At 41.5% G+C, this 72089-nt stretch overlaps 1 protein-coding gene across 1 annotated transcript; it reads right to left on the minus strand.

The window, feature by feature from the left end:
* Positions 1 to 30948: 30948 nt before the first annotated feature.
* CXXC4 (CXXC finger protein 4) lies at positions 30949 to 51421 on the minus strand. Its single transcript, XM_067568222.1, has 2 exons — positions 50295 to 51421; positions 30949 to 31277 (listed from the first exon to the last, which is right to left on the minus strand). Exons 1-2 carry the CDS (start codon positions 51306 to 51308, stop codon positions 31233 to 31235), a joined length of 1059 nt encoding a protein of 352 aa, XP_067424323.1. The 5' UTR covers positions 51309 to 51421; the 3' UTR covers positions 30949 to 31232.
* Positions 51422 to 72089: the final 20668 nt, after the last annotated feature.

Here is a 72089-nt window from a genome sequence, read left to right on the forward strand (position 1 = left end):
ATTCATTTAGATGCTCAGCAAGGGCAGGATGATAAGGGAGTGTGCATTTGGAGGATTAAAGGCAAGAGAGAGATGCCTTTTGGGGGCCCCCAAAGATGGTTCACTAACTAACATAGCAATTGTCATATTTGCCTGGCACATTTTTTAAAGATGAAGTTTTCAATGATCAATGGAGTGCAGCTAGACTGGCATCAGTCTATGCATAATCAGCCAGACCCAGATCTGTACGTGAGGCTGTTTGCACAATTTACAGTTCAAACTAGGAATGCTCTGTGCACACGTTTTCTAACTGATGGTAGGAAACTAGTTGTAGAGCAGCAAAATGAATATAACTTGTAATCTGTAGAATATGTAATTTAATGCTGAGTTTCAGTTTTTATGTGTTAATTATCCATTTCTCTTTCTTGCTATGCTGAAGAAGCTTATAGAATACTATTGTAGTACTGAACTTTCCAGGTGGTAGGATTATACTTGGAATGGATTAATGTTCTTATGGAGGAGAGAACCAATGTTACTTTAACGTTAAAAATCATACTGTTAATGGGGAAAGTACAGAGCCTTTGTTTTCAAGAATAAGTTTTGTTACACCTAAGGAAGCTGCAGGCCAGCTGTAACAAAAAAACGTAACACACAAGAGCAGAGCCAATATGGATATTCTCTGACAACTGCAACAAGCGCACCTTGCTAGGTACACATTTTCCTCTCTATGCTCTTACATGTGGCAAGAATTTGTGAGTGGGCAGTAATGAATGGGATATTACAAGAGAACTAATCAAAGAATATCAGGCAGGGTTTAGCAGCTGCCTCTTGTCCTAGAGGCAGAGCAAAGGGAGTAGAAATTTAAAGGCAAGGGGCCAGAGGGGACCAACAGAGCAGGGGAAGACGTAGACACTTCCACCCTCATATGTGGATCTATCTACTCTTTTAGAAACCCTAACAGTGTCATTTGTAAGAATGTGGAAACTTTTTCCAGCCCCCAAGTTTGCAACAGCAGCCCATTAAGTATATTTTACAATAAGAAGTGGCATAGCTGCCATAGAAAGCCGTTCATCCTTTGATTTCCCCCCCTCCCGCCATACCAATTTGGCTAATTTCTCTGCAACTATGCTATAATCCTGGATTCCCCAAAAGAGACCCTGCCAATATACTGGTCATCTTCTGGTCTGGCTCCTCATCTCCGTGATCTTTCAGCTTCATGGAGCCACTGTTTTTCTTCCCTCCACATCCCTCATAATTGAGCTGCAAGACATTTATTTGCTGTCTAGTTGCAGGTTGGCTGGAGCAACATAACCTGAGGACTGAACGCAGCTCACTATAAAATGGTCAAGTTTTCCTTATGGACCCATTGTGCTGCCCCAGGCCTTTAATAAACTCTCAGTCCTTTTATCTTCTCACTGTTCTTCTTACTGCTTCTGGTGATGTCAGCCCTTGCCCTTTGAACAGTCACTGATATAATCCTCTGTTTGATTCTGGTTTAGTTTGAGTTTGAACAAAGGTTATTGGCCAAGCCTTTCAAAAATGGGTGTCTCAAGACAGGCTTCTAAAACCACATTTCAACACCAAAATAAATTAACTAATTTTCAAAAGTGCTGACCATCAAACAGTTGCCATTCAGGAGTAAGTGGAGGAGAAAGGCAGGTGTGAAACCTCAGGCTACATCTAAACTACAGAGCCTATGCCAACATAGCTGTCGGTTTTTCGGCTTTTCTGTCTGTGTAGGAACATAGGAGGAAAACCAGTGTGGACGAGGAAAGCAAGTGTGAAATCTCTGGCAATGTCCACAATACAGAGCATATGAGGGCATAGCTAATTCAGAGTTTTTCTGTCAGTGCAGAAACACCACCTCCCTAAACAACACTAGCCACATTGACAGAAGCACTCTTCCTTCAACATAGCTGCATCTATACTGGGGTTTTTGTCAGCATAGCTTTGTTGGTCAAGGGTGTGTTTTTTTCACACCCCAGACTGACATAGCTATGTTGATGTAACTTTTAAATGTAGACCAACCCTGGGTGTCAGTGACAGCAGAGACAGAAGAGGGAGGGAAGGAGGCAGACAGGGGAAAATGGCAAGGAGGGGGAAGAGGTCATGATCACATCATCTACCTTCTCTATAGGCAACACTCTGTGTGGAGAGTGCTAGGGATTTAAGGAGGGAGTCAAAGATAGCATATAGGTGAATGGGATTGTCAGTGTGGGATTTAATGAGGGAGGAGAAATATAATTGTTCGGCTAGAAAGATGGCAGAACAGAGGAAAGAGAGAATGAATTGGTAGTGGAGGAAGTCTGTGTGGTCAAAGGATTTTCTTCAGAGGTGCTAAGTAATGCAGGATCAGGTGGCGAGGAAGTGGACTTTCACAGATGCTACTACTTACTCCTGCCACGCATCCTACCATACCAGGTACTTTAATTAATACATCACATAACAATTAGTAAATAAAAGATTGCATGCATGCAGTAGATCTCATCCCAAAGGATTCTAACAAATTTAGCAGATTAGTTACCTGAACACCACTGAAATACGACTCTCCCTGAAGGCTAGCAGCCAGACAACTAACAGCATAAATATGCAGCAAGGGAAGATTTTGGCCAAGAACATGGAGTCAACAGCTTCTCTTAAGAAAGGTGCCATGCGTGGGTCCCTTCAAGTCCGTGCAGAGCAGGAGCGTGTATTTTAAAGCTAAGTCCCAATGGCCCCCCAGCAGTAAATTGCTTTATATCCCGCTGTATTCTCCCTGGAAGGATGAGCCAGGCAGGAAAGTGTCAGCCTCAAAGCAGCTTGCCTGTCTTTTAGACCCTGTCCCCCAGCCCCTCGCTCCTGATAAAGAGGAGCTCTTTGGGGCTGGGGTGGGGTGGGGTAAAAGGAAATTTGAGAATGAAAAAGGGGGGGGGGGGGCAACACGTTTGCTGGGACTTTGCACTTTAGGTGGAGTGGCCCATCACAGCGCAGGCAGCGGGGAGGCAGGAGACAGAGGGCTGCACCCGGGAGCACTGCCAGTCATTTCCCATTAGCTAAGTGCAGCAGTAAACGGACGCAAGGTGTCGCCCGTTATTGTGCACGTTTTGCAGGGCTGCCAGAGGCTCCCGGCCCTTTTCCCAGGGAGCGGGTGGCGGCGGGGGGAAGGCATTGGTAACCCTGCCACCCTACACGGCTACCAGACAGCCCCGGCTGCCGAAGGGCTCCGTCTTCTGCTCCCCTCCCCCCGCTCACCCACTGGGGCTTTGTCTCCAGCTGAAACCTGCCCCCCCGCGCCGTCCCTCCTGCACAATCTAGCATGCAAAGCAAACGCCCAAAGCCCGCGAGCCAACCCCGCCGCCGTGAGCCCCCTTTCAGTAAACAGAGCAACCTGCAAAGCCACCCGCCCGGGGCCGGATTATTGTTCCGCAGGGCGAGACTGGGGCCGGGCTTGGAGCAGGGCGAAAAGCCCCACCCCCGCTGCAGGCAGGACCTCCTGCCCCGCGCCGCGACTGACGCCACCTCGGAGCGGGAGCTGCTCGAGACAGCTCCAGTCCGCCCGCTCCCAGGCGCCGCCGGTGGCAGCCGGGATCATGGCTCGCGGGTGAGGGGTGTGCACGTGTCCCTCCCGTGCTGCAGGCGCCGGGGTGGTAGGCAGGCACGCGGAGCCGGGGGTGGGGGGGGGCGGACCTGCTCCGCAAAGCCGCGAGCCCGCCAGCGGCTCTGCCCGCCCAACGCCGCGCTCTTTGCACGAGCCTGGGGGAGGCGTTGTCCCGCACGGCCACGGCCTGGGGAAGAGCCGTGGCGAGCTCGGGGGATCGAGCGAGCAGCAACAACAACGTCGCCGCTTCCCGGCGCGGCGTGGCCTGGGCTCTCTCCAGCTCCGCTCCATCCTCGCTCCGCGCCCCACCCCCAAGCTCCTCTAATGAGAACACATTATAAGCCTTCCCCGGCGCGCGCTCTCTCTCACACTGCAGAGTCCCTGCGTTGCAAAGCACAATGCAGCGCGAGGAGGGCTTCCAACGTTGTAGGGAGATAGCTCTATATAAAGGAGCAAATGCTTGCCAGACAGCTCTTCCCGCCCCTCCCCGCCGCTCAGCAGGGATTTAAGTGTGTCTGCTTCTCGTGAAAGTAAATGCCTGCTTCTGCGCCCTCCCCCCCCCCCACCAGCTAAAAAGGACCCCCCACCCCTCCCCTGTTTCCTCTCACAAAGGCATCTGTATAGTCTCTGGGCATCTTACACTTCGCACACTGTGGACACTGTCAGCATGTGGAATTGCAGACCACACACATACACAGTTTATGCTCAGAGTTGATACAGCTTTCACATTTTATTCCTGCACACACACTGCCCGTTATTTTTAAGCTGCTCGTGCAGATAAAAGAAATATGTAATACGGGAAGGAGGGCTGACAGCCCAAATGATTTTAAAAAACGATTCCATGGAAATTAAACTGTTTTATTTAGCTACTTACTTAGCTGCATAGGGATCATGTATTAAATTGGCGTAATGGGTTGGGGAGAAAGAAACCACCTCTGTTCACTGAGCAGGAGATTTAATGGGGCTCATTAAGCAGGAGAAAAAAGCCTATTTCTTCCCTATAGTCACAAAGGATATTCAAGGTTACAGTGAATGCTTAGCTCAAACTTGGGGCCCATGAGGGAATAAACCATGCAAATTCCGGTTCTGTTGCATTGCATGTGAGTGCAAGTGCCCACTAAAGTGCTAAGCTCCCACGATGGCAATAAAAATGCCTATGTGGAAACATTGAGCTGATTGACTGAACTGGACTGTGCCACATTGGTACTGAAGCAAGAGATTCCTCAGTTCCCCAAAGGTGGTGGTGTTTACCTCACCAGGAGTAGAACTGGCGCTGAGTACCCCTGATGCAACTAGCAGAGGATGGGAACTCAAGAACATTAATGCATTAAAAACCAAATCCAGCTTGCGGCCAATTTTAAGAAGCAGAGGGCATTCTATAAAATACATTTCTGATTTTGTTTTTCCTTTGGCCAGTTTAAGTGGTTTTCAATGACTTTTCCTCTACATAATTTTTACTTTGCTGTCTGAACTCCCCCAATACCCAGCAACACCATGCTTTGCATCCCTTTTTCAGTGGCTAATTAAAAGAGCATACTTTAGTCAGGGGTAGGTAGCCACAGAGTGTTGAGGAAGGAAGGAGGGAACTAATGGTTAACTAAGCAATGGTCATCCAGACGGAATTGGTGCAAGACCTCAACGCTTGTTCCTCTTTTCTTCCTCCACTGCAATGATCAAATATTACCTCACTTCTAAAGAATTGCCCCTCCATTAATAAACAAAATAACAATTATACAGCCCCTAATCTAGCATATAATTCTTGGAATCTTGCATGAAATGATGCAGGGAGCAATTCATTGCTAGGGACCAGAAGGCTCTCTCCTCCCCCATTGTTATGGCCCAACGGTTCACCTCCTGTCTTTTTCTTGTTTTTTTCAATGTGGTCCCCTGATTGTTCTCTTCTCCTCCTGCGTGGGGTGTGCTGTTGTGATATCCACTTGTGGCAGGAGCAGGATTGCCTGCCAGTGAAATAGTGAAGTAGTTATTTCTGGCTATCGTGGACCCAGAGCCGCTACAAAATAATTCATTGCCATCCAGCTCCTTCTAGATTTTCCCTGCCACGTTGTCTTCAGTGTTGTGTCTGGAGAAGTTGGAGGAACTCAGTAGTTTCAGTGGGACATAAAGGCAGTTCCTCAGATATAGTGGAAATCCGTATAGCAGCCCCTAGGCTTTTCAACACTCCCTTTTCAGCACTAGCTCTACAGTGCTCCTTTCTCCTGTGAATGAGATATCATCTGTCCCATCTTTTGAGATGCATGCTTGTATCTTTTGCACAGAAGCTAATATCTAAATATAAACACACACATATATATTCTATTTAGCAGTGTCTGCTGCTTTTCTTAACGTATCAGTATATTCATGACATTGCAAGTAGGTGACTAAAAAGGGTGCTATTCCCTTTAATTTCACAAAGTAAATGTAAATACATTTTTTAAAAATAAAAAGCTTTTTCTTCCTTTCATACCCTCCTCCCCCTCAGTGTCTGCAAAATTGGAAATATTGACAACTGAGGTGCTAACATGTCTCAGGGAACAAACCTTTGAGAATAACCTGAATGTTTGACATCCTTTAGTTAAATATGCAGACAAGCAAAATCTCCAGGTCCTAATTGGTTATTTTAATTGTTCCACACTGATAAAGGAAACTAGGACTCCTGACAAAACTGACTCTCCTTGCTTTAGTCTTTAAAAGTCACTTATAAACATACAGAACCTGCTAACCTGTGTGTGGACTCATTTGATTGCATTGGGTTTTCAATTGCTTGGTATATTGAATTAAATCTGTATTATCCAAAAAGAATTTCAGAGATGTAGGTATATATATTGATTATCAAAAATAATAGGGAACTTTTTATGGAACCAACAAAATTTATATAGCCCATAAGAAGACAATAAGCCTTTGTGTCTGTTTAGTTGAAACCTCCTGGTTTTCTTTGTTGTCTGAATGTATTTCACTCTTATGACAAAGTGTGTCAACTCTAACCTTTCCTTTTGCACTGCTGGCATCTCTCCAATCTCCAAAATGCCTGTTTGACTCCCATCTGACACCTTTATCTGATACAGTCACAACACCTCTCTGCATAATGAGCAGGCATTTTCTACACATCAGCATACTCAAAAAGGTAATTAAAATTGTTTAAATTTGTTGTTTTGTTGCTTTCCCAGATTCAACAGCACATATGCAACTTCTACTCAATTAAGCTTTAAGATAAAAAAAGAAATAAAAGAGGTCTTCAAGGCAGTTCTTTATTTCTGTGCATTAAAACTGTAGCCCTACGTTTGTGTCGTCCTCCCCCACCAAGGTACGAAATATTTAAATAAAAATGTCTTTATTTGACTTGACCACCATTTATAAAACAAACAAACAAACACCCAAATCTGTTTGTGCCTCTTGCTGCTTATGTTAAAGGTACATTCCTCCCCTTTACAATAGCATTTGCACATTTTATAGGAGGAATAAAGACAAAAAGATACATGATACATGTGGAGGAGCCTTCCTTCTGCCATCCAGAGAAAGAACTAAAAGGATTATAAAAGTTCAGATTAAAATGATATAAAATCTAGCATTTGGCTCCAGCCCTAGTGCCTTGGTCCTCTGTAGCTAATCTGTATGCACTCTGTGACCTCCTCGCAGCGAACCCTGCTAAATATATTATTCCCACGGGGGCTTTCACTGCTGCTTGGTGTCAGAAATCAATATGTATGAGGCGCGTGGATGGGAATTTCTAATAGATCTGCCTGGCCCTGTGCTGCTTTTCAATATCTGCCTTGGACTATTAGTGCCGGCTCGGTGCCTGTGAAATAACCGAGATAATCTTTTAAGGTGCACTGTTAAGGTGGAACCTAAATGTTGCTGTTTCAATTAAAAACTATATATATATATATATATATATATTTATCTCTCTCTCTCTCTCTAATATATATATATATATATATATATATACATAATCAGACAGCGACGTGCGTAACCTTGTGTATAGCCTGATTATAAACAACGGCGGGGATTAAAGTATTAAGAGGAGTATTCTAACATTTAGATTTCTGAGAAAAGGGTTTAATTTTTGTAAAAGGAAAACTGTGGATGTTGAGCACCACAAAAGTGTGGGGAGGGGGGGGCTCACTCACACACTGTCTCTCTACAATCGAGTTTTGTTCTAATTGTGGGTGAAAGAACCAGATTGCCACATTACTCTGAATCATTTTACCTACAGGAGATGAGATTACCATTCTGCGGGGCTCTCCATTTTAGTATAATTTATGCACATGAAAATTATTGCACGAGTGACTTGGGGGGAGGAGGGGAAGGGGCGGGCTAGGGAGGGGGCGGATAACCGCACCAAAATGTTGTTTTAAATCATTATTGCACGGTTATGTCATGTCATTATTTATCCTTCTGTCTGCCTGGCTTCCTCGGGTGATGGCAGTGGGGCTGGGAGAGCAGATTCATTAGCGTTGCCATCCCCACCCCCTATACACACACACACACTCATTGACGACTGCACCTCCTTTCTTCAGCAGCCCCCAGCACGTAACCGAGTGAGGTTCAGGGCTGAGAGCTGTGTGCCGCGACGCTGCATCGTGCTCTTTTATTCTCCTTTTCACTCTTTGTTTTCAGTTCAATGCGCAGAGGAAGCTGTTTCAGTTCAATGCACAGAGGTGCGGTGTATAAAAGCAATAACTTGCAAAAGGACCTCTCTCTCCTTCTCTCTCTCGCTCGCTCGCTCTTTTTATTAGAGGGGAAGGTAATCACTAATCCATGCATACATTCATCTGGCTTTATACACAGCGAGGCTGAGTTCAAATCCCTGCGAGAGATGCCATATAGAGAGCTATCCCCCACGAGAATCGTTTTTAGCCACATTTGGTTCTGTTGCCCTTGTGAGGTTGTCACCCTCCAGAGGTTGAAGACCTGGCATATAGCTCTGTATATTTTTTTTCTCTCTCTCTCCTTCCTGCACACTTCACTTAACACAGCACAATCCACCTGACAACCCTTCGAAATCCCCTTGACTGCTTGTCTGGCCTTATCTGGACTTAGTATGTGTGAGGCGGTAGCCTACAATTAAGGATGTGGGGTCTAGGGAGAAACATGGGGGGAAATACCTAAAGTATAAGTCTTCTGACAGTTTAGCATCAGCCATGTCAGAGTAAAAGTTAGAGCCTCCAAAAGGATGTTTTACCCATTAGAATTTCAGTGCAATCAGTTGAAATTCAAATAGGCACTAGTTGATTTCCTTGTTTATTTGTTGTTGTAGTTTTTAGACACACACTAATTTATCTGCTGGTGCCACATCTCTGCTTGAATTTCACAGTATGTTATCCCACTTCTAGAAATAAAATATATGTTGGTGTTATCTGAAGAATATAAAGGGGCTGCTCAGACACTTGTTTAAGACCAGATTCTGCTCCCCTCACTGGGGCTGAGTGTTACCTCACACCACCAGTGGTCCATTAGAGAGAGAGAAAATATCTTGTGTGATTCTACAACTTAAGACCATGAGCCTCTTCTATTTCCTGACAAATCTGGCAGAGCTATACAGATTTGCCCCACACCTAGTATAGATGTAAGCCAGAGCTGCAAATTTCAGATCTAAATTTTAAAAACCACCCTCAAGATTCTGGGAGTTTACATCTGGGAATTTGGCTTAGCCTATTAGGGACAGGAATGAATTTTGGATGCAGAGCCAGGTTCAGATTCCAGACCAACTCGAAGTTCAGGGTTGTTTGGCTCTGAGCAGCCTTGCTGGGTGCAATCCCTGCTTAGAACCCTGCCCAGCATAAAAGCAAAAGATATCATCTTCAGCTGAAGTGGAATTCCAGGCATACAGTTTGTATTAAATATCCCCTGCACACTGAAAAATGCAAATGTTTATAAAGGGCTCCACAATGTAGGTAGTTTTATCTTGGATGTAGCGAACCAGCCAGCCAGCTAGTTTGCTAGCTATTTGAGCTCCTAGCTGTATCCATAATGCAAGCAGCAGTTATAATCCAACACATGCAATTCCCAAGAGTCTAATAGGTCTGAAGTTCCTTCCTTCCCCCTCCCCTTTCTCAACCCATCAATTAGGTAGGTATATGTGAAAACAACCAACCTGTGTGTTTTCTGCATGTCTTTAGGAGGTGCAATGGTGTGAAGTACTGACTGTAAGTATTCACTGATGGGAAAAGAGGAGCTGAATGAGGCTTTGTAAACTATAGACTTTATTTTTCACAAATGCTGAAAAAGAGCAATATAAACTCAGAGTGCTGCACTGACAACTATGGTTCAGCCTGCACTACAAAATCAATTGTCCTGAGACCCACTGACAAGCCAGTTGTCCTCCAACATGGTTCTGTCTTGCAGCATAGCTGGGACTTACCAATATTGTAACCAGATTCCCTAGCACAGTTGATTTTGTATTGTGGACAAGTGCCTCTGAGCTTTTTAGCAGCTCAGATGGTGGTCTTCTCAAGATTATACAGATTATGTTATGTTAGTGAAGGTCCTAAGCCAGTAGCACACAGCAGAAAACTTTCACAGTACAGTATGGGAATACCGGTTTGGATGGGGAAACCTTTTACATGGCATCAGAAAAAGCTGTGAACTTTTACAAACATAAGAATATTGTTATTGCGTTAGGCAATGGTAGAGCTGGGAATAAAACGAAGAACCCACAAACTTCTGTACTTTGTATGAGAACACACTTCCTAGTATGTGCCAATATGATTTACCTTACTTTCCTATGCATGAATGTGAAAGTTCTCTGTCTTCTATCACATATTTCAAGCAACTTAGTCAATTGACTTTAACATGGGGAGCCCATCAAAATCTATTTGCTTGTGATATACCATGGTTGCCATTCCAAAACTGCTGGCAAGACAAAAGTCTCACAATAGAGTACTTTGCTTCAAAAATAGCACAGGCCTGCACAAAATAGCATCTCCCTTTTATTTATCCCTGAATGCTGGGAAAGTGCAAATAAAAACAAAGATGGAATATACTTGTGTGAGTAGAAACATGTCTCAGGGTATGTCTACACAGCAAAGAAAAACCCATCCACCTTGCAAGATCCCAGAGCCCAGGCTCCAGCCTGAGCCCAGAAGTCTATGCTGCAATGAAGCAGCCCCGCAGCCCAGCTGCACAAGCCCGAATCAGCTGGCCTGGGCGAGCCGTGGGTTTTTCTTTGCTGTGTAGACATACCCTTAAGGGTCCCATGGTGAACCCATCTGGCTGGCATTTTTGCAGAATACCCATACTTCAGTCAGTCTTGGGTTGTAATGTTTCAGTCTGTGTTGAACACTTAGGCCAGAATGTTCAAATTTGAGTGCCTAAAGTTAGCCATCTGAATCCATATTTAAACACCTAAACAAATAGTCTAATTTTCAGAGATGTTAAAACTCCACAGTTCCCACTGACCTTTAGAAATAATTGCTAAGACACACTGGTGTAATAAAACAACAGTTGGAGGTGTACATTTTGCAGTATACTGGCATGTGGGGGCTGTGAATGTGTGCATGGGTGTACAAAAATCAAGCCGTTTGGATGCACTGATGTGCTCAAAATTGAAAATGATGTGATGAATGTGTCAGCTGAACTACCAAATAGCTCCTATAGTGTAAAACATCACAAGTGTCCAAAGCAAGAGTTGTAAAAGTGCATATTTCCAAAACTAATTTGAATGATCACTGACATAATCACTTTTGAGGTCACAAGAAACAGCAGACTATTAGATATGAAACAATGACTAGTAAATTTCACAGTACTATTCAGTGTGTTTGTTCCATTGCATCAGGAGAGTTATGAACACAAGCTTTTGCAACTGTATAAAAGTGCATGTATCTGACCTTTTTCCAGGGCCTTCACCTTATATCCTTATACCCTAAACGTTCACAGTTGCCATTTGACAGAGGATATCAACTTCCCTTTCACTGTAATGGCAAGAGAGTATTTCTTACTTTCATAGGTTTCACCCACAACTCATTGCTGTCTTCTGAGTGATACTTCACTACAGTCTTTTAAGTTACTTCTGCTCCATTTTTTTTATAGAATCTGAAATACAGTTGATTTGTATATGTTGGTATTATGAAAGTAAAACTATTAGGTGAGAACCAGAAATGGTAACCGGGTTATCTTTTGGTCCACATTACCTGTATTGTGTGCCTGAAGCTGCAGTAAAACTCAGAGTAGACAAAATTTGTAGCTGAATGGAAATTTTACAGCTTCTACTGCACTAGGTTTTTTTTTTTTGTTTGTTTTTGTTTTTGTTTTTTTTGGTAACATGGATATTATAAAGAGACATTGTTATGAGACTGGTTAAAATGGGTTCCATGAACTTCACCAGTAGGACAGACTGGCTACCAGTATTTTAACTACTCTGTCATCTAACCCCAGTCAGAGCAGGTTACATGACATAGTAGTTAAAATACTAATGGCTAAAATACTTTTCTATGCTAGCACTACCATCGATGTAACTCCACTGGTGTATATAGCAAGTGCAGGCAACTAATCCTCCCATCACTATCCTATAATGTATCAGTCACTGAGCAGCTAGCTTCTGTAGTCAAATTTCTACTCTATTGGCCCAGATCAGGTTTTCTCAAATATTCAAATTGGACTGCACACACCTTAGATCTCACTGAGTGGTATTTCTTGCCAGCATCCACTTCTTTGCAACTGCTGTATCACTGTGACAGTTTGGAAAGTCTGCTGATGTAAAACTTATGAGTTTTGATTGGTATTAAGAGCTCTATGTTGTTATGCCTGAATGTATTTTGAATGAGCCGTTTGCTAACAGGAACTGTGTCTTTTACAGGACGGACCGTATCTAGACAGCTTTTACAGGAACATCCAAACTCATTAATGTTTCAATATGTTTACCTTAGCCATACAGTGAATTGGCTAAAGGGGTAGTTAAGCTGCAAGAAATCAGTTTTTTCCAGTCTGGATTTCAGGTGGGCAGTAACCAAGCAACAGATCAGCTACAAGGAAAACTTGATCACCTGATGGTTTACCAGGATGGTCACATGACAGAGAGGACTGGAAGTTATCAAAGACTATCTGGTCTTAGTAGCTCTCTCACTCTCTCCAACCAGAACAAGAAAGCAAGACTAAGTTGACAGTAGCAAGAGGAGAGGAGGGGTAGGGACTGGGCTGACCAAAACGCACAGGATCTCAAAGTGGTGAACACACTGAAGGAAGGATTTTAGTGCAAAAGGTTGATATTTTTGCATGGATCTGTAAGTCTCATGTTTTCCCTATAAGTAAAGTGTGTTTGTTTTTAGAAATCCTTTGCAGACTGTGAGTGAGTGATACTTGCACACATTGTCACACAGCCCTGAAAAGGAAAACAGTAAACCAGATGATCTACAGCTGTGATAGCACTCTAGGAGCATGCAGCAGCTACTGGGGAGGCTTGGGAAAGCCAGTGTAGTTTTTAGTCCTAGGCAACTGAACCATGGTGTCCTCACTGCTAAGAAGGCTGTCAGACACAGGGCCTACACCTGGAGTATGTGTCCAGAAGCCCATAGTCAAACAGACAGGCCATAAACTCTGTCCAGACTCAGCAAGCCAAGAACACCTGGGACCTAAGATTTAGGTTGATTACAGCAGCCTGGTGAGTGCCCAGCTGGGGAAGCTTATGAAGGTTGTAACAATTATCCTTTTGGAGCATGTCACAGAAGAAGCCATCATATGAACATGCTGCAGGGTGGCCTGAGGCAGACATCAGCCAAACATCTGGGGTGACTGGGAGATAGTCAGAGGTCTGTAATTCCAGTGCAACAAACCCCAAGATGCCAACAGCTGCTCCAAGGCAGGGAGGAAAATCTGTCCCTTTTATAGTGCATGTGTGGCTGCTGAGTTCATTCTAGACTTCTCTCAGGGACTTGGCAGCACACCATTGAGATACTAGGATGAGCAGGAGGAGGACTCTGCCATGGAGGATCAGTCACAGAATCAGAATATGGACGATACTGGGGTCCCAAGACCTCTTTTCAGAGTCAGAAACTGTGAAGATCTGGAGATGATAGTTAGAAAAGAAAACTCAGATGAGGGAACCTCTACACAATGCGTGATACTGTTTGTTATTTTACTGTGTGCATTTTGTCTGCATGCTCTGGGACTGGGGTGGGGGGAGTGATTTTCTGGGTTCATATGAATGCTTCCATTCTTTTTGTGAAATGGGTGGGTGCAGCTTCATGTTCCTGTCCTACTCTGCTCCATTGCCACAGACAAAGCAATAGCTCTGTCCTCCATCCCCCACCAACACAATGAAGTCTCTCTGACACTGCCCTTCCCATAGCCCTTTCCCCATCACTCCATCCATGTTTTACAATAGGGACTATTGATCCAAGTGAGTGCCGAAATGGAAATACTGGACGAGCTCTGTGTAGCAGTTAGCTGAGCCATGCTGTGTAACTGGATTCAAAGTGGTGGCGAAGTGGGGAAAGATTCGGCTTCAAATGTCATTAAAACAATATTGGAAATGAGAAAACGGGTTCATTTATTGCAGTAAACCTCATGGCCCCATCATGTACATTATGTTGTATCACTTAGCTCTGTGTTTCTCAGCCTTTTTAGTAGCAAGTACCCCTAACTTCTGAAAATTTTAATAAGTACCCCAACACTCAATTTTCCACGAGATTTTATATTTACAGACTAATGTGAGCCATATGTTGGAAGAAGGACTGAGTATATAAGGCCATGATATGACAGATGTCAGATCTAGTGTGGGTAGGATTACCACTTTTACACCAGGGGTGCCTGGGCTAGAGGTGATGTTGGCCGAAGCTAGGAGGCTTTGAGTGGCATGCCAATGCTGGGAACATAAAACACCACGCCACATTTTTTGCCATAGATTTGAGAGGAGGAAGGGGTGAGAAAGAGACAGGGAAGGAGAATGAGAGAGAGAGAGACAGGAAAAGAGGGTAACTGGTGAAATCTGGGGATGTCATAGTTGTCAATTTCACCGTTCAGTTAGAGCAGTGGAATTTACAAGTTTTCTGGGCACTGGGCTTTGAGTCAGGGAGGCGGGCAGTCACCTGGGCAAGTTGCAGGTGGCTGCTGCCTGGCTGCCAGCCTGGGAGGTGGGCGACTGCCACCCAATCCGAACTGGGGCAGAGGAGCCTTCTGCGCCGGCTGGGACCCAGGGATGTGGGCAGGCGGCTGCTGCCCATCTTCAAGCCAGGGCGCTGGAGGCTGTCCCTCGGCTCAGAGCTGGGGTGCGGGTGGCTGCCACCCAGCTGCGAGCCTAGCTTGCAAGATGCAGGAGGCTGCCACTGGGCTCCCACCTGGGAGCTGGGACTCGGAGTTGCTGCCCGCCTCCCCCAGAAGCTGGGGGCTGCCGCCTGCCTCCCAGCTGGGAGCTGAGACTGGGCGGGAAGCGGGTGGCTGCCGCATGCCTTCCCCAAAAGCCAGCAGCTGCCGCCTGCCTCCCTTCTGGGACCAGGCGGGAAGCAGGTGGCTGTCGCCCAGCTTCCCGGGACTGTAGTGGTTGCCACCCGCCTCCCAGCTGAGAGCTGCCACCTGCCTTCCCCAGAAGCTGGGGGCTGCCGCCTGCCTCCCAACTGGGAGTTGGGATTGGGTGGGAAGCGGGCGGCTGCTACCCGGCTTCCCCAGAGATCAGCAGCTGCCGCCCGCCTCCTCCTCACTCTATTTTCCCCCGGGTACCCTTTGCCTGTGTCTCGCATACCCCAGGGGTATCCATACCACAGGCTGAGAAACTATGAGTTAGCTTTCAGAGGGGTAGCCGTGTTAGTCTGTATACAGCAAAAACAACGAGAGTTCTGTAGCATTTTAAAGACTAACAAATTTAATTTCAGTAGGCATAAGCTTTCTTGGGTTGCACTCCACTTCCTCAGATGCAGTTGGCTGACGTGCCACAGCTGAGGGCAAGACCAGAGCACCTATATAGCTCCAATGGCTTTCATTCAGCCTTTCTATGAAATGCATGAAATATGGGCATAATTATTACATCAGACAGTGTTCTTGTCTAAAACAATCACAGAGAGGGGCCAAGGCAGGGAGGCTGGACCATCACCTTGTCCAATTGCCTGCAGGTCCGAAGCACAATCTAGTTTATTTTAGCCCTAATTTTTGCCCCCAAGTCCTCAGGAATAATCTCTGAAAATCTCCAGCAAAGCCAGTTAATTTGGCAATTAAATTGCAAGACAATACTAATTTTCCTACCCTCTCTGCACCTCTCCAGCTCTGTGGCGTGTCTGTGTTATCACCTGGAAAAACTCTAGAGTGAACTCTTAAGCCTTGCTTCCCACTCAATAAGATAAGCACTTCCTTTCCCTCAGCAGAGAGATTCTAACCAGTCCCCTTTCAGTCTGCAATAACTCAATGTATCTCCTTTGTACTGCACAATACACACCCTTTTATCCCCTCCACTGCACTCACACATCCAAAGTTCTCAGTATATCCTTCTCAAACAACATTAGGGGAACAAAAGTAAATTAAACATCAGGGAACCCATGCGGGGTTTATATGCTCACCATCTTGAATCTCAGAACAGAGTGCTTTCTGTAAAGGCTTCAGAGATCAAGAGTGAACTGAAAATCTTACTTTCTTGGTATTCTGGGATAGCAGTTAATATACCTGTTAGCTCTCTCCTTATTCCCCATGTCAGACAGCACTGCTGCACCAAAGCCATGATCTGGAAATGGAGACATGCCAGGCATCGGGCATCAGGGTCACAGTGCTTGATTAATCTTCATTCCAAGAGGTGGAGAACAAGAAATGAACTATTTCTTGCCCTTCTGAAGAACAGAAAAAGGAACAGTGACAGAATTTATGAGAGGGAGGTCAAGAAACAGAAGCTGAAGGAGAACAAACTAAACTGCTCTGTTGAGCATCAAGATAAAATATATGGAAGAAGTGAGAGAATCTATGGTGGAATATATATTTCATGACAGGGAAAGGAGGGTGCAGGAGATCGCTTTTCAGAAAAGCGCATGCAGAACCAAAGTGCTGTTTTTATCAGCACAAGCCTCTGATTATGTGTTCCATGTGTCAGTGCAAAGAGTACAAGACCACAGCAGCACTTATTGGACAGTGTCACTCTCTCCTATTTCCTTTTGATCATTCCCATCCCATGACCCTTCAAACTTGCTTATGATGGGGAGGGAGGGGAGAAAATGGACAGGAACACACAAAAAATGCATTTCCTGTCCCTGTGAATCACATTTTGTGTAATTTTTCTTTGGCACTGGTTACTTAGCTGGCTTGCATTTTTTATGTTAAGTGAAGTTATATTTCACCATTTCTCTCTTTGCTAAGCTATCACCACAGAAAAGTCTCCTTCCTCTTTCAGAAGTTCTGCAGCCACTTACGTGCATCCCAGGTCACAATAACACAACTCTGCCCCACGAGTCTGTGGTCATGGTCCAAGTGGCACTCAACCTGGTAAAATTATCCTCCAAGTAATTCACATAATGAAGCCAATTTGGTCAGGGACAGGGGAAGACAGAGCCCCTCTCACCGCATTGCAACATGAATTCCATGCATCACTGGACTCTGACTGCCTGCATGTATGGGTGTAACGGTTTCCCCATATACCTGGGTCTCCTGCAATGCCAAACGATTCATTTTCAGGACCTCCAGTGGCCAATCATTTTTCAGACCACAGAGCAAGTTCTGGCTGTTCAGTCTGACCCCAATGTGAGAATATATTTTGGAGCAGCATTCAAACTCTTCTCCCACAATTCCCTTTTGCTTCCAGAAGGCCTTTCCAAATCTCCAACAAGTCCCTGCTTGAGGAAGCAATGGCAGGTACTGTGGGACAAACCCTGCAAAGCTCGTGTAGGATGGGGCAGAATTATATGCAAACAAGATGGCTATTTTGAGTAAAATGCACCATTGCTATTTACACCAAGTGCAATCCCACTGGTTCAGTTAGTAATTGACTGTGGAGCTAGTAATAATGTCAGTATTAGAGTAGACAAGCCTCAGAAACATGGCAAGGGAGTTAGAAAATATCAGAGCCCTTTCTACACTGGCAGTCGCTTGCTCACTGGAAAACAGGTGTCTAGTTTTCCAGCCCAGGCAAGGCCTACCCTTATGGAATTCCTAGGTAGGTAGTTTACAATGTTTTTTGAAATAGCACCACCGCAGGATTAACCCTTTTTGTGGCCTTTTGTCCTTGATCCCCTCTAGTTTTCTCCACATAAGGGCAAACAGATATTAACTTGGTGCTTTCACACACCATCATTTACACTCAAGGGAAAACAAAGCCAGAACATTGATTGCATCATGTATGTTTTAAATAGTAGGAAAGCAAAATAATGAATAATAAAACAGGACCACTCTCCAGCCCAGCACTTTATGTTAATTATAGCACTTTCAATGCAGAAAGACAAACAGAGAATCACAGTGAGTATAGGTAACACCCATTAGTTCAGCAGTGGCGAAGAGTGTAAGAGTTCATGCCATTGCGCTTTTGAGCTGCCTGGGGTACTGGCACAGAATACAGCAAACAGAAAAAACTTCACATATACATGCAAATGCACTGGGTATAATACAAGTAAGTGATCAGACAGCAATCCAGTGGGACGTAAACACACACACACACACACTTGAGTCAAATCGAAAGGTAAAATGGAAACAAAATTCTGAAACATCATGTGTGCACCCTTTTACTAGCGCTCTTCTGGCTGTGAGATCTTGCCCTGACTTTATGGGAGATCTCTGCTCCAAGTTCGGCAGCAGCCACATAGTTGGAAAACAGTTGCCAAGCATGGATCTGGTAAAACTGTGCTAGGTAACCATTTAATGTGGTCGTTGTAAGTGTATAGGGCCAAATTCTGTGCAAATCTGGGTTATTCTGTTAAATCAGTGCAGAAGCTGGACCGTTACTTAAACAAGGCCTAACGGTCTGAACTAGCTGTTCATTTCCCAAGTTCCTTGCTACTCTTGCAAGAGAGGCTGAGGACAGTCAGAGCAGCTCAATCAGGTTACAGCCTTTAGCAGCCAGAGCTGTTGATCAGTGGGAAGTGTGAGGTCAGAGAAAGAAAAACAAAGAACTGCACATCAGTTCCCTTAGGTGGAGACAAGCTGAGGCAAGCTTAGTTTCTCCCTTGAAGAACTGTTATATGGAATACCATGCAAGACATACATCCAGCAAGTCCAGCTCCTACAAAGGGGTAAGAATGTGCTCTAAAAATGGAAGGCACTAGCTGACAGACAACAGCGAAAGAGGCAGGAAATCAAACATACTTGGGGCATGGTAGAAGGCTGCCTGCCTTGCATATGGTGGAGAATACAGTCTAAAATCAACTGCTTGCATTAAAAAAGATGTTGTTGAAGAGACTCTGAAATGAAACACTACCCAGAGAGAAGATAATACATTACATTATAGAGGACATGGGCAAATTCCATAGTGAAGCAAGAGACTCTGTTTAGATAAAGACATCTGTAACTTTCAAAAAAGAATCTATCCAGTGTTGTGGGTTTGGTAATTACAGAAGACTGGACGGGGTTCTAAGAAGTGCCTGAAAATATGGTGGTCTGGTCTCCTTTGATTGTCATGCCCACTGATAAATAATTCAGTATTTGGGAGATCGGTCATCCTTTTTCATTAATCATCACTTTGTAGCTATGAATATGCATGTTTCTCCCTTGCCCCACTACTCCGTGAAGTTGATAAAAAGCATTTGGGCCATGTTGTTGTGTGTTTCTGATCCTCAAATTATTTAACTAATGAATAAAGTGTGTGAAAAATATTAAAAATAAAACTGAGTTGTAACACAAACACAAAATTAAGGAAACTGACAAAATTATTTCATTTTCCCTCCGTCATCCCCCACTGTGACAAGGTATAGCAGCACATATAATCATGCCCCTGCTTTTGAAATGCCTGAGCGCAATGAGCACCTGACAATGTACACGTCAGAAATGAGCCGAACCAGTATGATACATTCAAGGGGCCAAATTCAGAGGTGACTCTAATTTAGTGTCACTTGCATCTTAATCTTGCCCTCTCAGCATGTAAATTACACCAGTTTAGATGCAATGAGACTCTTTAAACTCCCTTAGATTCACATCCACTTATCCATATTTAACTTTTGACATTTTATACATCACCTTTGAATGTGGTGTAGTAAGGGGATCTAAAATAATGTAATTTACATGCTGAAAGGGCCAGATTAAGATGCAAATGATGAAGAGAGCAGAAGAGGAACAAACAAAAGCAAAAGCAACTAACAGGAGGCTATAGGTAGAAGCAAGTTAAAGTAGAAACTGCATATACTGGGCTAAAATCACGAGTTTCCCAAGCAGAAATTCGCCATTTTCATTTCAAAAGGACATTTTCTTGTCTGTGGAAATTGTTTTTTGTTTCTGCAAAAAATATTAGGTGAGAGCAAACAATGTTTTGCATTCCCACTAACCCAAGAAAAAACTGAGCTGTCACTGCTGGTGAAATTGTTTTTGCACAGCTCTATATTTCAGGCCACACTTTGATGCTCTGAGGCTGCATTAAGGACCACTGATGCTTGGCACAGCTCAGTGCATTTTCAAATCCCTGCAGCATAGGTTGAATAGAAACACTTAAAAAAAGTAGAAGAATACTGACCTCACAAATGGGCTGATTCTGCAGCACTGAAATCAATAGGAATTTACCATTGATTTCTATAGGACCCGGCCCACAATGCCACACGTTATATGAAGACAGTTGAACATACTCAGAGATAAATATTTTTGGGGAAAATCACCCTTGGGCATATGATGACATTGAATATTTCAATCCCAACCTCCCTTATAATACGAGCTATTTGGATGAATAGTGGCAATCTATACAATTAAGAAGCAGTTAATACAACAAGATGCAGCACGTTAACCCCTCCTCATTGTAATTTGCACAGGCTGCAATAGAGGCTATGGAAGCCAAATGACATAGTGGGGAAAAATCCATTAAAATATTAATACATGAATTATTATTGATAATGAGAAACAAAATCCCAGTAATTTATACAAATAGCTACCATAAATACCTAAGTATGTTACCTGTTTTAACATAAAGCTAAAGAAAAGAGTAATGACTAGACAGAGGTTGCCATGATGTGTCAAAATAAGAGAGTGAAACACCACATCAAAACACAGCAGCACATTGCGTCTGAGTAGAGGGCCTGTGATGTGCTCCAATGCAATTCATACTGCAGTGCGACTATCAATTGCAGGAGGTTTCTTCAAACAACCATCTTGATGAGGGAGAGAAAGTGGAAGGGATGAAGCACCAGATCAGGATGTCGACAATAGTAAAAGACCAGCTAGTCTATTTGCAGTGTGAACATCCTGACCCGTATGTATGTTGGATTAAACAATTTATTAGTAGTTATTTAACTGCCATGAGAGTAAAAAGGGTTTCTGCTTTATTCAATACAGTTTCAGTTACTACCCTCATCGTTGTAGTATGAGGTAGTATCTGCATGCCTTCCAGTAGTGCAATAAGCAATGTGACCAACATTGGTCATGTGTGGTTTCTTCATTCATTCTCTCTGGGCCTTTTTTCCCAGGGGAAAATTTGGGTATGCAGTATAGTGTTTCAGAGGTGAGATATTTTAGAATTTTTAGTACCAACTAATAATACTTTTCACTAAAAAATGGAGACCCCCCACCCATCACAATCTCTTGCCCTAAAGGTTCTCTTAGTTATCATTTTAATTTGTGTTACTTTCGTTTATTGATAGCAAACTTAATAAGTGGTGGAGACCCCAGTAGTAAAAGTTGCCTGACATGTTCCATTACAAGACTCTATTTTCACTTGTTTGTAACTTTGCGGAACCATATCTCTTCGGGCTGAAATTTTCCATGCAAGTTGTCTAACTCAAGCTGAATGTGTTTTCAATGTTTCAGTGAAATCAGTCCTGTTATTTCCAAGAATGAGATTAGGGAAAAATATATAGTTTTGCCAATGTTAATTTTGTAAACATTTTTTTAAAGATTTCTAACACCTCCGGGGTTGACGTTTGGCAGGGGGCAGTCCGCTGCACAAACCTATTCTGTACATTGTCTGCATGAAAATTCACCAGGTTTGGCTAAGCTATTAGCCACAGAACCTGGTCATTTTCACATGCTTGGTGCTTACTAGACCCAGCCTGGTAAAATCTCTGAGCATTCCATCGACACTGCACAGCCTCAGAGAGCTCGCTACATACCAACCATGCTGTGTGTGCTGCAGCTCTACAGAGCTCCCCAACCTGCGAACCACACTGAGCATGTGCTCCAGCAGCTGGAGGTCCAGATGGGAGGGTGATGCAGCAGTCACTGCTGTTGCTCCTTCAGTCTAAGGAAGGTAGGAGTTAAAGTAAGGGGGAGATAAAACAAAAGAAGGGCTCCCCTTCCTTTCCCTGGTGTGGGGGAGCAGCACGCTGCCACAGCTTCCTCCACTTTGCTGGTGCAGTAAGAGCAGGACCCTCTTCTCCTGTGTAAATATGCTTTAAAAACTGGAGGAAGGTGTATTCATCACTAGAAGGAGACCATGAATTGTGGTCTTAGCTCTTCCACTAACTGGTGTTAATAATTCTATGCATTCCACAATCTGTATTATCCAGCAAGGGCTGAAACAATACATCAGTATTATTCCCATCTTACAAACAGAGTAGAGTGAAAGCTTTCACCAGGTCACGGCTGGCAAAAGAATGCAGGGCCCAGAAATGTCAGAACATGTCAGCCACTCCCTGCTCTGCCCCTCACATGCCCACTCCACCCTCAGTGTGTTGCTATGACAGGGGCAGGAAGAGGGAAGGACAGTGGTATACAGCCACATACACCAGACCAATGCTGCTTCTGAGCTGGTAGAATTCCTCTGAGGGCCACTCTGCCTACTTTAAAGGCAAAGTAGAATTCCGGAGCAGCAAATAAGGGGCCAAAGCAGGGCCCAGAATCTGGTCCGAGGACTCTAATATAGCATTCACTTAGCCACTTTGCCTTTCAGAATGTATGTGCCAAATCTATGTGCTTGGCTTTGTTGTCTATAACCACTGGATCACATTCTCCTCTAGAGCTGGGACCAAAATCCGGGAATCTTGATTCCTAGCCTAGCATGGATAGTTGCATAAACCACTGGCAAAGTGCATATCACAGTCTTCTCTAGTGACCGGCTAGCATACAGAGGAGAATAAAATATTACTGGTTACAGTTTTAAGCTCAAACTATAGAGCTGCAGTACTGTGCATCTAAAGGTCCTGGGTTCAAACCTGGGTGGTGGCTCATGCAGGGAGTGGGGAGGGTGTAACATAGTTTCACACTCTGGAATTTCTGGGTTTTTATCAGTTTGCCTTTTAAAAGACCTAGGAAATCAAAAATAAAAACTATGTCAGTAAACTGTTAACATTGTAAAATCTAACACTGTAAGCTTAGAAAAAGCCAGAATTAAGATTGCTTATGCAATTCTCATACTGTTCACTTGCATTATGATACAGTCTTCAATTGCATGGTGACTTGCAATGTGTTCTACACTACAGGAGCTTGCCTCATTCAGTGCACAGAATGAATAGTGCAGGAGGCAGATCATTGCAAGAAGAGAAAGGTAATTCTCTTGCATTTAAGGCACTAGACTGGGACCCAGGAGAACTGAGTTCTGGTTCTGCCACAAACTTCCTATGTGATGCTGGGCAAGACTGTCATAATGCATTGTCTCAATAGGCCCAAATTAAGGTTGCATGGATATGTCCTAACTTTTGAGTGATTGACTTTGCAATCTTAACATTCTTTTAAGATTTTCATATGTAATATTAATAAAACACACCAGCTTGACAGATATAGAGAATGAAGATTTCTCTTTATCCACAGAATTTGTACAGTAAATACAGCATAATTGATGTCAGGGCATGTTTCCCCATATCTGCCCTGCCAACTTTGTTCCAGGGGCACTACCTGTAAGGAGGAAAAAGTTATTTAATCTCTATGAACGTTCAACCCACACTTACCTTGATTAGACTGTTAAAAGGGGACCAGTTATTCCTAGATGTAGTAGTGGTTGTCTGTTAAGATACTTGTCCAGTATGGAATGCTCTGAGTACTGAACAGCCTTTATATGGCAATTATCTTTGGTCACTAACAATGTGGCTGTCTGAACCAGCTCTTTAGGAGAAAAAAGCCACACCTGCCATTACTAGCTGTTTGAGCTGTCCAGTCCTCTTGCAGTTATTTTTTACTGTAGTTTTACAACACAACAATTGAACTTGACTTTATGAAATTCGGTTGACGTCGGAGGTGCAGGAGGGTGCACAAATTTGGCCCTTTGCCTTCTGAAAATAAGGCCCTCTCAGTGTGTGTCTTCTACATTACATTGATACTTGAACCAGAACTCTTGTAGTCCAGCTCTACCAAGTGAGCCAAAATATATGGTAGGCAAATGCTGTGCTAAATTTATCGGAGCCGGAATTTGCTCTTTTCGTGTTATAGTGTTTAAAAAAGAATATCTATGAAACAGGTGCCAGGGTAGGCTCTTAAAAGAAAATTCCAATCTTGTTTTCTCGGCCTTCCAATCTGAAAGTTAAAAAAGGTAAGAAACAGTCCTCATCGTGAATAAAATGTGAACTGAATTTGAAAATAAGGTTTTCAATTACAATTGGTATTTCTGACTTTACTACTGGTAGCAGCTGTGGGGACAATTACAGAAACCTGGTTAAATAGAGTTGAAGTCTGCCCCAGATTTATGTTCCTTATGTTTGTTGTTTTTTAAAATCAGGAAAGAACTGACATACATACACGATTAATTCAGATCAAGTCCAAGTTTATTAACCTGTAAAACTCTACTTCCACAAGCTAATCATAAGAAATGAATGAATGATTATGGAGTCTAACATAAAAATATACCAAGTTAGCCAGAGGCTGGAATTTATGATTGCTCACAAAAATTAATCAGTAGATCACGACACAGCATCAAAAAAGGCAAATCAGTTCAAGCAGTGCAAACAAACAACATAAAAGACTAAACAAGTAAGAGTGGAATATCAGCAAGCAATAATTCGAATCACAGTGATAACTGTCTTTAAATCCACTCTTTACTTAGTAATCCTCCAATACAGGTTGGAAGCTAGATGCTTATAACCATTTTTCCTAATTTAGTTTCAATGTTGAGCTAGGATGTGGAGGGCTAGGCAAAAGATGTTGAATAGGATAAATATTCTAGGTCATTATTTTGCTTTACTTTATAAATCAATGCAATGTACCTTCTTTCCAGGTCAAGATCATCTAGTGTGCTGCATGGTCATCTGGTTCTGGGAGGTTTTCCTGCATTTTGTGTATTGGAGACCCGATCCATAACAATGTCTTCCAGGTTTCCAGAATAAAGTGGGTGTGTGAGAGGGGATGAGGATGTCCATCGCTGGTGTCAAGGATAATGTGTATGAATGTGTATCAATCAGAAGGATGGGAGTAGGAATGTATATTAGCTTGTGTCCACTTTGGTGCTGTTTTTTTTCAGTATACAGACTGTGAACCCTCTAGCTAAGGTTTGACTTACATGTTACATCTGGTGCAGAGGGAATGCATGTCAGAAGGTTTGGACAAATAACAGGAGTCCCCAACCTGAGTTAATTTCTCGCTCTCTCTAATATAAATTGTCTTAGTTATTGCTAACCAAGAGTTATATTTCTCCTAATTGTGCTCCCTGGGAGGAGAGTCGACAGTGTGACCACCTGTTATTAACTTTGTAAAGAGGTAAGAGTTAAAGGAATAAGGGAACAAGGTTGTAGGAAGTTAAAGTTTTCTTCTTGGGTGAACTTTTTATGCCTTAGAAGCCAGGCAGCATGACACTGAATAATTAATTCAGGTTCTGTTTTACATCATGGTATCTGCACGCTTTTACACTGGAATTGTTTTGATTTTCTTTCTAGCAGAGTCGATTCTTAACTTTACAAACCAAAGCAGGTTTATACAGACCATGGACTCCAATTATGGGAGATCTTTTGCTCACCCTTGATAGAAAAATTGTTATGTTAGGTCAGGTAGTATATTTCAGTTTTATTGGGAAATTAACCCTTTAGGGAAATGCTCCGACACAATCATTTTTCTGAAAAGAAAAAAGCACAGGCCACATGTAGCCCTCAAATTATAAAACTGTAAAAAAAATCCATCTTGCTTTAATACTGTTTTAACAATTAGAAAAATAATGGGAATTTTGACTTGTGAACATTAAAGCTCAATTAGAATGGTTAAATCAGCCCTGAAAACGGTTAGTTTTCTGACAGGTTTCCCACAGTGCCAGTATCTCAGGTAATATCACATTTCAGAAGCACCTAGCTAGCCAGTTCCCTGTGTTTATCATGCTCATCATCACTACACTATCTGAGCAACCAATAGATTGAAAACTAATTTAGGGCCTGAATCTGCCACCTTTCTTCTGCTGAATAATACCTTACCTCCTCAAGTAGTTCCACTGATCTCAATTTTTTTTTAGCTATTCTGTAGTTTATTGACAGTGAGAAATATTTCTTACCTTTTTAGTTTGTAGGGCCACATACAATTCCCACTGGCATGAATGTGAGCTCTGCTGCACATTGGTGACAATGTGTGCCCTGAGAGATAGGATGAGTAAAATATGGATCATTTTAAGTAAAAGTGATCTATATAATTAGGACCTGATCCTGCAAGATATCTAGTGAAGTCAGTGGGAGTTTGAGAATGATCAGAACCTCACAGCAGGCACTTGGCACTTTGCACAATCAGGCTATTAATAACTACAGAATTATTCCATGGAGAAATACATGAGAAGTTGAACTGACTCATGGCTAAAGCAAATGATGGTTAAATCTTACTACTAGAATGGAGCTTCCATATAACAGGACATTACTTTCCCCATGCTAGGATCGTGAATGAGTTTGTTTTGCTTTGAAGAATTACTCTTTCTTGGTTAAAAAAGCAAGCAAACAAACAAACACTACAAAAAGTAGACACAGTTCTAAATAGCAAAGCTCAAAATTTCCCCAGTTTAGGGATGCTTTTCATTATGCCCATCTCTGCTATAAACATTTTTTTTAAAGTTCAAACAAACAGCATTAAAGGGATAGGAACAGAGAGACCTTTTCCCAGTTCCAAATCAACCATCTCACCAAATGAGTATCCTTCCCAAACCAGAATTTAATCTATTGAGATCACTGCCTATTGCAAGTAACCCGCCGCCCTCTTTCTGTATTCAAATTGTATTCAAGATTCACTCTCTGCATTGTTTAATGAGAGTTATAAATCTCACAAGAGCATATATCCTTAAAGATTTCAGTGAAAGAAAGCTGGCTCAGTGAAAAATCTGCTTCTATTCCTTTCATTTTTGTTGCTTACTTTAAGAACCAACAAGAGATACACTGGCATCTAGCTGGAAAATTGCTGGGTATTCAGAGAATCTCACAGACCAAATTATCTAACTCTTCTTTCTGCACCTTTAACAATCAGTTTTTGATGCAATCGCCTAGATATAATGTTTATCAGAATATATTACCAGAACAATATGATTCCAAACTTCATAAAAACCTGGTTATGTGTTGTCATTGTATTCTGCAGTCAAGAACATTTTAAAATGTTTGAAGTTGTTCCAATGTCTGTAACCACAACAAGGATTTACAATGTGCAGGAACCTGTTTCTTCTACTTCTTGTAGTTTATGAGGCAACTGAAGAGCAGAACTTTGTACTGAGAAGTAGTAAAATGAGGGTAAAGTGCTATTGCCACTCTGTAATAAACCATATTCGTAGTCCAAAATATAACAGTAACAAACTGCTATTTTAATTTTAGGGATTACTGTTTGGTTTTTTAATGGCTGCGGATGACATTTCACTTTTATATACTTTCTCTATGTAGATAACTCTGTCCAGTATCAGTCTCTACCTCATTACTTTCCTCCATCATACGACCAGGTTTCTGTATTACTGAGTTGAAGGTTTTTTTCCTGGATCCATTTTGCTTCTATTTCAGTATTTTTTCATCTTCTCATCTTTCCAATCTTTAAAATTAAAAAGTACTTTTTTTTCTGCTGTCATAAAAATTAATTGTACTATGTCATCTCCATGTACTCAACTTTTCCATCAACTGCCAATCGACAACAAAAACTTTATGCCGATATTGTACTGAAGCTTTGTAGCATTCATTCAGATACAGCATTCAAACAAAAATCTGTCTATGGAAAAAGAGAGATCTTTTGAATACTAAAGTCCTTTATTCAACAACACAGAAATATCACAAAAACAACTTTACTGGGCAAACTGGATGTTTTATATAGTTTTGTACATGCCCCATAAGTGATTTTTAAATAAATACACTGTTTTCCAAAACTGCTTTTTTTCATAATTGCACAAGCATACATACACCTTACACAAATATCTATTAGAAAATTTAATAGATAACTGCACAGTTCAGAAATAGGAGAACACTGTGAAAGGAGTACATTTTTGTGGCCCATGATTCTGAAAAATCTCCTAGTTCCCAGCAATCATGAAAATGGAATATTTTCTTACAGAGAAGCTGTCTTTTATTCACTAGGAATACAGTAGATCTCAGTGTGAAACCAGCAAATTTAATAAAAACAAAAATCTGAAACATTTAGCTGTTACATGAGAACCAACTGTTTGATATCACTATGCATCTAACTATGATCAAAGACCCACTACTGCTTTTTGCTGAATGTATTCGACCCTGAATGGTATGTTCATTTAACTACTTTCTTTCTTCATTATTTGATTACAGATATAGCTAGTTCAGACACTTTATATTTTTTTAGCATTAATTGTATGACTTTCATACCGGGGGTTCGGAACAAAAAAGAATATTTCCTTTCTCTTAGGGAGTGTCTGTTATTAATTCACATAACGTGTATGTGCGCCTCCCTCACAGTCTTATTATTTAATAGATTTTCCAGGATACGATAAAAAGAATTTTTTTATTAGGTATGCTTAGTGCTCACCCCTAGAAGACCTCAAAGTTGTACAATGCGCGTTTTGCACTGTGAAAATGAAAAACACAGAAAGGGGTAAAAAACTTCATATTGTAAAGTATTTTAGTATCTTGTGAAAAGCACAAATTCTGCAATTTGAGTATGACAATAATCTGATTTACAAATATGTATATACCATGTATTGGAGAGGGAAAGAGAGAGGTCAGAAAAGGGATTTCCTTCTTCAAGCATCAATAACCAAAATACTCTCTATGCACTACATCATAGAAATAGTTTTACCAAAATGTAAAAGCTTGATGATGTAAAGAAACCGTGTCCAAAATAAAAAATAAAAAACATATGTGGGAATCAAAGAAAATCAATCCTTGTTCATTTTTAATAATGAACAGGTTTGTTTGCTTTTCTTAACAATTTTGAATTGCCATGTAAAACACCACAATTACAATATACAGATCCATCAGTTCTTTAAAACAAAACAAAAAAACTAAAAAAGAAATCACATCAAGACATGCAACATTAGGGTATCAGACAGTAAATACATTGCTATGAATATCTTTGTACACCTAATGTAGCCTGAACTGAATTTTGTCTCTACTTCTGTAAGAGCAATAACAATTTTCTAAAATGCAAGGCAAGCTTACCAGCCAGATGTGCAAATAAGGCTTCAGTCACTTTTAAAATCTATTAGCAATTTGGTAAAGAAGAGTGTATGTAGTTCTCATTGGTCCAGCAGTAAATAACAGGGGCTTTAATCAGAACGTCTCAAATGAAAGAACATCAGGTAAAAAGCTGCCAAGTAAATGAATGTAAAACTTATTTTACGATTATTTAATTAATGATCATTCATAAAATATAAGAGGGGGCACATGTTGGGAGCGCATTAAAGATGGCATTAATTTTCTGAAATTATATATAAGATGACATGCTACACAGAACCCAGGACATATGTGCCAGCCCTAATGTTTAGAATGATGTGCAATCTCCTCCAACCCAACACACCAATCCTCTGATGCTCTTCTAACCCTCCTACATGCTACTGAGCTTTGCTGCCACTCAGACAATTCTAGCGTGCTTTTCATCCCATCTGCTGCTCTTAGGTTTCTTGACCATTCCCATGATTCCTCAGTCCTCAGACTTTCCCAGAACTCTGACTCTCCACAGGCAGCTGATGATACACTCTGCTGCTCTCCTAACCATCCAATATTCTTCAAGCAAGTGAGTATGACCATGTGCCAAGAGAATGAAACAATTAGCAAATGGAGAAAGTGCTGAAATACCAGGCTATTGGCATGCTCTCTGCAGCATTAGCCAGTTATTTCCATGCTTTTCAGTAAAGCTACTAACATTTATCATCCTATCTTGTATAAAATAATAAACATATATAATACATGGCCTAACAGCATTCTCTTACTTTCATGGGATGGCCTTTTCACAGGAGTGAAAACAAACCAAGCTATAAATAGGTGGTGAGGTAATCTGTTTGAAGTATAGGTAAGGTTAGTATCCTCCATATCCTTGGATGACATCTGAATTGTATAACTCCCTGCTCTGCCTTTATGAGAAGTGAATGTTCTGTACACATAGCTAGTGCAGGAGAAAGAATGATGAAGCATTCCACTATGGGCCCATGGGATTCGTGATTCAGCAAGATTAAGATCAGTGGACAAAGAAAGATGTGTGGGGACAAACAGTCATTCCTTTAAAAAAATGTGGGGTTTTCTTATATACTTAAAACATACCCAGGCTCTCATGGCCTGCCCAACTGCAGGAGACACCCAAGCCTGTCTAAATTTATAAACTAGTCTCACCACTAAATGTTGCACATGGAATGAAAATATTTCCACATATTTTATAAAAAATTTATTCCATCTATTGAAAAACCTACATAGCAACTCTTGGTGAGAAGGTAATACATTGAGTCATAGATTCTTCTCAGATATGGTATTCTTTTTCATTTTGTATCCTAAAACAAGCTGTATATAAATGACTGACTGTGCATGTCTATCTATGGTGTGCATTTCACCTTATAGCACAGTCAAAAGCAAGTCAACTACGGTGTGTTACTTTGGAGGGACACCCTTCTGTAAAGCTCTTTTGGAATCAGTGCAAGTGCACAACCGCTATTCTAAAATAGTGCTCAGAAAGATTAATTTTAGATTTTATGTCTTCCCCTCTTACAACAATACAACTGAAGGTAATTGCTAGATGCATCATAATCTTTTAATCTTGTAAAACTTGGCATCAAGTCTCTATGGAAGGATGCATGGTAAAACAGTGCTGCTGCTGCTAAACAACCGGCAAAATAATATTTAAAGCTAGAATTTATTGCTCCAGATTTAACTTGCAGAACCACACTGTTGTGTACAAACCGTTAATCTCCATAGATGCTCAGACATGATTGTCTCCTTGTGTCTAAACACACAAAATACAATGCTATCTGTACAGTTTACAGTACTGAAACACATATATTTGCAAATGAAGTATAGATATGTTACTTTTAAAGATACATGATTTTATAGCAGGGGTTTACCCAAACTTTTTTTTTTTTACAGCCACTTTAAAAATAGACAACAACTTCACTAGTATAGCTAAGTTACATCAAATAAAGATTCAGTGTACCGAATGTGAATAAACTGGCCAATTCCCCAGGCTCCCAGATTGTTTATCTTTTGTTTTTGAGGAAACCCCTATACATAAATGAAAATAGTATCTGAGTATATTCTTCAATGGTGGACTAAGCAGTTTCTTAAAACAAGACTTTAGCTTGCCATTCACCTCAGACTGCCTTGAAAACAAGATATACTACTGCTTAAAAGAACCATCGGAATGCTTCAGCGCTGGGAACAGGTGTTCTCTATAAAAAAAAGCAAGAAAACAAGTTAAGCTTTCTTTCTGTAGCATTATAAAATAAGATTTCTTCTCATTGTTTTTCCTTTATATTTCAGCCATATTTTTAGTTATCTAGGTATAACATGATGCCTCACATAACTTAATAGAAACATCCTCCCTCTAAAAATGTGCCATTTCAGGTTTTTATATAAACATACACTATGCACTAACCATCTCTTTAATTAAATAATAGAGCCATGGAAATGAAAACATTGTTATAAAAATCTAGAAAGTATACCCTGCAAAATGGACAGTAGTCATACAATTTTGAAATGGTTTCAGACTATCCGCTGGCTTATGGTGTATGCTTATGGTTGAGTGGTTTTGTAGACACACACTTTTGCAAGACACTTCTTTTAATGCAAAAATAATGAAGACATTGATCTAACAATCACAACGTGCACTGTGAACTGAGGCGCCCGTGTTGAGGTCTTGGGAGAATAGGACAACGTTTTCAAACCTCGAGTTGGTCATCTCCTTCTGTATTTTGGCACTTAGGTTCTGATTCAGCAAAGCACTAGAGCTTGAACTTTAAGCGTGTGAATGGGCCAACTGACTTCAATAGGAATAGTGATTTTCTTAATGTTGAGCACATGCATAAATGCTTTGCTGGATCTGCACCTTAAATAAAAATGGCTTATTTCCAGACATGCTGAGCATCCACAACTCCCACCACAGGCAAGCTTTCGGTACTTCTGAACATTATACCTCTCTCTTTTAAGTGCCTTAATCAGCCGTTGGACTCCCACGTTTGAAAATGCTGACCTATCATTTTAGCAGTCTTAAAGTATAACATACATCGAAAGACTTACACCCTGATCTTGCAAGGTACTGAGGGCTTTCTGTGAGGTACCGAGTGCCCTCGATTCCCTCTCAATTCAATGTGGATTAAAGGTGCTCAGCGTCCCAAAAGATGGGACCATGGAGTCCATTCCTGTTCCTCCTATGATTAATGACTTTATATTGACTACAGTGAGAGTAGGATCAGGCCCTTAACTCACTACATGCTAATTCACATCAGTTATCCCATCCCGATGTATTTGATTCATTCAAAATGTCCACATGTGCAAATGTCATACCTGAAGAAGTTTAACTAAAAACCTAAAACAAGGTCTTAAGGAAACAGTTCTTGTAGATTATGTTGAAGCTTTAATTTAAGAATGCTACAGAAAAGAGACAGTCTTTAAGCTACAATTATTTTCTGGAGGACCTTTAAATGTTTTCCATTCCACACTACAGCTAATAAATCATGCACCCAGAAAATTTTGTGGGTGCAGCCCTAGATGCTTAGACGCACTACTGATCATTTATATTAGTTAAGGCGTCTTTAAAAGTTCTACAGAACTGATCATTACCACGGCAAACATTTTATTCCATAAAAGTAATCAGTTGTAATAACCAGGCTTAAACAGTATGCAGGTCCTCTTGCAGAAATACTGAAAATTAATCAGTTTAATAAATATAGCAAGGGAATGAAAGGGAAGCAGAGTTCCTCGTTTTATCTTTATGATTCATGCCCACAGAAATATCAGAGAAGAAAGAATTTTTGCTGTGTAATCAGAATTCTAAACTATTCAATATCCTACTTCTATCTGTGAATGTTTAAGTTTAATAAATCATCTGAAAATTAGCTTCCAGAGAAAATGAGTTTGATTGTTGTATAAATATACTCTGAATATTAGAGTGTTCTTTGTTAGTATATGCAAAAATAGGTATTGATTATGTCCCTATTAACAATTCTATCTATTCTGTCACACATGCTTAGTTCTAGGATATGTACCTGTAATGACAAAGCAAAGAAAAACAAAGCTTCCTTCAAAAGTATACCAAAGAGAGCCGATATGCTTGCTAGACCATCCACAGAGTTCTGTTCTTTTGTAAGATGGCTGCTGATAATATAATTTATAAAGAAGTTGACTGTAAAAGAAGCTCGAGTTTAGGACAATAACAGCAGCCATATGTCTAAATCAGCCTCAGAAGAATGGCTAATCATGTGTAAGTATTACGCTTATATGTTGTCTTTGAAAGCTACATTTAAGTATTCTACTATAAATAATTTTTTATATATCTGGGGTTGAGCTGGCCTTTATTTACTTTCTTGAAGCATCAAATTGAGTTACTCTGTCAGACATTGTCGTATCAGCTGGAAGTAAAGGTGCAGCGTCTGATTAAAAGGTCAATCAGACCTTTAAATACACAGAATAATATTTCTGAAGGGCAAAACTCCTGTTTAATATCTGTGCTTCTGAAAAACTACAAGATAAGGTCTTTTGCATAAGCATAGGAAATGGTAATTAAACATATATATTATATAATTAAATATCTCTTGCACTAGCCCCTGACTTGGGAATCAGCTGTGACTATTTTCAGTTATTAAACCACTTGAAAACAAAAGCAAAAAAAAAAAAAAAAGAAAACCTAGATTGAATAGGTCAATCAAATTAGGTTAAACCCAATTTATGAGATGAAATCCTTTGATTTTACCATCACAATACACAAGACTATATCCAGGAGAAAGATCTTTCAGCCAGTCTGAGGGCTCAGCACACCAATGCATAAGCTTAAGTGCAATGACCATCTACCTTCTGGTTGTATAAATTCCAGAGTCCCAGCTGGGGAATCAAACTCTTGATGAGATTACAGTGAGTTTCTGGATCTCGGTTATGCTTGCAGGGAATCATTATCCTGAGTGACAGGAAAGACAGATTCCCCTGGAAGTTAGGGGGAGGGGAAGTAAGGAACAGAATTGGAGTTGATCAGCATTGTTTAAGGCAGCCTTCACTGCTCATGCAGGTGCAAATACTGACAAACAGCAGCCTCGTTCCCAGGAGGGAACTCAAAAACCTGCAGCTCCAGCTTCGCCTAACAGGTAATGCTATAAAAGCATGGTGTTCCAGATAATTTATCCCTAAACAAACTTGATATGAAATGACCTTCAAGCTTAAAACTTTCTATTCTGTTTCTCTTTTGGTCAGCTTTAACTGACAATGGTATTTTCTACAAAAGTAAAAGAAGTAGCTCAAACATTTGAAATATTATATTTTAATTGCATTTTTTAAGTCAGCTTCACATAAACAGCCTAGAGAATTACATTTTTGGCTTTAAGATAAGAAGAGAAACACAATCAAATCCCTTTAAATAAACAAACACCAAAAAATAACATTTTAAAAATTATATATAGTGGGTCTGCACCTTTTCCCATGGGCTGAATGCAAAAATGCTCATCAACCTTAGCAGGACCAGGTCCTCTATACAAGTACACACATACACATGCTTCCAATACAGCAAAACAGCAAAATGTACTGAAATTACAGACTCTTTAAATTCTTCACCACAGACTCTATTTTAACTTGAACTAAGCTACTTTTTTGGCATAAGAATTCAGACGTTTTAAAAATGTATTCTGTGTACACTGTTGCTGTGGGTGCAACTCTAATACAGTGTTGCTATACAAGTCTTTGCAGATGCTATATTACATATTGCTATTATTATTGTATATATAGCATGAGAGAAAGTTTTGCAGCAGCATATGGAAATTAAAAAATTATTTGAGAAGGGTACATAGTTATGACCTGTGTATTTGTAAATTTTAAATGAAAACCCTTTAGACACAGTTGCAAATTGAAATCTTGGTTATTATTCACACTCAGATACTTGCAGGCCAGATTCTGAACCCCTTATTCATGCTGACTAGTACTTGCTGACATGACTAGTCCCACTGAACTGAACATGCCAGACCATGAGAGGTCCTTATAAGGGTGCACAGTGTTTGGGGCGCACATAAGAAGTTGTTTCCCTCACTGGCATAGCTTGTGCAACGGCCTATAACAATTACAGTCCCTGAACTTGGAGGAGTGCGTGAACTATTCCCTCAATGTGTCCCAAAGGCACAGGGTATCATAAATGAGTCCTCTCCTGACCCCAAACCAACCTGTGCAGTGGGCCAGTTGCATAAAAGAAAAAAAAAAAAAAAAAAAGCAGGCTGGACCCTCCTGCACAGTGTCCTGTGTGCTGGGGAGCTTGGGAAAGGAGTGTGTCTCCTTGCGGGGCATTCCCTCCTTGAAATCCCCACATCACGAGTGCGGTTCTGAACTTGGGCCACTGGAAAAATGGCATAATTTGGCCCAGGGAGACTTATGTAATTACTACAAGACATTACACGTGCTGGAGGGAGAAGGGGAAGCTAGTTTTCAAGGCCAAGGACAGATGCTCACTATTCCTGCATGTCATGCATTTTGCATCAGTTACCAGCCCAAGGTCTGGATCTGGCTACCACTTACTATTGCCTGAGTAACTCGATGAGTAGGCTTCTTAGGTGTACAAACAGCACAGCATTAGTCACTAATGAACTAATAAACTCTACAAAATCCACACAGCATTTGGAAAACAGCAGAACTTTGGAGAAGAGCAGAGAGACATGTCGAGGCATGTGGTGTCCCCCATCCCCTTTCAACTAACCCAGGCCTTTCACCTGCAGTGCTGGGAGCTGATGGAGATTTAATTTTACCCGAGGTTCCTCTTTTAAGGCTAATAAAAGATGGCTGCTACTCACATGTGTGCAACCCAAGAATGGGTGTAAATCCAGATCCTCCAAATCACACCCACTCTCTCACCAGACTAGCCCTCCTCCCCAGGCTACTCTCCTTGGAACAGCTCCTAGAAGAGTAGGGTCAAAGTAGGTATGAACAGATGGAGTGAAATTCCTTCTCTCCCTCACACAAAGCCAGAATAAATTACCTGTGTGCAGAAAACATTGCAACTCTTGGGAAGAAGAAATTCTTCCCCAGCCCACGGTCAGGGTGCAGGGCATCCATATGGGGCCATAACCCTTGTGCTGCTTTCTGCAAGGACTTGTGGCTCACAGCCTCTTAATCTATATACCTCAATGTTTCCCTCAAAGTGACTAGGTGAAGCCAATATAGAGCTAAGCTGTGCTTTGCACATGTTGTGTGAAGTCCCTATCTGCACCTTCTCTGCAGCCAGTTTTTTCCTCCCATGAAGATATCTATACATGCAGGATTAGCTTTGGAATACCTAATAAATGCCAGATTCAACTCAGAGAGTTTCCCTGAAATTCTCCCTTCAGGCTAGAGGAGTTGCAGGGCCATAGAGGGATGTGTGAACTCCTAACCCTCCATATCCTAGAAATCTGCACAGAAGAGAAACTACAGGCCTGTGGACAGGCTGCTTTTTCAAGCTAGTTCTCTGGCCTGCCCCCAAACGCCCTGATGGTGTGGATCTTGCTGAGCTCTGCTGCCAGTGAATAGGCTATCTGTGCCTGCCCCAAGTTACTGTGCCTCAGGTAGGCATAAATACAACGTAGGCATGAAAATCCACTGACTAGTAGAGGGGAAGGAGGAGGTGGGTGCATTCCACAGAGAGCTGCTGCTCTCCCTCCAACCCTGGCACCTCTCCACAAAATCCTGCCAAGCCCCAGAGGCCCTAGAAGCCACAGAAGTACTTCTATGGTATCTGGACAGAGATGAAAGCATGCCATGGAGTTGTCAGTCCCCACGTCCACCACGATTTGCTGGGTTCTGCTACCTTATGCCCCCAGACCCTGTCTTTCTACTTACTATAAACTATATCATACTGTAACAGACGTCCTCTAACAACCAGCTTATGATTGGCCTCGCCAGTTAAAATGGGACAAGTACTTCAGGGCAGAACTCAGTAGAGAGTTTGTTTTACCGATCTGTGTTAAAATTTCTTTTACCATACCTGTGCCACGTTCCTGTCTTCCTTCATACCAGGGATGAGATTTAACATTTATGTTAAAAGTCAGTTTTATTTGCTTTGAAAGGACATGAATCTTTTTACTGGCATTATTTTTCCACTTGCACTGCATATCTTCCATGCTGTATTTGACATAAACCAGATTTAGAACAGACCAGATTAGGAAACTCATTTGACTTTCTCTGCTACCAAGTTCAGACAGCAAAAAGCAAACCACTACACTGAATGCTACATAGAAATAAAAACAGAATCACTGATTTGGGACCAGGTTCTCATATCTTAACTCTATTTGAGTACCTTACTCAGCAAGCAGCCCCAGAGCTTTCAAGGGGACTGTTTGAGGAGTGAAGTACAACTCAAGTTATCAGACTTGACCAATGGTAATTACAGAACTAAAGACCTGTCCTTACAGGGCCAGATTCCTCCACTTTACTCATTGTGTGTAGTAGCCAGTAGCAAGTAGCCCCAATTGAAATAAATGGGTCTACTCATGCAGTAAGGTACTTCTTGATGGGAGTAAGGATGACAAGATGTGGTCTTTATTTATATTCAGTGTTTGTCATTATTTATTTTATATATTGCTTTTATTTTACTTGAATTTAATTGGAAACATCTTTAAAAAGCATGAGATTAAATCTCGGGAAATTGACTTAACATCTTTTAAATATCAATGTACAGTATCACTGTGGAAGATAGGTAATACAGATCAGTAACTGCATGAAACTAGGACTAATATTGAGCAAAAATATCAGCTATGCAATATTAAGATCCAGATCGTGGAGTCCCTACTAATATTGGTGAGCACCTACTCCTACGAGTAGTCTTACTGGCTTCTAGTTGGACTACTCACATGAATGAGACCTCCCCGATATTAATAGGTGCTCCACAATCTGGCCCTAAATCCTTGAGGGCTAGACTGTGCCTTTAAACAGAGCCTTGTTTGAAGATTGGTGTGTGCATGTGTCACTCCAAGAAGCAGGAAGAACCCCAGAAAGGAACAGTTTTTCCCTTCTTTTGCCAGGTGGTGGAATAATTTGCTAGAGTCCCTTTCTAGCACACTCTCTCTCTTGTGCCACTTTAGCTCTGCTGGCCAAAAACAGGAATAGAGACAAGGCTCTGCGTCTCCCCACCCATCTGCTCATGAGGGCAGTAGCAGCCTTGTAGACCCTGTTTTCCCCATTGCCCTGTGCCTCGAGCAGTGATCTGCAAAGGTGTGCAAGATGGTGGTGGGAACCTCGCATCGCCTTATGTTACTGTGCAGCCACGATCCAGCCCTACATGACAGCAGTTAATTAACAGCTTTCTGTCAAAGGTGATTTAGAAGAAATCAACGTCAGCAGAATGTCATTTAAAAATGTTTAATTCCTACGGATTTTCATCTATACCTGTAGCTGAGGACAGAGCTAATCAGATGCTGAAGGCAGCTACCAAGCTGCTTATGAAGACTCCATTATTAATTATTATTATTTACACTGCAGTAGTGCCCAAATGCCTCAATCAGGATCAGGGATTGTTTTTTGTTTGTTCTGTCTGGCCTCTGACAATCTTCTTTTTTTTTTTTTTTATCCAGGGGAGGAGAAGGGACATGTAGAAGCACTGTAGTAAAGAATGCTACTGAGCAGCTAGGAAAAATGTTAACCTGACCAGAGGAGATATGAAATAGTACCTTCAGAATCACTGTTCAAATTAAAATATGGTAGCATCCAATTTATTTATTTTAGTGCCTTTGTTACTAAGAAAAGTTTAAAATGTAATGCTGAACACTACATTCAGCTTTGTCATATCAACATCATATATATATATATATATCAAGAGGTTCTATTACAAAGATACTAAAATCAAATCCACTCATCATCACCCATTTCCAGCTCAGTCCTTGTTCCCTTCTAAAATCTGTCTTATTTCTTCTCACTCTGCTCTGCTCTGAATTAACAGCTATAAACTCCCCTCTTCCTCCACACACACACACACACACACACACAGTCTGTCACTATGCTAATTTAATCCCTATGAAGACCATCCATCAGTCCCTATCACTTAGCCAGCCCCCCCCCCCCCAGGCATTCTTGTTAACATTCAATCCATTAATAAGAAATCCCTGTTGGTACATCATCCTCTGGAACAAGAATTAGCACTCAAGCTTTGACATCTCTTTAATGTCCTCGAGGTTACCTTTTTCTAAGAAACCTCTATCTCAAGATGCAGATGAGGCATGGTTGTCATCACCAAATCTAAATATAAATCTCCTTTCTGTAGACCTAGAACTACACTGCTTTTGGGCAATCCTTGCTCCTCTTTCCCCCACTGCTGAACCTAAAATGATCTAATCAATAGGACATCGTGGCCAATTAAACCATTAGGATGTCGCATATTGTGTAACTAGCAGAGTTAGTCAAAAATGGTCACAAAAAGGTTTTCTTGTTTGTGGCGAAACTGTCAAAAAATGTCATCCAGCTCTAGTAATTAGTAGTGACATCTTCAATTTACTGGGGAAAGGGATTGTTTTTAATCAATGCAGTGATTGTTAAAGGTGCCAGACTGACAGCCTAGAAGCCTGGTGAACGCAATGTATCCACAAATCAGGTACAGCAAGAAGAGCTGCAGCCCAAACTTCCCTATAGAATTTAACCCAAATTCCTCAACTGGCAAGACCACTTCTAGAGATTAAAAAGTTGTATATAGTTTCCAAGGCCATTCAGTCCTTGGCCTCTCTTCTGAGACCACCAAGGATGACAATTAACACTCAACTTGGCATGGTTTTTGCGAGGTGGCCACACTCACGGGACTTAGACTTCCAATTCATTTTACATACACCATCAAACAACCATCGGAGTGTTACATCTTGTAGTCATCACCATCCTGGGCTGGGCTGAACTAGTGACTTACAGGGGACAGGTGCCATAGTTCATTACCAATCCCTTGTGTCATCTAGTCCCCTACCCCTCAATCACTGGTGAGTTCACTATTCATATCAATGACCCCTCCAAACATTTTCTTGCCTCTGACATTTTTCCTCTCCCCAATATATTTTGCTTTTGTTTTATCCCTGTCATCCACTCAGGAGATCACACCTTCAACATAATTCACTTCCAGTTCCCCTTTTTCTTCTCTGGCTCTCTGACACTGCATCAGGATGATTATTCCTTTCACAAATTCATAATTGCACTCCTTGAGCCTATGCCCTCCTCTAATATCCTCAAACCTACAGGTCAAGCAGTCCCCACTCAATGTATCGTCTCAGTCCTCCCTTTGCTTACATCATCTCCCTTCCTCCCACTTACCAGCTTGTCAGTACTTACAGCTTCATCATTTCCTTAGCTCTTGATCAGCTTGCCTTCCTCTGATCTTATGTAGCGTCCCATGCCACATACTCATCCAGATCATCTCCATAAACTAGGGTTGCCACCTGGCTGGTTTTTAACCAGCCTGGCCAATTTTTGTACTGCCTTTCCAGTTAAAAGATTTAATGTGCTGGAGAGGAGGCGTAAGGGGGTCTTTGGGACACGTTAGAGCACTTTACAGTTCACAGCCCCTCAAGTCCAGACTGTGGTACCATGTTAGGAGAAAGTTAAGAAAAATGATAAAATAACAAAAAAATATACTTATTGTGTGTGGGGAGGGAGGTTTATTTCTGAATGTGGGTATGTAAAAAGGTTCTCCAAAACATTTTATGAATAATTAGCTATAGTCAGCAGTAGGATCTTTTTTGTTAATGGTGGGGGGGTTGGCAGTGGCCATTTTTTCTTGCTGACAGGGGGAGCGGTAGTGGCAGCAACGCTACGCATGAACTCAATTCAGTGCATAGAAAAAAAATTGAATAAATTGGAGTTCACTATCCACTGGGACATGTGGAAGCCCAGCTCACTACCTTCAAAATCTCCTTCTGGTATGTGAAGACCAAGTGTCTCTTGTCAATCATGATCCAGGGTCTTGGGAATTCAGTGTCAATCGAAACCCCTTCTCCATTCTGACACTTCTTCCTCCAACACCTTGTCCACTGAGGTGGTGTTTCTACAGTCTTTCTTTTGAAAATCTAATTGTCGTGACTCCATCACTACTTTTAGCTCAGTCACCTTTTCCTCTTGCCATCTACGACCTGGCACCCCTTTCACAGCACTTCTAGTGGCCACTGCTGTCCCAGTGAGAACCATCACTGGGCTATGAACAAAACCACCTCCTCAGTAGATTCCTCCTCCCAAAACCGGCTGTTGCCACCTTCCCCTTCCACCTTTGCAATATTTGCATAATTTATCATTATCTCCACTGAAGATTTTGCTTCAGCTCTGAAAAATGCAGACAACCAGAGCACCACACCCCAGAAAAAGTCTTATTTGACCCTTCCTCATTCACTCCCTCCCTTTCTTTCAGCAAAGTTATGGAGAAAGCAGAAATCTCTGAGCTCTTTAAACATCCTTCCCAACATACACTCTTTGATTGCTTTCAATCCGGCTTTTAACTCTTTCACTATCTCTAAAAGTGGGCATCTTTGGGTAGTTAATGATAAACTCTCTGCCCATAACCACAAATTCCTCTTTCTTCTTATCCTATTTGATCTCAATGCAGCTTTCAGTGTTATCAATAATTTTGACCTTCTTTAAACCATGATCATCTCCAGCACTGTTCTCTCCTGGTTGAACTGTCTCTGGGCTGTCTGACTGCCATTTTCCCCATCAAGACTTTGCAGATGATAAGCAGTTCTGCATCTCATTTCATTCACTGGCCTATTTTGACTCTGTCAGCTTCTGGCTGCACCATAATGTTCTGCTGCAGAATACATCAAATGCAGCAGTTCTCCTGGATAAAAAGTCCTGCTTGTCTCATGTTTTTAGTTTTGCTGTTATGCTTCTTAAATCAGATCTTTACTTTGCCCCGCAGCCAGAGACCTCAAGCGTCATACTAGACGCCAATAATATTTTTCTATCAGCTATGAAACATTGCAAGGATTCACCCTTACCTTGATACAGCTTCTGCTGAATTCTTTATTCCAGATTTTGTCACTTCCTGTCCTAACTACAGCAGTTTGCTTCTTTACGATCCGAATGCAATAGGATATTATTTTTCTCTAAAAAGTAAGGCTGTATCACCCCTATCTTTTGTAAGCTTCTACTGGCTCTGAATCCAGATCAAAACTGTTGATTGTGAGAACTCTCTATAGCTGTGTTCTACCCTAGCTATCTTTCCTCATCTCTGTCTACTTTTTTGGCTACTACCTATCAAACTTCCCTGTGTCCACTCCCTACAATTCACTGTAATTGTCTAGAGTTCATTGTGGAACTCCATCTGGAATTCTCTCTCTCTTCCCCCCACTCTTTAAGCTACTGAATAATTTCCTTCTTTTGAAACCTCTCCTTTCTCCTTACCTTACAAATGGCTCTTTTGATAAAGTGTTTTATGATATTGAGTATTAAAGACGCTACATAAAATAAATTGTAACTCACTGCAACTCAGTACGGAGCTGAAACATGCACTGTCCTGAGACAATAAACAAGGAAGGTTTCTGAAATGTTCAGTATTCAGTAATCTCAGTAAAATCACTCAGTAACAGCACAAAAAAGAAACACTAACATAACTAAATAAGAAAGTATTTGATGAGATTGTTACCCTTTAATCAAAAGATACACAGTATGACCTAGACTTGAGGTATTGTAGGTTTTTATAATATTGCACTAATCCCTATAGATCTAAGCATCTGGTTAAATACTAAGAAACAGATAAACTTTAGAAAACTGCAAAAATCCAATAGGCTTAACACATACCTGCCTATGGATTTTTATAGTTTTAAAATAAATTAAGAGGAAGCCTCAGAGTTCCAGGGAGGAGAAAATATTTCCCATAATGTTTGAGAGTAGAAGTTAACAAGCCTGCTGGGATCTTTTTAGCCCCTGCAGAGCTAAGGCTTCAACATTATTAAATGGCTGTCGCATCTGAAGTATGGAGCAACATAACTCAATAAACAACGGAAAACATATGATGTGGAATAGGGGGAGGCTTTAGATTACCCTGCAGAATAATTCAATTTTAGGACAGGTGTTTGCATGTGATGGAACAAGATATGACTGTGAAAAAAATAAATTCACCCAAAAAAAAAAAAAAAAAAAAAAGACACTGTAGCTTGAGTTTCCAAATAGCAGAATAATGTCAGATAAAAATGTGCTTCAAACCGTTATTATTCACTGTGAGCACTCAGAGGAGAGATTTAAGGGGACAAGAACAAGTGGATAAAGTGAATTCCCCCAAAAATACATAGATTACAACAATAGAGAATGCTTTCTGAGAACAAGACTGTTCCTCAAAAATAATTGTGCCTATGGGAAAAATTTTCAAAAACGTGTATGTGACTTAGGATCCCCATTTTCAAAAGAGCCTAAATCCCACTGAGTCACTTATGAGACTTTAAGACATTTGAAACATTTTCAAAAGTTACTTGGGCACTTAGGAGCTTAAGTCACTTAGGTACTTTTGAAATTTTTACCCTAAGCCACTTAAACTTTAAAATCTACACATTAAGAGTACCAACTTTCCTTTCACTGATGAATTTTTTAGTATATTTGGAAATGGTTTGTTCCTAGCTTTACAGCACTATCAATATCTTAACAGTTATTACACAACAAATACTTTGATGGTGGTACAGAAATTACTAACTGGCTTTTATCAACTGGGATTATTATCAAAGTCTCCAGAGCAGACTTAAAAAAACCAACATATTTTATAGCACACACTTGCTATTAATAGTGGGCCAGCTGCTGAAGTCCTAACTCATTCCTTACTAAAGAAAATTCCCATTGACTTCAGAAAGAGTTTTGGAAAACTGAGTAATGAATACAGACTGAGTGGGAACTTCAGGATCTGGCTGATGAAAATCAAATATTAATACTTAAAATAAATACAAATATTTAGGCCCTAACTCTGCAACTCTTAAACTGACTAAACAGTATTGTGATATACTCAGATGTAACTGAGACTACAGTACTTGGCGAGCAGGTCGTAGCCCACACAATGTAGTTGTTTATATGATCAAAGCATTGGACAAATGTACCACTGGATAAAATTTTCAAAGGCACCTAGGTGATTTAGGGGCCTACTCCAATTGGCTCCTAAGTGCCTAAGTCACTTTAGAAAATGGGATTTAGATTTCCTAAACTACTTAGGTGCTTTTGAAAATGTTACCTATTACGCTTATTTTGCCAGACAAATATTTGGCCTTATTTACCATATACATTGTGAATCAATCAGTTCAACCCCACCAAATCAATATGCACTGATTTCAGGGGAGTTACACCAGTGTAAAACTGGAAAAATGTCAGGATGAATCAGTCACAATGCTAGATTAAATCCTTCCATTGACTTCAACAGGGCCAAAATTTCACCCATTGTATTTATATAAGATCTAATACCCTAGGATCGCTGAACCAAGTATTGACTTAAACAATGTGCAACCTCATTGAAAGAAACGGGGTTACCAAGAGTGTAATTAAGAGTTTAATCTGACCCATAGTCCTGACTCATCAATTTTTTATTTTTAAAATATTTTTAAAGGGTATATAATGAAATATTCCATGCAATCAAAATACAAAAACTGTCATAACGTGTTAGTCTCTGATCATTCTGGCATTTTAACTGATGAACTATAATAGACTAAGGACTAGTTATCACAAATTATTTTTGAGTGAAAAGTAGAGTTTGCAAAAAAATAAAGTTTAACCGGATATGGCTGTCTGTCTGATTCCTTAAAATTAGGTTAAATTTAGTACCTAATTTTGGTGATGCTAGATTTCTTCAGTGGTTGGCCATTTCATTTTTAAAAGCATTCAGCTCTTTTGTTCCTGTCTCACACAACAAAAAATTCTAATGCATCGTATCAACAGTAGTCTGTGAATGTCTCCCATCAAAAGTGAACTCAAAATGTGGGGGATTTATTACATAATGCAAATATGTTGAATTGTAAACTAATATTTTGAGTGTTTTTTGTTTGGTTTGTATTTCTAAAAATTACAGAGACTGTAAGAAAATATGAAATTTAATAGAACAGATTAAATATCTCTGTTTAAGAGTGTACCAGTTCCTCTATAGTTTTAAAGGTCAAAAACCCACTGGAATTATTGAGCAGTAAAGGTACAGCAGACCTGATCTGGGAAGGTACGGAATGTTCCCAGGTCTTCAGTTCACTGGTCTCCCATGACCTAATTGAGAGATGAAGACTCTTCACACCTTGCAGGACCCAGTCCCATGTGTAGAACTCCAAATGGCTTCAATGAGCAGCTGCAGGATTAAGCCACGTGACAGCCAGAGTGAATGAAAGATGCCTGCAGCTCTTCCAAACTATACCTTGGAGCAGCAGCAGGCGTCATTGTGATGCACATTGTTTTGATGGGGCCTCAGATGGCCAAAGGAACTAATTATTTCATTCACGTTTATCACACCCATCATTGTAATACCTGGGTGAATGCGACAAAAATTAATTTAAAAAGGTATTGCAAAGTTTCAGCAAAAATCAAACCTATCCCTGCCTCTGTTTCCTCATCCGTTGACAAGATAAATACCTCTTTGGCTACATGCTCAATTTAAGAAGAAGAAGCAGCAGCAGAAAACAAGAAAACAGAGAAACAAATGCATCTTTCCCTGTTTCTAAAAAAACAAAGAAACAATCAAGTAAAATCATCAGATTCTGATTGTAGTACACTGCAAGGAGAAGTGAATTCCTGAGCCAAGCAACCTCCACTAAGAGTGTTCTACCTGGAAATGGAAAAACAAGAGCATTCTGGCAGAATGCAACTGGGCAACAAGGAAGAGGCTGCAAAAAGTAAAATCCCAGACTGGGGAGGGCTTTATGGTTGATAACTAAATTCTTGAAATGAGCCCAGAAGAGACTAATGCAGCTACTTAGACTGTAAGCTCTTTGGGGCAGGAATTGTCTTTTTGTTCTGTTTGTATAGAGTCTAGCACAATACGAACCTGGTCCATGATTAGGGCCCTTAGGTCCTATGCTAACACAGATAATAACTAATCGTAATAATTAATCCTGTGCAGAACAGCAAACACAGACAGTGGTTTGTGCTTCCTTCTGACTTATCAGTTAGTCACCCTGATCATATATTAGCTGCCTGTTTCCTCTCAGTTTTCCCTCACACAATTGATTTCCATCACAGTATGAACAAAGCTAGAAAGACAGGAGGGAAAATGCCCCTGAGGCCCCTACTAATTGACCCCTACTCACCGAACTCCATCGTGTTACTTTAACAATGTTCACATTTGCCACCAAAACAAGGAGCAAAAGTTCTGAGGTTGCCCATGGGTCCCCTTTCTCCCTAGTGGCAATGCTGTATGCTGCTACATTTTCAGGGTCAAATGCTCCTTCCATTGAAATGAGTGGACCCAATCCTTTTCCCAATTCACTCAATCTCAAAACCCGCACTGCGCTGAAAGGGAACAGGATTAGGCCCTTAATATTTAAATGTGAATATTATAAACTTTATTTTTAATGGAAAATAAGTGTTTATTTTTTTCAATAGTAACCCACATTAATTAGCATGTATCTGTTAAAACAAAGTAAGTTACACTGAATATTATAACACTATGCCCAAGTATCAAAGGTACTTAAGGTGCTCAGATCCCATTATTTTACTCACTCGAGTGGTCCTGTGCTTGATTTTGATATCACACTACTGTAAATCAGGAGTGGTGCAACTGAAATCAGTGGAGTTACCCAATATAAAGCTGAGGTTAGTGAAATCATAATCAAGCCTATTGACTTCACAGAGTGAGCAAAGCAAAGTAAGATCTGGCTCTCAGTCTTTATAACTTACAGTAGGAGTTACATAAATGTGTACTAATGGGATGAAAATAAGTAATCTCTCTGGATAAAAAATTGTTATGCCTCTAAACTAACTGTAAATCTAAATGAACACAGTGTATACATACACAAGTATGCAGAGCACAACATGACATCAATCTTATTTTCATACATTTATTAATACTATACATAAAATCACCTAGTAATAATAAAATTCTGTTAAAAATACTAGAGCACAGGAATGCTTTTAGGGTAAAATTAATATAAGAAAAACATGGAAAAATAAAAGCAGTTTGAAAAAAGGCTGGAAGGGAAGCATATCATTAAAAATGTAAGGGTCAGGAATCTGAAAGCATTAATGAGAATCTTGTCTTAAACTCAGTGTACTAACCTTGAGAGTAATATCATATCCCTTCATTGCACCAGGACAAGAACAGATTTAAGGGGAGGGAAAGAGATCAATTCAGTGGATTCAACAAATTTACTGACTTGTTTGCATAGTTTCACTTCCAATCTTTAGTCATTTCCATATTTTGCAGACAACATCCTTTATATTTTTTATGTAATTGACAACCACAATTTCCATATATATATAATGGAACTTGAACCCTTGATTCTTATTATATCGTCTCAGTAAGGTGCCTAGGTAGGCCATAGTGTATCACCTATGGAGATCTGTTGATTTACAAAGACCACAAGACAAACTAGCTTGAGAAGCCGTTCAGCAGGCAGACTATTCTCACCCACCTGCAACCACTACTGCTGTTTCAGTTCAGTCATGTAGGCCCTGTCACTCTCTGACATGCTTCCAGCTGGTTGCCTTACAACCAGAACAGTGCTGCTGCACATGTGCTTGAGGCAGTCATGCTGTCATTCTTTATTATTTAATTAAAAAAAGAAGAAGAAGAAATAAGAAAAATGACCAAAAATAGAGAGTTATCCAATTTGGGAACTTTTCCTTTCCTACTGACAAATAACATGCCTGTAAGGATATTAGCCACACGCCGTGACACACTTCATGACTGGCTATGACCTACGGAGAAGTGAATGTCTACTGATATCTCTACAGCTGGAGAGAGGAATCTGCTTCCTTCCAGTCATAATATAGCAGCAGAGGTGTGTGTATGTGACAGACAGAGAGAAAATGAAGAAAAGAAGTGAAGGCAGGTGGTTATGAAAGTACACAAGTGCTAATAAAATGGTGTTTTTTTACTAGCCATAGCAGTTAACAGTTTTAATGAGTAGTATTCTCATAACATGCCTGGACAATTTTTAAAGCTGTCGAACACCTTTGTCAGGAACAAGGAAATTCATGAAATGTGTTTAGAAATGTACACAAACTCACACAAAGATCTGATAAAGTATAAATTAGTTTCCTCTACAGATACCTCACTTTCTGAACAGATCAATAATCCATCAGGATCTATCATTTATCATAAATAATAAATCACAGAGGCATCCTGGTTTGCAAGCCGAATGAAAAAGAACTTTTTGCCTAAGTGGGATAACTACGTGGTATAACAAAGTTCTATGTCACTGAACAAACAAATGCCACCAAAAAAAAGTAATCTTCTCTCTTTAAATTGTGAATCAGTGTTAAAATTCAGCATTAACAGATAACTGCAGAAAACTTCCTACAAAAATTAACAGAAGTATATTGTTAACCAAAAACAATAAGTGAAACCAAGAGTTAACAGCTGATGTCTAGCACCTGAAAAAAATCCATATAATTTGTTGTCTTTCTGTGATACTGGATTACTTACAAAAAGCAGCTAAAGAAAATATAATAAAAATGGGCTACAAACCAAAATTTCAATAACGATGGTTCACTCTTGCAGGAAGGAATGAATATGATATTTTGATGGAACTGAATACAATACAATAAATCATGATGGCCAAATTTTAATTAAAGAAAACAAAATTTCCTTTAGTTCAATGGCAATTTTAATATCTGTAAAGCTGTATCCATTATTTGGTGTCAAACAAACTGAAAGGTTGTTTTTCTTTAATCCCAGACCCCACCCCTTGTTGGAGAGAACTGCTGCGAACAATGATTTAGAATATAACCACAACACGCACACAAACTGGAAAGTTGCAGTTTCTCACTTTGTTGCTATTTTCTGTGACTTCAAATCTTAATCTGTCACCCCGTATATACAGTATTTCTCTGTACTAAATCTACCGTTCCCCCCGACACCTTCAGACTCGTCTGATATGTGCATCTAACCAGCAACACTATAATTTTAATAATGACAAGGGATTACATATGATTACTAGTCTTTCCTCTTTCTTGTGTTCCTTTGTCTAAAAATATCACCTAATAGCCATTTTACATATATTTTTGTATTTTTGTCATTGTCTCTTGTACTCAATACATGAACTGAAATTTCCACAACATCATATCTGTCTGTCTTTTGTATGTCTAGCAAACTTGAAAACCTGTCTTTACAGCTTTGTGATATTCAATACATTGTCAGTTCCGAGGACACATTGTAAAAATAAATGTATATATACAGTTCAGTCAGACATAATTTCAGTCGTACCTGTTCTTATTTTTACATCACATTTTAATACACCGTGAAAGGGATACGTTGTAAAATGCATTGCCAAAAAGAATTTGTAGCACATTTCACCAAACTATTTAACTCTGTGACTAATTGTCTTTCTTGAATCAAATTGCCATCAGTCACCCTGAAAATAACTAGCTGTTACTGTGTTCTGAACATCTGACCACTAAAAAGTCAGGTGTTCAACTACATTCTTTTCCTGCGCTCTTCCCCCTCTGCTCCACCAAAAATCAAAGATCATCACCAGTCTGATAGAAAACACAGTAGATAAAGCACAAGTGATCTCATAATGGCAACAATTAAGTTAGAAAAAATAAATAAACCCCTCATTTGCTTTCAGGTTTAAAAGTGTTTACCCTCCACCATTGGTTTCATATAAGTAAAAATCGGTCCCATGTCACCAGACAGAACTCTTTAAAATAACAGCTAAACATACAGAGAGAGTTTGAATCAATGTATAGAATTTGATGTGCCCAGCTTGTGCAGAGGTGTTAAAGAAACCTCTTAAAGAAGATTTTAATTCGTCATCTGTGATGGTAGTTACTATATGAAACTAGTGATTTCTTTCCAGGGACCAAAATAAAATATAAAAGGGGGGAGGGCCCACTTCCTTCAGGCTCTTATTTAAGAGCATCCCCCACCCTCTACTTTAAGGGTGGGTTCATACTAGGTGCCAGTGAGGAAAGCCAGTGTCACATGTGCAATAACTGGAGCGGGACCAAAAACCCCAACAAAAACCACCCCCCAACCAACCCCCTTACAACCTGAATGAGGCTTCAGAAAAGGGATGCTGCATCTTGAAGCTAGACAAGAAGCACTGAAGGGGTGGGGGGAGGGGGTTGAGGAGGGACGGAGGGAGGCTGGGGAAAAAGAAATCATCTCCTCTGACCTCTAGTGAAGTGCCAGGTTTTTTCTTTAGCTCTTCACATTTCCTAAATTTGCAGATCTGGTGTCCCGTTTTGCGGTTCCTGCAACTGCTGCAGACGCCACAGTTGATGAGCCTCTTGCAGGGCACGCAGACCCCACACCTTTTCCTCTTCTTCTTGGCAGGGTTGCCTGCCCCTCCTCCCCCGCCTCCTCCTCCTCCCCCCCCTCCCCCTGCCCCCCCTCCTCCGGCGGCTCCCAGGGAGGAGGAGGACGAGGAGGAGGAGGAATGGTTCTGCGGGCAGTCTGCCAGATTGGCAATTTGAAACGCACTGTCTGTGACGGCTGCCGAGGCTGCCGCGGGGGAGTGAAGGGCTGTCATGACGATGACCCCTGGAGGTAATGAGATGCCCCCTAAAGCCGGGATAGCGGAAAACGTCCCCACGCGCTCGGGGAGATTCATTATCTCCGCTTCGGCGGCGCCGCATTTGAGCTTGTTCATGCATTCCCCGGCCAAAGGTCTGCAGTGTTCGGGGGCCAAGGTGGAGAGGAAATTATTATTTGCCATTTGCAAGGCGGGCGGCTCGGCGGCGGGCGGGCAGCCGGGCTTGCCCAGCCGCTGGGACTCGTTCCGATGGTGCATGCTGCTCCGGCCGGCGTGGAGCGAGGCGGCGGCGGCGGCGGATTTCCTCGCGCCGCCCGGGTTGCTGCCGCCGCCCCCGCCGCCGCCGCTGCCCCAGAGCATGGCGGTGGCGGCGGCCGCCGTGGCGGTATCGCAGTTCCAGGGGGACATGCCGATGCGGGCGGCGGCGGCGGCGGCGGCGCTGGGGAAGATGGGGGTGGTGATGCGGGCGATCTTGGCCGCCTGGGGGAAGGCGCCGCCGTTGGTCTTGTAGAAGGTGGCGAAGGAGCGGTAGCGCTCCATCTCCGAGTTGTAATCCACAAGGCTGTTCAGGGCCCCCTCGGGCAGGTGGCTCTCCTTGGGCAGCCCCGGGGCCTCGGGGTTGGGGCCGCTCTCCACGCACACGTTGGTGTTCATGGTGGCAGTGGGATGCTGGGGTGGCAGGGGGGAGAAAAGGGTGGTGGGGGGGGGGGACGACACCAGTGAGGGGCAGGGCGGAGGGCCCCTGGAGCCGCCGCCTGGAGGGGATGGAGGGGGTTGGGTGCTGGATGGATGGATGGATGGGGGGGGGGGGGAGGGAGGTGTTAATCCTCTTTGGGGTACATTTCTGCAGACGGCGAATTGTCAGGCAGCTTCTTCCTTTGCATTCTCCCAGGAGCCGCTACAACTGAAATAAAGAAAGTCATTTCCAAAAAGATGTAAAGGGCACGTGAAACACACACACCCCCACCCCCACACACCTCCACCCCCAGCAGCAATTCCAGAGCCTTGGCGTAAGGAGCAGCCCAGCCAGGCGCCCACCACCAGCGCTCCCTGTGCAGCCTGCCTGACCTCCTCCCCCTGAGCAAACGCATGAAGCGCTGGGAATACCTGGGGAGGGGCGTTGACAAACGCCAAGGGAAAAGGGACAGTTAGCGTGCTAAAGACATTAACATGATGGGTGGAAAGGGCTCTAATGCCTATAACCAGAGGGCATCTGAACATTATGAAATGTGTGAACAAGTGTTGCCAGGCCATGCAAATGTGGTACAGCAGAAAGCAGCGATGGTCTGAAGAAGAAAATGAACAGGAAATTAGCAAATGAAGTCCTGAGAAAGTCCACAATGCATTAGAGAATAAAGTGTAAGCAAACACAATAGTAAAAGCCTGCCCACATACAAATCCGAACGAAAGAGGCAGGAGAAAAAATGAAGGGGAGGGGGGGAGAAGGAGAGAACTACCAGCTGCCACAGTGTCCTTCTGTGTCTGACGGTCATTAGTTTGAATCCCAGCACAGCTGGTTCTGTTAGGGTCTTAATTCAATGTACCAAGGACAGGTCTCAATTGTACAAGCCATTTGGTGGTGGGGCTTGTGGTGAAGAGAGGGTGGTGTTCTACTTGTTTTTTTAAAAAATGAAACAAGGAAACTAGATAAAAAATATTTAAGCCAAGTAATTTCATAGTTTTTGACCAGAGAGCCTGCAGCTATACTAAGGACTGAACATCACCAATTTCTCTGGAGGCTCTTTTCCATCTCCAAGTCATGGGGGTTGCACAAGACTGTTTGGTTTGGGTTTTTTTTTAAACACCTCCTACAGGAATATATCTTAGTGTATTTTTTTTTAAAAAATCAGGTATATAGTTACCTGCTGAACTAACCATTAATGGGATTGATGGGTTGTTTATTATTATTATCATTATTATTATTTTCATTTTATTTTAAAAAAGTTGAATGCAAGAATGAGGATTTTTTCTCATAGGCCATTTTTAGGATGTGGAGTGGGATATTTTACTTTGTAAGGGGGAAAGATACACTATTTCAGTCTTTAGAAAGTAAAGCAAGACATAACTAAAACATAATTCTATTATCAGTCTCTGTTTTCCAGATTCTTCACTGGATACTTATTTTAGATGCTTCTAGCATCTTTTTAGATTTATATATATTGCTCAGAAACATTTACTTAAGGGACACCAAATGGGGCCGAGTACTGTTTGAGGCTAAAATATGTATAGTTCAATGGTTATCAATTATAGTAATTACCATCATAATTAGAATAATGAACCATTTATAGCCCAAGTGCAAAAACTTCAGCCTCTACTGATGTTATATTCTAAAAAACTGTGTTTATGTAAACAAATCCAGATTATGGTAGAAGAAATCTAGACAAGGAACCTCAGCCTTGGCTGGATTAGGAACTAGCATGCATCTTTCAATCACAGAAAGACCCTAATCACTCATGAACCACCTCTGTATTTTCACCTTAGGAAAAACTGTAACTACTGCTCCCATCAGGAGTCTGATGGCGATAAAAAGGGTACCCCTTAAAGCTCCAGGCTAAACATAGACTTGGAAGAGAAAGGCTAAGAATTTGCATATAGCAAAAAACCTCTAGTTTCTATAAATGAAACTATAAGGCATGTCCAAAATAACAACTGCTCAATAAAACTAGTTTTGCCAACCATGTGTAGGAAATCCACACAACTGGTGAGGGAAATTTGTTAATATTTTAGCCTTTTATTCGAGATCTTAAATAGTACAAGCATTTTTATGCTTTATTTTCATAGTATTCAAGTGGCTTTTCTCCACAAAATCTTTTCTTTGCTTGCTACCTCTCCAATCCCCCCACCCCTATCCCCCTACAAGGTTTATTGCCACCAGAAAGGAGAAAATGATGGTGCCTACCAACCAGGTCATTATTGTTTAATCGATGCATCTCTGGAGCATGAAAAGGGTACCTAAGAGGTAGCTATTGATTTTTTTCCCTTACCTATAGTCCACCTTTTAAAATAATAATAAAAATAGCTATCCAGACTGCATGATTTGGTTCCTGCTTAAGCCAATGTGACTGTACATGTTCAATATTGCATGTCTGGTCTGCCAGAGACATAGAGATCAAAGGTCATATTTAGCATTCAGGAGGAGGGGCGGGTGCAGATTAATTAATAAATTAATACAGCGGCGCCTTTTATTGCCCAAGTCTCGCATTAATCTACTTTTACGATCCTGGAGGACGGGAACAAAATCAGCCCCTCCAAATCTCCTTACCCCCACCCCAAAGGGAACCAAAAACAGAAGGAAAAACAAAAAGAGAGAGAGAGCACCAAACAATCACTTACCAGTCTCTTTATTTGGGGGGCTGGAAATTGCAGACGCTACCCAGCCTGTCTGCCTTTAATTAGTTGCACATCCCTCCCTAGCACAAAGAAGAAGAAATATCCAGATGTGTCTTGGCAGCTCCTCAATTACAACTTTGATACTTGTAAACAAACTGTGAAGGGGGGGGAGTGGGGAAAAATAAAGACGCTGATCCACTCAACAAATACCTGTAAGTGGCTTCCCCCCCCACCCTTGTTGCAGAGAGAAAAGGAGGAGGAGGCGAGGGGGGGGGAAGAGCAGGCACTGGGTGAGTGTGTGTGTGCGTGAGAGCGCCTGGCTGTGTGCTCGGTGGTCTCCGCTCCCTGTGCGTTGCTCTCGGTCCGTCTCCAGTCGCTGTGTGCGAGGGAGGGAGGGAGGCAGCCGGGGAGTCTCTCCCTCTCCCTCTGTTTGTGTGTGTGTGTGCGGGTGTGTGGCTGCGGGGGGAGGGGAGGGAAGCGAGAAGAGGAGGAGGAGGGGAGGGGGTGATTGGCTCCGAGGTGAGGAGGATGCAGGGATGTGGACACCTACTGATGATTGGCTGCAAATTACACCGGGAACAGGAGGCGCACACGGGCCACTGCTTCGCTCCACAAATCCCCTGCTCAGCGCAGGAGCCAGCCACGTTTGCCTCCCATCCCTGCGGAACAGGAGGGCTTGCTGGGCGTGTGTGTGTGTGTCTCGGGTCTCCTGGAGAATCATTTGTACGGAACAGGCACTTGGCAGAGGCTTCCAGCCCCTCGATTCCCCAGTAAACTTGCCTCCGTGTGGGTCTGTCTGCTGGGGGCAGGGCAGGCAGAGCCGCGCCGCAGAACGAAGTGGGAAGGTCCTTGCTTGTTCTGAGGATGCTTTTCATGCGCACCCAACCTCAGCCCCTGCTTAACCATTTTCAGGCGGTCGCCTGGAAGGAGCAGTTTCTCTCGAGCAGCTTTAGAGGAGGAAAGAAACGGCTGCACCGAAGTCTGCTTTCATAACTGCATTGAAATGAACACAGCCTGAATCTCTGAAGTCAAGAGATCATCCAATGATCATCCAAGTCAGCCCCCTGCCAGCGCAAATGAATGTAAACCTCCTTCCTACTATTAGACTAGGGTCTATTGTAATGTTTTGCCTCGCTCTTTCGAGCTCTTTTATTGACTTTTAAAAGATGATGTATATCTCTGTAGGTATACAATTTGCAGGTGATATGCCAGGACTGTCATTGCAAGTAGGCACAAGTTTCTCCTTTGCATTTGTTATGCAGTGACTTGAAGTAAAACTATTTAAAAACGTTGATACTTTGAACACGCATTCACTAATGTTCCAACATTTTTATGGTATAGCAATCAAATATATGCCATCATATTATTGATGTATGATCGTGACATTTTTATTTAGCATCATAGCATGCTTGGCACTTAGAGGACATTGACAGGTCCCTGACCCAAGAAGTTTACAGTCTGAGGGCCCAATCCTGCATAGGGATCTATGCAAGTGGACTCACACTCAGATTTATATTTCAGGGCCTAAATTAGACAAAGCACAGAAAGGGATGACGAAAAATGTGTGTGTGGGGGGGTGGAGATGAGGTTTACAACAGTGAAAGCATGAGATATGCTCATTAGGTAAGTATCCTTTTAGGGAACAGTAGTACTGGTTGTATCAGCATCTGGGTTATTAACCAGGTTTTTTTTCCTGAGGTTTACAGCATGGCTGTTTTTTATTTAGATCTGAAATTTAGATGGAGTATGATTTTTTTTTTTTTAATTTATGAAAAACATCTTAGCCATTTACAAATTGTGGGAAAGGAGGGAAAAGGCAATAGTTTCATTTGCTTTATTGTGCTCATATAAGAAAATAAAGGCTTTATCATCAAACTGAAATCTTTTAGCCTTTTCAGCTGTATTATGAACTAATGCTCTGAGATATTTCAGAGGAAAAACTACATTTAGAAAAGTGGTACATGCACAGTAATTTTCTTCCAACAAAAAATCCATGAGGAATTTTAACACATGGATTTTATGAGCATGAGCAGTGGCTATGTCAATGTTCCACCAACTAAGAAGGATTCACATGGTAGATGAGCTGTTATGGTCGATCAGGTTCATAATCTGCATTTTAAAAGTCCCTCAATTCATATTTATATTATAAATCATTATGCATCATTTGGAGCCATTACAGCCAATTAAGAAAATAATCTGGATTTTTAAATGTCCCTAAATACATAACCTGCATTTTAAAATATCTATAAATATATATTTACACGCTAGACCATAACAGTTCCAAAGTAGCCAGTATGATCTCTCATGTCAACTCTGCTGCATTTTTCAAAGTATTATTTATTTTATTTTGATACTTTTGGGGGAAGGGGAAGGGATATAAATGCAGACAATTTAAATAATGACATAAACAGACAACTCAAGGACATTTTGTGTTAAGATTCATTCTCAGTCCTTGTCACTTTGTTTCTAGATAGTACAAGGATCTCAAGGCAATGTGATGTGCCATATGTGATAAGTATTCAGTATAGGCATGGTATCATCCTTAACTTTGAACTTACTTGCTTTTGTGACTTTGTGTCATCAGAACACGAATCTCACTTAAACATAATTTTTGTGTGTTAAATTATTACTTTGAATGAATTATACAGTACTTTTTAATAACCTTAGGTAGGAAAAGTGAAAAACTCAGATAACCTTTTTCATGCCTAAAAAGGAACATTCCACTGACCTTTAATTATCATATGAAGTAGATTACAACTCAGTATGTAATCTGTTTGTTCCTTTTGTGAAGATGCTTAAAGATTTTCAGTATTTTTTGGAGCGGTTCAGCTCGTAAGTATTCTCTGTAAAAACCTTTTTCAGTGTTTTTTGTTTGCTTGCTTGTTTTATTTTGTTTTCGTATATGAGTATATGGTATCTTACCTATCTGTGCACAGTTAGAGTAAGGATCTAGCAGGGAATGGAATACTGGAAAAAGCCTTAGTAACTGTGAATTAACCTAATCAACATTCTGACTGCAGTTTTTTCATGGAAAGTTTGGGAGTGTTCACCCCACACCAGAGTGAAAGAGGTTAATGGAGGCCTCATGAGTCTGCCACATCCCACCCCCAAAAGTGGCAGTGGAGATGAGTCCTCCTAGCAGCCTACAGAGGGTGTGGAGGAAGCAGCCAATTGGAGGGCAGCTGCATGAAACAGTAAATCAGGGCCAGTGGGCTAGTACAAAAGGAGCTGCAGAGCAGAGTCAGTTGTGGGGAGTCTGAGGAGTAAGGATTGTGTTCCTAGCAGTTTGCAGCAAGGGTAGCCACTTGGACAGAGCCATTGCTGGCAGGGACCAGGGCATCAAGAGGGGCTCCTGGCCGGCTGCTGGGACTTGTTGGCTGAAATCCCTGAGGAAAGGGTGAAGAAGGTGCTTGGGCTGTGGGGAAGTGGCCCAAGGAATTGAAGCAGCATTGAATGAAGTTAAGGAGAAGCAGTAGGAGGCTGCTATCTACAGGGTTCCTGGGTGGGGACCCAGAGGAGTGGGCGGGTCCAGGTTCCCCCATTCACCACTGGGGAAGCAGCTTGACTTGCGGACCATGACATCTATCCCCCCAAAGGAAGAAGTACAATGGTGACATAGCCAGAGGGCTGAGTTATGAAGAGGACACTGTGGTACTTGGGCTGAGGCGGGTCAGCACATTGAGAAAACGATGGGTGAGGCACCAGTAGGAGAGGGCGCACTGGCTGGCAGAGCTAATCCCCATGGTGGCCAGCGGGAGATACCGTTGTGGTGCATGGACCCTGTCACAGCAAGCTTCAGAGAAAAATTCAGATTGATTAGGTGAAATGAATAGACTTTTTGATGAATAGATATTGTTTTCCATCCAAAAAGACTTTTTTTTCTTTGCGCAAATAAAGAATGCACAGACTTCAGTAACAATGAATGAGGAAGCTGCCTGGCCTTTGTAAATACTAGTGCTGGTCAGAAAACACATTTGCAAAAAACGTTGAAATTTAATTTCTGTTCTTTGTTGAAATTTTATTTTTGTGGACATTTTGGGCTGAATGCACATAATGCTGTTTGTCTCCTAACTTCCACTGATTTCAAATTAGACACTTTTGAGCATTCAGCCCTTTGTGATTAGCTCTGGTGAATATCTTTAAACTGACCTTTGCAAATCCATCTTGGCCATCAGTGTTCTAGGTATTGTAACCCAATGGGAGAAGAAAGGGAAGTTCATTTTCTCTTTGAGAATAAAAGTTCTCCCTAGAGTCCCCCAGCTTGGTCCTTTTTCTTGTCAGTGGTGTTGCTAAGTTTGCTCTCCTGGCTTGCTATGCAGCCCAAAACTTAACTCTGCAGCTCTTGAAAGAAATTTGATCACCGGTAGCCTGATGCTACAATTTCATACCAAAAAATTTCTATTGACATGAATGAGAATTTTATCTATATAAGAACTCTTGGATCAGGCTCTTGTCTGACTTTTATATCCAGCCACCTAGTCATGTGGAAAAATCCCCAAGTGTGCAGTCTTAGATATTTATCAAAATGTGAGAATAATTGATTCTACCGTTCCTGTGATGGCCTTGACAAAAATAAAATGTGTTTTAATCATCTTGAATAAGAGGATATCAAACATATTTTCATTTTTAATCTGCACATAACAGGTCACTGACAATGTTCATGTCAGTTTTTATGTTCTCTTTTTAGTTGTCAAACTCCCATCAACAAATAAAGTCGATCATTTACCTTTTTGTGCTCCAGCCACATTTGTTAATAATCTGGGTTTGTAGTATGATGTCAATAATGACACTCGTGGTATAATGTGTGTTGTCCTCTCTCTGTGGCTGAAATACTGAGGATAACTGTTGGCTACTGCTTCCTGCTAATGGATTTAGTCCCGTGGATCTAGTAGTAAAATTCTATGCTGAAGGCCCAGGATTTAAACTTCCTAATGGCATGTAGCGGGAGGGATTACAAATGCATACTGTGACAAACTTGACATAACTGTAGATGGTTAACTAGTCCAGTTTAGTGAGGTGTTGAGATACTCCCCTTTTCCACACTGCTTTTTGTTAATGTCATCAACAACAAAAAAGAAAGCTTAATGATCTCAGGGCTCACTCAACTCGATCCATTTGTATACTGCTCAAGCTCTCATAGCTGTTCTTTCTCCATTCCGAGATACTTCTCTCTGCTAACTTTGTACTGGCTTCATCTGCAAGCAAAAAGAGAGATTTGAGTTCTGGTTGCTCTCTGAGAATCTAGCAAAGTGGAATCTAGCAAAACTTTAAATAAATCACTTCAGCAATTTAGCAGAAGGTCCCAAACATACACAAAGCTGTGTACGTTTAGGAGAGTGTGAGATCTACATTAAACATCACTTTGATACTCTTGACCCCAGGCACCAGGCAAAATTTGGGGCCCTATCACTGTTCTGGTTGGGAGTAGAAATTGGTGGTAGTCAGGTATTTCTTTGATGTAATTTTGTTTATTTACAACAAATATACAAAGTCCTGTGTCTCAGCACAAAAGAAGCAGAAAACAGTTCTTTTGGCTCACAGCACCAAGAACACTCATCCCAGTTTGAATCGCTGACTCAGAAACCTCTCCCCAGGTTTCTTCCAACATCAGCCGCACTCTTTTAGCTGCGTCTTTAGGCTGTCTCTCATTCCATCTGTTTTTGTCTGACCTCAGTTTCTGTGAGATTTCGAACGAATACACACACCTCTACCCAAAACAATTCTCAGACAAAAGCTCCTGGGTGATGTGACGCTGGCTGGAATAGGGGGACCATTTATAATATATAACATCAATGTTTCAAAATTACAATAATTCATATGAGCTAGGCCACGTCAGGTACCATTAGAAAGGTTACAATTTGCTAAGTATGATGATATTGTTATGTGTATGTGTCATATTTGTATTGGAAGTTATAGATATGTTTGATGTATCTGTATTTCAACTTGTGCTGTGTTTCTGGGCAACTCCCCAAATAGGATGGCAGTAGCAATAAACTGCTTAATGGCCCATTAAGGAAACTCACAGGTACAATGGGCCCAGGCAGAAAAGCGGGGGAGGAGGGTACACCTGATGAGTCACCAGGACTTACTCATGTGACCCTGGACTCCATCTTATTTCTGTAAATTTCCACAAGTAGCATGGCAAAGGCCAAGGGACATAAAAGGCAGCTGCACCACAACCATTTTGTCTTTATTCTTCAGTCTTCATCTACCTCTGGATTAACTCATCTGCAACTGAAACTGTGAATCAGAAGACTAAGACCCATCCAGGTATTGGATGTATACCAGAGGGACTATACAAGCCTGCAAACTCCACAATTCTACTGGAAACCTGATACACACAAATGGTTTGAAAATCCATATATATCTGATTGCTTTAATCCTTTAACAGTTCTCTTACAGTTCGTTTCTTTCCTTTTATAATAAACGTTTAGTTTTAGTTACTAAAGGATTGGCTGGTAATGTGATATTTTGGGTAAGACCCAAACTTATAATGATTTGGTAATGTGACTGACTCTCTGGGGTTAGGAGAACCTTTTTCCTAAAGATCATAGAGTTTTAAATAACTTATCTCTTTACTGGACCTGTGGTTGATTGGGAGCCAGAGACTGAAATGTAATAAAGAGGGCTGTGTATATTTTGTTACAGCTTCTTGATAACCAGTGTGGGGAATCAGAAGCACTGTTTGTGGCTGGTTGGGAAGTCTAACTTCAGTGTTACCCACCAGGATTGGGAGAATCTGATCTCCTTTTGCAGTCTGCCCTGACCTTGGCATTTTCAGGTGGTCTACCCTAGGCATGGATGGGACACAGGTGGGTTCAAATACACCTTTTGCTGTAGATGTGGCATGTGCTTACAGTTATGGTAACTGAAGGGTAAGTTCACACCTACCAATCTCAATGGGGTTTTAAATCAAACGTATAACAGAGTTTCACCCAGCTCAACAATATTTATAATTATCCAGTGCTAGATGGATAAATCTAAAAGAAACGACAGTAAAGTGAACTAATACAAGTAAAGTGAACTAATAGAGAAATGTAATACTAAGAACTTTGGGGGCCTTTGAGACTTGGCTTTTATTAAATCAACAGTTTCTATAAACTCAATGACCTATCAAAAACAAACACCATAAACAAACAAAAAATATTTTTAAATAGCTTTTCATATGAATTAGCAATTAAGTCACTCTCCTTGCTTTAGTTTAGATGGAAAATGCAATGATTAATTCTACTACGAGAGGCATCTACAAATATTTACTAAAATAATATATTAAAATGGAATCTTAAACAATTTCCAGAAAACCTTGACTGCTTAAATACCTCCTTAACTTTGAATGATTCTGATTTCATTCTGTTTTGAAGGCAGCCTCTTCGTAGGCAAAGGTCGAATTGGTCACAAAACGAGTTCATTAGCAAGAGGGCCAGATCTTGTATGAACTAGTGTAAATCAGAATAGCCACACAGACATCAGTGGAATGATGCCAATTGATACAAGCTGAAGATCTGGCCTCTTACTTATAGTGGGATGGGAAAATTCTTTGTAACTGACTGCGTAGAATGAGAGCAGGGAGGGAGGGGAGCAAGGATTTGCAGGAGCCAGAGGGTGGACAGTGGCTGAATGGTCAAGGAGGAGAAAAGGGAATCAGAGGGAGACAGGAGGTGAGGCAAGAGAGGGGAAAGAGGTCAGGAGCTGGAGCATGAAGGGTTTGTGTAGGATCAGAGGTTAATCAGGGAAGAAACTGGGGGATGGGAGGGTTGGATAGGCGGGGGAGTGATGGTAGGACAGGTGTTGGGGCAAGAAGCCTGGAAGAATAAGAGAAGATGGGGAGGAGGCAGGAACCAGGTTATGTGGTGCATAGTGAAATGGAAAGGGAACAGGTGACAGGAGTAAAGAGGGAAGAGACAGGTGGGGGGAGGCTATAATCACTAGAGCACACTCCACTCCAGAATGTGGAATTTGGCCCAGAGATTTCCGTGGTAGTTGGACCATAGAAGCCTTCATAAGCATACTATGGAAACGTAGAGTAGCCAGTAAAGACAATTTGCAAATGCCTCATGAAACAATTAAAGAAATAATAATATCTGCTTCAGATAAATCCTGGAGAAAGACAATATGGGTAATTTTTTTTCTCTAGAGAAATATATTTTCTCTGTAACTGTGAGGTCACATAATATTTCTTACTGAGACAGTCAGAGATTTGGTTAAAACCTTATCATTTTTCATAAATATTGTGACAAAGGTATACACATTTTACTATCCAATTTACCAAATGTCTTGTCCCTTCATCTGGTGACACATTTTTACAGTTAAAGAAGTGGATTAGACTGGAATAAACTTCTGTTTTTCAAAAAAGTTGATTCCACACATTAATATAATTTATGGATAAGACTTTACTGGGAAGAATACAATTAATCTCATGGTTCAAATATCTTTTTGGTGCCAGAAATACTTGTATCCTTTTAAAGGCCATCTTTCTGACTGGCAGCAAGAGCCAAAACAGAGGATAGTCATTTCCCTTTCCGTTCCCTGAGGTCACATTAATCAGCCTTTGGCACTGCTGTCGGAAGGCATAAAAATGGGACTCCATGGTACTGCATGTGTAGAACTGGCTAAGGATCAACTAGAAATATTGTAGACTATGTACTTACAGACACACAGATTTCAGTTCTGCAGCATTAAAAGAGGTCATACAAGGGCTTCAGCAGGCTAATGCTGGTGTGGTCATCATTTGCATCCTCAACTCATTATGTGGTTTAAAAGGTGTTAAATTCAGATAGCTGCTGAGACTGTAATGCCTAACAGGTGTGTGGTTAAGTCTTCAAGGGGGCAGCTCCTATATAAAATCGGACACCCAGCTGCTGGCATCCATCCCATGAAAAAGTATGTAACCATTCCATCTGAGATCAAGCTAATCCCCATCATGTCTAAATTTGGCACAGCAGTTCTTTGAATACCATCCACATGGCCACAGTCAGGGTACCCACACAGCAAATGTCAATGAAGAGCTGATTCAGAAGGTAAATGACATGGCCACAGTAAAGTCCAGTAGATCCTGAGGGATGATAAGCAGAACACACCAAGTGCCAGGAATTCAGCCAGAAGGAGGTGCTGGAGTTTGGAAAGAGGTCATAGTTTGGAACATCTGGGATAAACCATGAAGAATTTAAGAACAGGGATATGAAAGCAGAACAAATGTATAACAGAAAATGTGATTAAGAAAATTTGTGAACTTCATTTTTCACCAAGCTATCCCCTTCTCTCTCACTCACACAGTCGGACACCCCACAATGCTAATTGTCTCAAATGTACGGTCTCTCGAATAATTTTCATTGCCTGCTCCATTACTGTTCTTCCACTCTCTGCAATGCTGGTTAATACTAATCCTGTTGTTACAGCATCCATTGATACACCATTAAGAGGTGCCCACCAGAGGTTGTCCTCTTATAAATAACACTAACTTGAGTGCTGTGCCATTCACTTTGCTACACATGCTGACTGAAGACTGAAATTCCAGTTTACACTCAAACCCTTTCTTGGTATAACTTTACACATCTGCAGCAAATATACATTTACTTTACACTACATATTCAGAATGCAGGAAACAATGTCTGAACTACAGGGATCCTGTTTAAACATGCTATAGGCAGACCAGGAGATAGTATCACTTTTCAAGAAATAAAGTGTCCCGTAGTTATCCATGTCATGTGTAAGCCACTTGATTCAAGGCTTCAGAAGTGTCATCTTACGCAGGGTTCCACAAGTGTACACAGTTAATTAATGGACTTAGAAATGATATAAAATGTTAGCCTAAATGCTCTGTAGGCCACAAGTTTTCAGCTGACAACTAACATAAAAGTAATACGGTAATTTCTGCTGCAGCTTTATATGCGGAAGTGCTTTCAGGTAGAGTTCCTCCCCATACATCACTGCAGTTTAATAGTACAGTTTATCATTTCACCAGGGCAGTACCCCAACCGATAAAAGATTGCCCTCATGGAAAAAAGACTAGTGTTTTAAATAATTAAGCTGTCAAAATATTTAGAAAAAAATCAGCATATATCATGTGGTAGCAAGGATGTGTTTCTTGAGACTTATAACAAAAGAGTATACTGCCAGTATGTGACTACTGTAACATACACTCAATCATGGAAAAGTTTTTTGTTAAGGATTATTTTTGTTTTGTGGCCATGCCTGGTTTTATTTGGGTTTTACTGTTGCTCTTGTTGTTACCAATTGTAATAGGTTGTAAGATATAAGAGTGATGATAAGAGACTTTTATTTCTTGGCCCTACTCATAAGACTTGGTTTAGACTTAGTAAAGGTCTGACTTATTAGATATACTGAGGGCCACGACTGGGCATGGCTGGAGGGCAGATCTCCAGCTCTGGAAGATTGTTGCAGCGAGATGTAATTTAGAGCAACCTTGAAGCTGCTCTGAATTATGCTGGAGACTGGGCCAATCCCCAACAGCCCCAGGATTGCAGGAGCACAAATGTGGTTTAAATTCATCATCTCTTTGTGCCCTACCCACAGTTGCACTGAACTAAGTTCTGGCATACTAGACGATCTGGGTGGGCCCTGGTGTCTGCATTTAAAAGACTGTCCGTTTTTCAGCAACAAAAATATGGATAATATATGGATGTACAAGGTAGCTGGTAGTTTTTAAAATTATCATAGTAAATTGTAATCTGTGTTATTTTGCTGCTGGCTGCTGCTAATAATTTGCTCTGCGTTTTTAAAGAATAGACCCTAAAAGAAATTTGCCAGCATCTGTCTCAATCAAAATGCGGAAAGTCATAATAAGGAAATAGTCTTTGAAAGAATTGAGAACTATGTTCTCTGAATGTAGATTTTTTTTAAATGACTTTGAATTTTGCAGATTGTAGTCATTATACAGCTATTTATGAGGGAATTATTGTTGTTGCCTACCAAAAAATAACTGAGAAAATTGTCTTCCACCTAAAATTTAGTTTTCCCATGAAATAAATGTTGCCACTTAATATTTTCTTAGAGAACATTTTCAGAGGATCATTAGAAAACATGAACCCCATTATTAGTGCAAATTAATATTGGTTAATGGTGCAGCTTATGAAAGGATTTTGTCACAGTTGTCAAAGGCCTCAGACATATACAATTTTGTTTATGAATATGTTGTTTTAGTTCATACGTTTAGATAAATTATAAATGTTTCCTAATTATTGTTTAGTGTCTATTTTACTGCTAGACACCTATAACTGTGTGTATACAGTTGCCTAAAATATGCCTATTGACTATACATCAACCAAGGAAGAAAGAACAGTAACAATGTACCTGCCTCAGAAATATAGATGTGCCCTTCCACCATTCAATTCATGCCATAAATTTCAGAATTTCACTGTAGCTGCCATGCAGAAGGCACTTAAATACTTAAAAATACAGGTAGGGTGAGCAAAATTAGAAAATGTCCTTGTCCAAATGAAATTCTGAATATATATATATACACACACATAAACAGAGAGAGTGATAAACAGCAAATGTTGCTCATTTTGTGTGAAATCAGATCATCTGCATGTAACTGAAATCAATGGCAGCTTTGGGTCTTCAGTGACTGAAAATCAAGCCCTATGTCTCAAGTTAGGCCTGTAAATATTGAGGCACACACAATTGGGGGAATGTATTCCTTTGCAGGGGCCCTCAGAAGCCCTATGTGCCACTTAAGTCCCACTTAAGCCCATAGTAGTCCATTGGCCTTGCTCTGGCCCAGGTGTAAAATTCATCCTTAGGGAACACTTCTGAACATTTGAGCTTTAGTTTACTGGAGCATTTTCAGACGTCACTAAGGAGGCATCTTCATCATTCTCAGACTCTGACTGCTTTCCTAGTTGTACATGTTCAGCACTGCTCCACCAGTGCGGGGAATCCCACCTGCTGGAACTCACCAGAATCAAGTTATTGGCAGATTAAGTCAGACAGCTATAGAGAACAATGTTGAAAAAGAGAAAGTTTGATGAAAAAATAAATAGACAAATTTCCTTTTCCTGCCATGCGATAACTATAAAACATGTAGATTCATACTAGACCAATAAAGAACATAAAAGAAGTGGAATTCTAAGGGCACGTCTACACAGGAATACCTAAGAAAGTTAAGGTGAATCAACTAAAGGTGTGAAGTCAATGCATATAAATTAAAGCACATTAAATCCCCATGTGGATGCGGTCACTTAGGAGTAAAGTGATCTTAGTTCATTCTTCAACATACTTTAACATATGAGCATTGACTTCATACCTTTAGTTAATTCTACTAAACTTTCCTGAATGTCTCCAAGTATGCCTGGTCTACACTAGAAAATTAGGTCAATTTAACTATGTCGGTCGGGGTGTGAAAAATCCACACTTCCGAGCAGCATATTTAACTGACCTGAATCCCTTTGTAGACAGTGCTAGGTCAATGGAAGAATTCGTCTGTCGACCTAGCTACTGGTTCCTGGGAAGATGGATTACCTATGCTGATGGGAAAACCCTCCATGTTGGCGAAGGTAGTGTCTACACTGAAGTGCTACAGTGGTGCAGCTGTGCAGCTCTGCCTCTGTAGCTTTTAAAGGGTATGTCTACACTGCGGAGTGAAGTCAATTTCACCTGCCGAGCTGCAGAATTTGGAGGAGCATGATCACACCACACTCATTGTGTCGGGGGATTGTGTCCCCACCATCCGCGCTTATGTCGACAATCAAAGCAGTGCACCATGGGTAGCTATCCGACAGTACAGCTACTGGCAGGGGTGCTTGGGAAGATTGTTGTCCTCCCATGATGCAACATCCTCCCTCCCCTGTTCCCTTCTTGTCCCAATCCAAATAAACAGACGATAGCCTTTTCGCGCCATTTTTTCAAACTCTTCAGTCTCTGCTGTGCATATGCCATTCTCAGAGAGACATGGAGCCCGCTCAGCTGTGCACTATCATTGTGAGCATCACAAACACCTCACTACTTATCCTGCAGTATTTTCAAGGCCAAGACAGGAGCCGCAGCGCTGAAAATTGTGATGTTACAGAAGCCGCCCTGTTACAAGTTATAGAATGAAACAATTCCCGTTTGCTGCAGACTGTCACGCACCATCTGCAGTCAGTGGGGCATCGCTTCTGGTCCCGGGAACAAGCACTGCATAGTTATGAAGGAGTGGGATGATGAGCATTGGCTGCAGAACTTTTGTATGCAAAAGACCACTTTCTTGGAACTTGCGGAGAGCTCTCCCCAGCCCTGAAATGCATGAATACTTGCTTGAGACCTGCTCTGACAATGGAGAAGAAAGTGGCCATCACTCTGTGGAAGCTAGCAATGCCAGATTGCTACCAGTCAGTTGGGAATCAATTCGGAGTCAGTAAATCCACCGTGGAAGCAGCTGTGATACAAGTGTGTCGGGCCATTAATAGACTTCTGCTAAGAAGGGTAGTGACTTTGGGAAACATGCAGGACATAGTGGAAAGCTTTTCCGCAGTTGGGTTCCCAAACTGGGGGGGCAATAGATGGCATGCATATCCTTATTTTAGCACCTTGCCACAGATTACATAAATCGAAAGGGATACTTCTCAATGGTGTTGCAGGCTCTTGTGGATCACAGGGGACACTTCACTGACATCAGTGTGGGGTGGTCTGGAAAGGTGCATGACGTGCACATCTTTAGGAACTCAGGTCTGTTCAAAAAGATGTAGAAGGGCACTTTCTTCCCTGACCAAAAAATAAGTATTGGCAATGTTGAAATGCCAATAGTGATCCTGGGGGATTCTGCCTACCCCTTGCTTCCTGGCTAATGAAGCCCTACACTGGGCACCTGGACAGCAAGAAGGAGAGTTTCAATAATAGGCTCAGCAAGTGCAGAATGATGGTGGAATGCATTTGGACATTTAAAGGCGAGCTGGTGCAGTTTGCTCACTATGTTAGATCTCAGTGAAAGAAACATCAGAATAGTTATCTGCCTGCTGTGTGCTCCATAATGTCTGTGATACAAAGGGAGAGAAGTTCCCATTGGGTTGAGTTGTGGAGGCAGATCGGCTGGCCGCAAATTTTGAGCAGCCAGATGCCACTGCAACGCTAAGAGCCAATTGCGGAGCGCTGCACCTCAGGGGAAGCATTGAAAAAATGCTTTTGCAACGAGACACAACAGTGCTGTGCTTTCACTTCATATCCCCTACCAATTCCCCACCCATGTAGTGCCTCCCCTCCTTCACCTTCCCCCACCGGTAATTCCTTCCTCTTAAGAAACAAAAAGTAATGAACGGTAAAGCAGTACTTTTTTATTGGTGATCCTTAACAGAGGGGTGGAAAGGAAGATAATTTAATGTTCCAAATGCATTGTCTGGGGGCTGAGAGGGTGTACAGAGCCCAGTTTGGCTGTGCACACACAAAAGAAGCACACATTCCCATTCCTTAAAGAGGCTGTTGCCTCTTTCTGCTCCCCTCAACCAGCAACTAGTGGAGCATGTACTGCACCCTGCTCAACCTCCTCCTAGACCACTTGGGGATGGGGGCTAGGCAAGAGTGCATTAGCTCAGAGTTTTGCAGAGGCTGCAGAGGGACTCTTTCCTGCCGCTGAGCTTCCTGAAGCTCAACCAGATGCCTCAACATGTTTGACTTATCCTGAGTTGAATGCTCATACTCCTGGGCTGCCTTCGTGTTGTCCATGCCCATGTTCAGTTTCTCTGATAATGAAATCCTCCATGCTCTTATCTCTGTGTCAGCAGCTGCAGATGCGTTCATTATCTCATTGAACATGTCATCCCAAGTTTTTTTTTTTCCACCTTCTTATCTGTGACAGGCGCTCAGCAGGAGTATTAGACGTTGTGCTGAAGGCCACGCTGTCCACTGAAAGGGAAGCAAAGCACAAAATACCCATTGTTAACTTGTCCCGTGGACAAAAAGCAATTTTACAATGTAAAAAGAACTCCCCTGTCCATTCCCAAGGCAAGGCTAGACCCGCATACCATTGTCTAGCTATTGCAGGGGTCGGAGTGCCTATCCCACCATGGTAAGTAAGGGGCTGGTGTATCTATTTTAGGGAAATCCCCAGTGCCCATGCTGCACAAGTCTATGCTTCCCAGAGCAGCATGGTTGTGGGGCTCCCATTGTCCTCCCCAAAACAGGTTTTTAAGAGGCAGTAGAAAGGGTGTGGGGTGGGTAGAGATTAAACTACTCTTGAGAAAAATAATGGGCACCCATTGGCAGATGCCAAGGCCCATTGCAACTTATGCTATGGAAATTGTGGTGTACTGACCCAAGAAACCATCCATGGCTGCAGAATAACACACTTTAAAAACATTTTCTTTGGTGGGTACAGTAAACATGAGCCATCTTCTCTAGGTGACCATGAGTGATATCAGTCTGCTGAGGGTCATAAAGGCGGAAAGGGAGGATTTGCTGCAAGCATCCGGCTACAGGCCTGGCCCTTGTGCTGCTGTGCTGTGTTCCGCGAGTGATGCCTGCATTATTAATAACAGAGTGGCGGGGGAAAGTGTCCTATTGCAGTGGAAGAAATAAAGCTGCACTCCCAAGAAACATTCTGCAAAGGATTGCAGAGTACCTACCTGAAAGCTTCCTGGAGATATGCATGGAGGATTCTCAGAGCATCCCAGTGCACATAAATAATCTTTTCCGGGGTGACCCCTGTGCTTAAGCATGCCAACTACGAGGAAGCACAGTCCCACCACCACACACACCACTTTTTTCGCTGGTACAAGAATCTGGACAGGGGTTATAATCAAAGAAATGAAATTTGCAGTACATATTCACCAGAGTGCCTTCCCCGGCCTCCCAGTCAGTCACGGTTTCCTGCGTCTGGCTGGACTGCTCCTGTGTAGCAAACAAGTCCTGGCTTTCAGGGAGAAGGGATACCCCACTTGCCTGCCCCCTTCTCCTCATCCTTCTTCTCCTCATCCAGAGACTCATCCTCATTCATCCTGGCCTGAGATTCTCCTGAGGTATCTATGCTGTGTGGTGGCATAGTGGTGGCATCTCCACTGAGAATCACATGCAGCTCCTCGTAAAAGCAGTATGTCTTTGGTGACAAACCAGAATGACTGTTAGCTTCTCTAGCTTTCTGATACACCTGCCTCAGCTCTTTGATCTTAATGCAGCACTGCTGCACGTCCCTGTTATGCCCCTTCTCCAACATTCCACGTGATATCTACTCGTCAATATCCACATTTATTTTGCTGGCTTGGAACTGAGCCAGAACAGATGCTTCGCCCCACAGACCGATGAGATCCAAGACCTCAGGTCTACTCCAAGTTGGAGCGCATTTGGGACGTGCAGTCGCCATGTTCACTTCTGCTGGCAAGTTCTCTCCACACTGACCTAACAGGAAATGGGAATTCAAAATTTCCCAGGGCTTGAGGGGAGGAGCTGTTTCCTGTTTATGTGGCCACGGTGCAGCAGACTGTGACCGTCCGGAGCGGTCACAGCAGAGCATTATGAGATACTTACTGGAGACCAATGACATCAATTTACGTTGCACTCTGCCTACACTGAGGCTCATTTGACCCATGCAATTCAACTTCAGCCGCTTGCAGAGGTGATTTTATTAAGTCAAATTTTATTGCAATTTAGGTCGGCAGAACTGACAGGCCAGTGGAAACGCATACTTTAGGTGGTCGATGGAAGCCATATTCTGTTGACCTATGTTATCAGTGTAGACCAGGCCTAAGTGTAGATGAGCCTAAAGGAAGGTATGTTTTAAGTGCTCACAGAAATATTAAGCAGTAGGAAGCAAGTTTACATGTGATTTCATACCATATAAGATTCATCATTGTCTCCACTACTTCCACCTAAAATTAATATTAATCCTCTTCATTTCTTGCTGCATCCTATATAAAGGTCTTTTTTTGGATTGCTTTTAGGATAGCAACTTATTTTACATTCCTGTTATTATCAAATCTGTACCTTAACAGTCATTTGCTCCCTGCAGTCTCAAAGATGGGGCTATTGTACTTTATTAAAAGATCCTCTTCGAGAAATGCCTCCAGAATCCTGCTCCAGCCACATTAGTAGATTGCCTTACAGCTCCTTCTTTTCAGCCTCAGTCTACACCAAACATTTTCAGAATCCTCATTCAGTAACAAGGCAGTCAGTTCTTCCCCGGGTTCCAGACAAACTGATCTTTTGTTTTTCTTAAGAAATTATCAGTAGTCTTGCAATCAACTTTTGCTTCCTAGGACATAATTCAAGATGCGTACATGCTTGAATAGGGTGTGTGGCAGTTTTAGTAGTGGTAGTAGTAATAGTGTTGCAAAGTCCAAAGGCCCCAGTCAGGATTGGGAAGGCCTTGTGTTAGGTGCTGTACAAACACAGGAATATGCAGTCCCTGCTTCAAAAAACTTAAAATCAAAGGCCCCAATTCTGCAAAAGCTTAGGGCTTATCTACACAAGGAGATTGACTGGAATAGCAATGGCCTAATTTAAGACAAAATGCAATGTCATGAGCAATAAAAAGGAAGGTGGGGAAGAAATATGGGCAATAGTAATAAGATCTTGTGTTTACATAGCTTGTTTGGTGGCCTGAATCAAATTAAATGTTTTTTGTTGTTTTGTATCTGTTTTATGTTTTTTCTCTTTTATAAATAAAGTCAGCTGTCCTGGACTGCCATTCAACCTAGGCATCGTCAGTTGGATGATTTCTTGTAGGTATCATAGTAAAAGGTTTTCAAAACTGATAGAAAGGGTCTTGGAATGAATGGGGTGCTATAGCATCTTTTGAATTTGCATATGTATATCTGTGTCTACCACTTAATTCTTCCAGCGCTTTAAACCAATAGGATTAATTTTGTAGGCTCTGAAATCAACCTAGCCTACAGAGAAGCCTGCTGGCTCCATCATAGCTATAAAAGTCAGGCATCATAATACTACCATTTCGGTATGAAGATATCAGCGTCTTCCTGGTCATCCTTGGTTGTTTCTGACCCAAGAAAAAGTATGTGTATATGTTTTCTTTAAAGGAGTTAAATTTCATAGGATGACTCAGAACAGTATAGAAAACATTGCTGTATATGTATTTTCACACATTATTTCTACCCAGAGAGGATAGAGGGTTATTCCATTCTTTAAGTCCTTCTTGTATGTGGTTCTCAATCAACATACAGC

This window comes from Emydura macquarii, unplaced genomic scaffold, assembly GCF_026122565.2.
Source record: "Emydura macquarii macquarii isolate MOO-44397 ecotype Brisbane River unplaced genomic scaffold, CSIRO-AGI_Emac_v2 contig_2863, whole genome shotgun sequence".
NCBI classification, from domain to species: domain Eukaryota; kingdom Metazoa; phylum Chordata; order Testudines; family Chelidae; genus Emydura; species Emydura macquarii.

Coding starts and splice junctions, on each gene's coding strand:
- CXXC4 (XM_067568222.1), bottom strand. CDS start 51,308: ATGAACACCAACGTGTGCGTGGAGAGCGGCCCCAACCCCGAGGCCCCG. Junction 31,278..50,294: donor AACCTGGCACTTCACTAGAG/GTCAGAGGAGAT, acceptor TTTTTTTTATAG/AGAACACCTGTTCCCAGCGC.